This window comes from Papio anubis, chromosome 6 (genome assembly GCF_008728515.1).
Source record: "Papio anubis isolate 15944 chromosome 6, Panubis1.0, whole genome shotgun sequence".
Taxonomy (NCBI): Eukaryota; Metazoa; Chordata; class Mammalia; order Primates; family Cercopithecidae; genus Papio; species Papio anubis.
The window spans coordinates 70,260,997-70,333,085 of NC_044981.1; the positions used below are offsets into that span (position 1 = coordinate 70,260,997).

At 43.4% G+C, this 72,089-nt stretch overlaps 2 protein-coding genes and 1 pseudogene across 6 annotated transcripts in view; 1 reads left to right on the forward strand and 2 right to left on the reverse strand.

Moving 5' to 3' along the window:
- Positions 1-3,031: 3,031 nt before the first annotated feature.
- Positions 3,032-38,420, reverse strand: MTO1 (mitochondrial tRNA translation optimization 1). Of its 4 annotated transcripts, NM_001169072.1 has the most exon segments (13): positions 3,395-3,556; positions 6,283-6,443; positions 8,859-8,977; positions 19,554-19,725; positions 19,929-20,133; positions 21,702-21,832; positions 22,142-22,216; positions 22,391-22,581; positions 22,673-22,785; positions 25,766-26,055; positions 33,562-33,679; positions 33,760-33,959; positions 38,077-38,293. In NM_001169072.1, coding segments are annotated over 13 exon segments (2,154 nt in total).
- On the reverse strand, positions 36,241-36,337 carry LOC116275520 (annotated as a pseudogene).
- Positions 38,421-48,114: 9,694 nt separating the features above from the next.
- Positions 48,115-72,089, forward strand: part of CGAS (cyclic GMP-AMP synthase) — a 28,512-nt gene continuing 4,537 nt past the window's right edge. The window contains 3 exon segments of one of the 2 annotated variants that reach the window (NM_001168940.1): positions 48,257-48,913; positions 55,913-56,132; positions 61,224-61,460. In NM_001168940.1, coding sequence (NP_001162411.1) covers positions 48,257-48,913; positions 55,913-56,132; positions 61,224-61,460 — 1,114 coding nt within the window. 2 annotated transcript variants of the gene reach the window in all.

The window sequence follows — 72,089 nt, forward strand, 5'->3', positions numbered from 1 at the left end:
TCTTCATCCTTCATCCTTCCTCGCCCAGTAATTTTACAAATGCTTAGTGTTTCTTAGCCATTTCTTATTTTTTTGTGTTCCTGTTGAATTGAAAAAATACCTGGCTCTTTTAACTGCTAGGCAGTCTGGTCTGTGGTGAATAGAGGAAGTCACAAGTACGGCGAGCTTTCGTTGGCAGCTGATTATTGTCAGTGATGGGATTTCTATGAAGTAACTATATTGAGTAAGGTTACATTTTTAGCTGATTTCTTCCTAGGGCATCATATTCTGTAGCACTTCTGGCTAGCAGCACCAGAGGGTAGGCTGTTTTGACATATTAAGTGATGTAATTTTGTTTAACATACAAACATTGTGGATTTAAAGAGGTTTCAGGCCAGGTGTGGTGGCTCATGCCTGTAATCCAAGCACTTTGGGAGGCCAAGGCAAGAGGATCACTTGAGGCCAGAAGTTCAAGATCAGCCTGGGCAACACAGTGAGACTTCACTCCTACAAAAAAATTTTTTAAAACTTAGCCAGGCATGGTGGCATGTGCCTGTAGTCCCAGCTACTTGGGAGGCTGAGGCATAAGGATCAATTGAGCCCAGCAGATCAAGGCTGCAGTGAGCTATGATTATACCACTGCACTACAGCCTGGGCAACAGAGTGAGACCCTGTCTCTAAAAAATAAAATAAAGAAGTTCAGGCCAGGCATGGTGGCTCAAGCCTGTAATCCCAGCACTTTGGGAGGCCGAGACGGGTGGATCACGAGGTCAGGAGATCAAGACCATCCTGGCTAACAGGGTGAAACCCCGTCTCTACTAAAAAAATACAAAAAACTAGCCAGGCGAGGTGGCGGGCACCTGTAGTCCCAGCTACTCAGGAGGCTGAGGCTGGAGAATGGCATAAACCCGGGAGGCGGAGCTTGCAGTGAGCTGAGATCCGGCCACTGCACTCCACCCTGGGCGACAGAGCAAGACTCTGTCTCAAAAAAAAAAAAAAAAAAAAAGAAGTTCACATCCTAAAGCAAATCATAGAATCTAAAATACATATTTTCCATGAAACATTTTTCAGTGAGAGTTACTATTGTAATGGAATAGCATTACAAACCTTCATCACAAAGAAACTTTAAAGTTTCTTTATATGTGTAGTGTCACTAGCCCCAAATTGTAGCTGTCAAGAACCTCCCAAAGCATTTGAACTTCCTGTTTATTTATTTATTTATTTTTGAGACAGAGTCTTACTCTGTCACAGGCTGGAGTGCAGTGGCACTCTGGTTCACTGCACTCCAGTGCAGAGCCACTTGGCTCACTGCAGCCTCTGCCTCCTGAGTTCAAGTGATTCTTTTGCCTCAGCCTCCCAAGTAGCTGGGACTACAGGCGCATGCCAACACACCCAGCTAATTTTTGTACTTTTAGTAGAGATGGGGTTTCACCATGTTGGGCAGGATGATCTCGATCTCCTGACCTCATGATCTGCCTGCCTCAGCCTCCCAAGGTGCTGGGATTAAAGGCGTGAGCCACTGCGCCCGGCTACTTCCCGTTTCTTTAAGATAAATTTTTGTTATATTCTATTCAAAAGGCACTCCCTTCGTTGCTTTTACTCTTGTATTTAATCAGAAAAAAAAGTTTAGAAACAATGAATTTCATTATTTTGCTAAATAGGTAGCACAAAAACACAAAATATCTTCTTTTCTTTTCCTTTTTTTTTTTGAGACGGAGTCTCACTCTGTCACCCAGGCTAGAGTGCAGTGGCACAATCTCAGCTCACTGCAACCTCTGCCTCCCAGGTTCAAGCAATTCTCCTGCCTCAGCCTCCTGAGTAGCTGGGACTACAGGCTTGCGCCACCACGCCCAGCTCATTTTTGTATTTTTAGTAGAGATGGGGTTTTGCCATGTTGGCCAGGCTGGTCTTGAACTCCTGACTTCAGGTGATCCACCCCCCTCAGCCTCCCAAAGTGCTGGGATTACAGGCGTGAGCTGCTGCACGCAGCCTCTTTTCAAAATATATATACAATGTGGTATTGTAATTAATATTGTCTCTGTAATAAGAATTTTGCCCAGGAGTAGCTATGACTAAAAGTTTCCACCTTTTGAAATTACTAAATCAAGTATTAAAAAGAATTCATCACTGCTAAATTATCCAGCATTACAAAAACTTTTTACTTGTTACTGATCTTATTGCTTTCTGGAAAGACTAAAATTAGATAAAATAAACCCATGAAAACTAAGCTACATCCAAGTGGCCATATGCAATTATAGTAACAAGATACTTGGTTGCCTCACACCCATAATCAGGCTTAACATACATATCTGTAGCCAAAGTGACTTTGGGGCCCTCAGAACTCTTCTGAGTACCTGCTTTGGCCTGAAGCTGACATGGGAGCTTCTCCCTAGGCTGACACCAGAGATCCGGGTTGGAATTCCAGAGACAAGCAGGGCTGTCTGGCCCATTTGGCTGTATTCATCCCTTAGTCTATTCAGAATGGTTGAGGTATCTGAGGTATCTGAGTCAAAAGACCCAGCTGATTATCCCACTCTAATCCCTGTGTCGGCATACCACTGACGTACTAGAGAGGAAGAGGGGTACTAGCACTGTTCTGTTTTTTTCTGTCATTCTGACTTAAAAACAGGGAAACGCCACTCACCAGTTACTATGGATCTGTCTTCACTGTTAAGAAATGATGGCCATGACAGTTTCTTAAGAAAATATTTTGATGGTATGATATAAAATCACTAACGTTACTTAATTCTCCCATAACGAGGTCACCAAGTAAGTATCCACATTGCGGATAATAGGAAACAATGGTGATTTCCAATCTTTCTATTTTATAGGGCTTTCATTAATGTTCAAAACAATTACCAGTGAGGATTTCCTGAAGAAGTACAGATTTCTGTCAGCTTTCACCCTACATTCTATATTTCAATAGTATTAGCTGAATGATTCTGGATAATTTTATATAATCTCAAGTCTTTAGTCTTGAGAATTTAAGGGCTTTGATATTGCTTCCTAGCCTAGTATAACCAAGCAAAAGATTACTAACTCTCAAAACAAGTTGAATGATAAGACTTTTAATTTGGTAGACTTAACAGGCAAAGTCCCTATGAGTAGGCAAATCTGCATGTTGAGTTTTTTTCCAGGTTTAGTTTTAGGTTCACTATTTCTCTCTTTGATGAACACTGCACAAAGTTATTGTATTAGAGCTCCTTAAAGAAAGAATACAAATTGTTTACAACTAGTTTTATCATATACACAAAAAAGCACAATTATAATTTCTATACCATTCGTAAATTAATGGCAAACCCACAGTAACCTAATAAAGCTATTTTAACATGTGCTAAATAATTCTTTTATCTATACTCTTGTATATTGATCAAATTATTTACATGCTCTTTAAAAATCTTTTACGAATTGAAAGCTATAACTGTCTCTCTTGAAGTCTATCTGCATTACGTAAGCATTGATCAGTCTTGGGTGATTCGTTCATAGCTGCCTGTCTTTGTTGAGTGGTCTTCACAAATCTCAGCAGATTGATGATGGCAGCAGGTGTTACTCCAGGTATACGACTAGCAGCCCCGATCTAAGAATCAATACCACAACAGAAACATAAGTGAGCTATGCTATATCAGATCAAATGTATTTTCCTCCAAATAACAATCTGTATAGTATAGTTTATACAATATTTTCTTAATTATTATTTTGATGTATTATCAATTATTATTAAAATTATTATTTTGATGTATTACCTCATAAAGTAGATAAAAGAAATATTATTTATGTCTTCATTTTACAAATGGGAAACTGAGGCACAGAAATGTTAAAATAGCTTGTGTAAGATTATATAACTAATAGATGTTAGAGTATCTACTTTTTCTTCCCATTAAACTAAGAAAAACTGTAATCAAGTTCCTTTCTTCAAATATAGGTCCACAGTCCCTTATTTGAAATTCTTGAGGCCAGTCTGGGAAAAATAGTGGGACTCTGTCTCTACAGAAAATAAAAAAAAATTAGGTTAGCATAGTGGTACACACTTGTAGTACCAGCCACTCAGAAAACAAAGGTGGGCGGATAGTTTGAGCCTGGGAGGTTGAGAATGCAGTGAGCTGTGATTATGCCACTGCACTCCAGCCTGGGTGACAGAGTAAGCCCCTCTCTCAAAAAAATAAAATGAAATGAAATCCTTGAGGCCTATGTTTTTGCAATAAGATATATATAATCCTTGAGGCTGTATATAACGTAACAGCCTCAATAGTGTGTGGGGCAAGCACCCCATATTTTAAATCCTATTAATACTTCTGCAGTGTATTTTTACAGTGAAAGGTATGAATATTCACTCTAAACAGTATAAAGACCATATAGCCTCATGTGAACTGAACTCAGTTTTGCTACCAAATGAGCTTGTGCAAACTTCTGCCAGAGCCTTTTGTATTACGGAATTGTGGGTAAGGGGTTCTGAACTCCTGTGACCAGTGCTGTTCAGCTGAACTTTCTGTGATGATGGAAATCTTCTATAACATGTGCACTGCAATAATGTGGTGTCCAGTATGGTTGCCACTAGTCATATGTGGCTACTGGGCACTCGAAATGTGGCTAGTAAGACTGAAGAGCTAAATTTTACATTTTATTTAATTTTTTCTTTTTCTTTTCTTTCTTTTGTTTTTTTTTTGAGACAGGGTCTCACTCTGTCACCCAGGCTGGGGTGTAGTGGTACAATCATGACTTGCTGCAGCCTATACCTCCTGGGCTCAAGTGATCCTCCCACCTCAGTCTCCCAAGTAGCTGGGACTATAGGTGTGTGCCACTGCACCTGGCCTATTTAATTTTAATTAATGTAAATAACCACAATTGGTGAGTGGCTATCATGTTGGGCAGTGTGGCAGTGTAGCCTATGATTATCCATACAAACATGACCTGAAATCAATAGGAAAGGACAGCGTTATAAAATTTAAGGCTTATTTTCCTGGTTTCCATGATGACTGTTGCTAAGAATACCATGTTATATTAATGAAATCACTCCTCCCTGTAAAAATAGTTTTTTTCAAATTTTTCTGCAGTCTGTACTTTTGTAATATGCCCCTTTATTTTATGAACCACTACTAAAAAAAAAAAAAAAAAGCCCATTACACTGTGACACACCATCAACTTCTGAGATATTAAAGATGCAATTGGCCAGGCGCTGTGGTTCACACCTGTAATCCCAGGACTTTGAGAGGCCAAGGCAGACGGATCATGAGGTCGGGAGATCAAGTCCATCCCGGCCAACATGGTGAAACCCTGTCTCTGCTAAAAATAATAAAAAAAAAAATTTGCCAAGTGTGGTGGCGCACGCCTGTAGTCCCAGCTACTTGGGAGGCTGAGGTAGGGGAATCGCTTGAACCCAGGAGGCAGAGGTTGCAGTGAGCCGAGATTGTTCTACTGCACTCCAGCTTGGTGACAGAGTGAGACTCCACTTCAAAAAAAAAAAGATGCAATTTTAGGGATGTTAAAATGTGGAGAAAAGTGTATCTCAGAATCAGTAAGTAAAGTTTATCAGTCTTTAAACATTTATTAGAACCCAATACTAATTACTATATAGTAAATTAAAGGTTTATCTGTTTACACAAAGGAACATGCATACACCCTTTCACAATCAGTCTGAAGCATGTGGTGGGGGCACTCTTTGGCTCCCCTCTTTCTCCCATTAGTTCCCAAGGCAACACTATGGAACTTCTAGGGAAGACTCCAAGTAGTGACTTGAAAACCACTAATATGAGTTATATTTTAACCTAGTACTGTTTCCTTTAAGCCATACATGTGTACTATCTTGCATAGTTTGCACTGATGCTTTATCACGTGGTTGGGACTAGAGAATAGTTCCAATCAAACCAATTCTTGACTTCCAGTTATTTAATTAAAGTTAAGCTTTATCATCTCTCATACAGACATACCAACATCTGTCTTAGAAACATAAGAAAAAAATTTGAGGTCAAGTTTCTTTTTTTTTTTTTTTGAGACAGGGTCTTGCTCTGTTGCCCAGGCTGGAGTGCAGTGGTGTGTGATCATGGCTCACTGCAGCCTCAGTGTCTTGGGCTCAGGTATCCTCCACCTCAGCCTCCCGAGTAGCTGGCACTGCAGGTGCATGCCACCATGCCCAGCTAATTTTTGTATTTTTGTACAGATGGGGTCTTGCTGTGTTGCCCAGGCTAGAAGTTTCTTATTATTAAATAAAACGTTATATAGCCATTGTAACCCCAGGTTTAAAAAAATTAAAAAAGCACTGCATCTTTATCTATAACTTGTTTCTATTCCCCTGCCTATTTTTCTTACCGTCTGCGGACGACTAAAATGTAGTTTCTCTCGAACTTCATGGGACAAAGACACATCCCTGATAGTCAAATAATCTATGTCTTTTGGCAGTTGGAGAGCTTCATCTTGCTGAACTCCCTTTATTTCTTGTAGCTGATGGAACAACACTGATTCATAAGTGGCTGGTGAACAAAATCAGAATCATGTTATAATACCCAGATTATATTATACTAACAACTTACATTTATGTAGCCTCTTACAATTTATAAAAAGCTTTTGTGTACATCATCTCATTCAACATTCACTTCATGAGATGGGTTGGGTAGGTGTTCCCTTTTACATAGGAGGAAACTGAAGCCAAGATAAATGGAGTGTCTTGCATATTAACTACAACATTCTGTCTAGTAGTTTAGTGCATGTCCTTTTCAAATATCTGGAAAACTAAAAGTAAAAAAAAAGAATTTGTGGCCAGGCGTGGTGGCTTACACCTGTAATACTAACACTTTTGGAGGCTGAGGCGGGCGGACTGTCTGAGCTCAGGAGATCGAGACCAGCATGGGGAACATGGTGAAACGCCATCTCTACTAAAAATACAAAAAAATTAGCTGGGCGTGGTGGCATCCACATGTAATCCCAGCTACTCGGGAGGCTAAGACAGGAGAATCGCTTGAACCCAGGAGGTGGAGAGTGCAGTGAGCCGATATAGCGCTATTGCACTCCAGCCTGGGCAAGGGAGCGAGACTCCGTCTCAGAAAAAAAAAAGAAAAAAAAAGAAGAAAAGGCTCACTGCAACCTCCGCCTCCTGGGTGCAAGCAATTCTCCTGCCTCAGCCTCCCGAGTAGCTGGAATTATAGGTGCCCGCCACCATGCCCGGCTAATTTTTTTGTATTTTTAGTAGAGATGGGGTTTCACCATGTTGGCCAGGTTAGTCTCGAACTCCTGACCTCAGATGATCTGCCCACCTCAGTCTCCCAAAGTGCTAGGATTACAGGCGTGAGCCACTACGCTCAGTTTCAATATTTTCATAATAAAAAATTTTCATTATGGAAAACTTTAAAAAATGCAGAGCAACTACCAAAGACACCTGTGGCTTTGATGGTCTATAAACTGACAAAGAGTATTGATACAAAGTAAGTCTTTGTCAATGGTAAAGTATTTCAGTATACTGTCAAAGCCAAAGATAGTATTATTTTTCTCATTATTAAAACATTAGGTGGGGAGAGTATAAAAAGGAAGTTCAGAGTTAAAATATATATATATAAATATATACGCTGGGTACAGTGGCTCACACCTGTAATCCCAGCACTTTGGGAGGCTGAGGCAGGCGAATCACCTGAGGTCAGGAGTTTGAGACCAGCCTGGCCAATGTGATGAAACCCTGTCTCTACTAAAAATACAAAAATTTGCTGGGCCCGGTGGTGGGGCCCTGGTGGCAGGTGCCTGTAATCTTAGCTACTTGGGAGGCTGAGGCAGGAAAATTGCTTGAGCCTGGGAGGTGCAGGTTGCAGTGAGCCAAGATCGCACTATTGCACTCCAGCCTGGGCAACAAGAGTGAAACTCCGTCTCAAAAAAAAAAAAAAAAAAAAAAAAAAACCACACACACACACACACACATATATATACATATTCATATATATGCACATTTCAAATAAGTGGTACTATGGAGCCCTCCTATAAAAAATATTTATTTTTGGCCAAGCACAGTGGCTCACGCCCATAATCCCTGCACTTTGGGAGGCTGAGGCGGACGGATCACCTGAGGCCAGGAGTTCCAGACCGGCCTGGCCAACATGGTGAAACCCCGTGACCACTAAAAATACAAAAAATTAGCCAGGCGTGGTGGTGCATGCCTGTAATCCCAGCTACTAAGGAGGCTGAGAAAGGAGAATCGCTTGAGGTTGCAATGAGCCAAGATCATGCCACTGCACTCCAGCCTAGGCAACAAGAAGGAAACTCCATCTCAAAAAAAAAAAAAAAAAAAATACACACACACACACATATATACATTTATTTTTAGGAGGACTCTACAGTACCACTTATTTGAAAGGTGCACATAGATCACCTGAAAAGCATGTTTAAATATAGATTCTCAGTGGGTCTGAGGTGAAGCCTGAGAGTCTGTGTTTCCTTTTTTTTTTTTTTTTTGGACACGGAGTCTGGCTCTGTCACCCAGCCTGGAGTGCAGTGGCACAATCTTGGCTCACTGCAAGCTCCGCCTCCTGGGTTCACGTCATTCTCCTGACTCAGCCTTCCGAGTAGCTGGCACTACAGGCACCTGCCATCACGCCGGCTAATTTTTCTATTTTTAGTAGAGACGGGGTTTCACCGTGTTAGCCAGGATCCTCTCCATCTGATGCTGTGATCCGCCCGCCTCGGCCTCCCAAAGTGCTGGGATTACAGATGTGAGCCACCATGCCCAGCCAAGATTCTGTATTTCTAACAAGCTTGCAGGTATTGCAATGCTGTTAGCTCAGGACCACACTTTTGAAGAGCACAGAAGTTAACACTATGCTGGTTCAACAGTAATAATGGATCTGTTGTCTATTCTTAATTTGCACAAATGATAAAGGTATGTTAAGTCAAAAATTATTTTCTACCTTCTATTTTCAGTCTTTCAGCCAGCTCTCTACATTTAGTATACTTCTTCAAGGGCTCTGGAACAGCCTTGGCTAATGAATCCATGTCAACTTCCTCATACTTCAGAACATCGAGAGCTCTGCAAATATACGAAAGTTTCATTAACATAAGGATCCATGTCATATAAGGCAGATCAAGAAAAAGATTCTTTGAAATAATACCAAATCTCGGAAGAAATACCAAAAGATTAGTTCTCTTTTTTTTTCTTTTTGAGATGGAATCTTGCTCTCTCGCCCAGACTGGAGTGCAGTGGTACAATCTTGGCTCACTGCAATCTCCACCTGCTGGGTTCAAGCAATTCTCCTGCCTCAGCCTCCCTATTAGCTGGGACTACAGGCATGCGTCACCATGCCCGGCTAATTTTTTGTATTTTTAGTAGAGGCGGGGTTTCACCATGTTGGCCAGGCTGGTCTCGAACTCCTGACCTCGTGATCCACCTGCCTCAGCCTCCCAAAGTGCTGGGATTATAGGTATGAGCCACTGCACGTGGCCCCAGAAGATTATTTCTAATAATGCAGCAACATTTGCTAAATAGTAGGACCTCAATAAGACGTATTATTTGATTCTCCCCAACTCCTTATCAGGAGAATTAAGTTGCTGGTAAGGGTGGCATGGCTGTAATCCATTTGTCTTTCCTTTCATATAGAATATCATCTCATAACAAAGGTTTCACTGAATTCCCTAAGCATTGGAATGTACTTTACATCTAAGCCACGTTAAGTCCTACAGTCCTGTGAATTAGTCATCCTTTTGCATGCTAGGAACCATGACAGGGATCTCCTGCTTTCTTTTACAGAACTCCCTAAGGAAGAACAAGAGGCCATTATGAGCATGTTTTAAGTCTCTGCAAAATAAACTGATAAAAATGATATAGGGGTTCATAAGTCTTTTTCTTTTCTTTCTTTTTTTTTTTTTTTTTTTTTTTTTTGGTAGAGACAGGGTTTTGTCACGTTGCCCAGGCAATCTGCCTACCTTGGCCTCCCAAAGTGCCAGGATTACATGAGTGGGCTACTGTGCTTGGCTGGTTCATAAATATTCTGTCTGATATATATATTTTTTCTCCTAATTTGGTATAATCTACATGTCAACTTTTACCACATGGAAATTTTTGATAGTCACTTCTCAGTTCTACTTCTACTACCCACTCTGGATGGGCTAAAGCCTCCATGGCCAATGCCTTACCTTTCCTTGGGAGAGGAGAGCAATGTATGCAGATAGTGGGGATAATTACTAAAATTCCCAGGCAACTTACCTAGGCCAACAAAAGAACATGCCTAAGTATTAATGTACATAGATCCAGTGAGATTTCCAATAACTTAATTCATTGGCACTTGTTGAGATCAAACCAGTGAGCAAAACTTCAGCTATGTTTAGTCTTCAGAAGTGCTGGTGCTCCTATGACCACTTTAATCCCTTTTATACTGATCTCAGGTCTCCCCTCTTGATATTACAAAGCCCCCAACCCCAACTTGACCCAGACCCTCTCCTAAAATGGACCTAGCTAGGTCACTTATTGCTCTGTTAATTATTACTTACTTCACTTACACACACCTTTATTTTGTTGTAATTTATTTAAAAGGTTATTGCCATGGCATTTTTTTTTTTTTTTTTTTTTTTTTTTAGAAATAGAAAATTTCATCCTAAAATTTATATGGAATCACAAGGGACCCCAAATAATCAAAACAATTTTGAAAAAAGAACATGGTTAGAGGCCTTACACTTCCTGATTTCAAACATATTACAAAGCTACTGTAATTAAAACAGCATGGTACTGGCACAAAGACAGATATATAGACCAGTGGAATAGAAAACCCAGAAATAGAAAATTGGCTAGCCATATGTGGAAAGCTGAAACTGGATCCCTTCCTTATACCTTATACACAAATTAATTCAAGATGGATTAAAGACTTAAAAGTTAGACCTAAAACCATAAAAACCCTAGAAGAAAACCTAGGCAATACCATTCAGGACATAGGCATGGGCAAGGACTTCATGACTAAAATACCAAAAGCAATGGCAACAAAAGCTAAAATTGACAAATGGGATCTAATTAAACTAGAGCTTCTGCACAGCAAAAGAAACTACCATCAGAGTGAACAGGCAACCTACAGAATGAAGAAAATTTTTACAATCTACCCATCTGAAAAAGGGCTAATATCTAGAATCTACAAAGAACTTAAACAAATTTACAAGAAAAAAATCAAACAATCCCATCAAGAAGTGGGCAAAGGATATGAACAGACATTTCTCAAAAGAAGACATTTATGCAGCCAACAGACACATGAAAAAATGCTCATCACTGACCATCAGAGAAATGCAAATCAAAACCACAATGAGATATCATCTCACACCAGTTAGAATGGCGATTATTAAAAAGTCAGGAAACAACAGGTGCTGGAGAGGATGTGGAGAAATAGGAACACTTTCACACTGTTGGTGGGACTGTAAACTAGTTCAACCATTGTGGAAAACAGTGCGGTGATTCCTCAAGAATCTAGAACTAGAAATAGCATTTGACCCAGCTATCCCATTACTGGGTATATACCCAAAGGATTATAAATCGTGCTGCTATAAAGACACATGCATACATATGTTTATTGCAGCACTATTCACAATAGCAAAGACTTGGAACCAACCCAAATGTCCATCAATGATAGACTGGATTAAGAAAATGTGGCACATATACACCATGGAATACTATGCAGCCATAAAAAAGGATGAGTTCATGAACTTCCTTTGTAGGGACATGGATGGAGCTGGAAACCATCATTCTGAGCAAACTATCGCAAGGACAGAAAACTAAACACTGCATGTTCTCACTCATAGGTAGGAAGTGAACAATGAGAACACTTGGACACAGGGTGGGGAGCATCACACACCCGGGCCTGTTGTGGAGTGCGGGGAGTGGAGAGGGATAGCATTAGGAGATATACCTAATGTAAATGACGAGTTAACGGGTGCAGCACACCAACATGGCACAAGTATACATATGTAACAAACCTGCATGTTGTGCACATGTACCCTAGAACTTAAAATAATTAAAAAAAAAAAAAAGAAAACCCAGAAATAAACCCTCACTATATAATCGAATGATTTTGACAAGCATACCAAGACCACCCAATGGGGGAAGAACAGTCTCTTTAACAAATAATGTTGAGAAAGCTGGATATCCAAATAGCAAAAGAATGAAGTTGGACCCTTACCTTATGTCATATACAAAAATCAATACCATATGGATTAAAGACCTAAGGAAAGGCCTTAAGCTATAAAACTTCTAGAAGAAAACATACAGGAAAAGCTTCATGACATTAGCTTTGCCAGTGATTTCTTGGTTGACACCAAAAGCAAAAGTAGACAAATGGAACTACATCCAATTTCATGTTTTTTTGTTTTGTTTTGTTTTGTTTTAGACGGAGTCTTGCTCTGTCACCCAGGCTGGAGTGCAGTGGCATGATCTCTGCTCAATGCAACCTCCATCTCCCAGGTTCAAGCGATTCTTGTGCTTCAGCCCCCTCAGCAGCTGGGACTACAGACATGTGCCACCATGTGTGGCTAATTTGTTTTTTTGTGTTTGTTTTTTGTATTTTTAGTAGAGATGGGGTTTTGCCACAGTGGCCAGGCTGGTTTCAAACTCCTGACCGCTGGTGATCTCCTTGCCTCAGCCTCCCAAGTGCTGGAATTACAGGCACAAGCTACCGTGCCCAGCTTACATTAAATTTTTAAAAAATGTACATCAAAAGACAAAAACAACAGAGTGAAAACACAATCCACAGAATGAGAGAAAATACTTGCAAATCATATATCTGAAATGGGGCTAATATCCAGAATACATAAAGAACTACAATTCAACTATAAAAAAATTTGGTGAGGCATGGTGACTACGTCTGTAATCCTAGTGCTTTGGGAGGCCAAGGTGGGAGAGTTAATTGTGGCCAGGAGTTCAAGACCAACCTTGGCAACACAGCAAGATCCTGTCTCTACAAGAAATAAAAATCTAGCTGGATGTGGTGGTGTGCACCTGTGGTCCTAGCTACTTGGGAGGCTAAGGTGGGAGGATCACCTGAGTCCTGGAGCTTAAGGCTGCAGTGAGCTATGACTGTACCACTGCACTCTACCCTGGGTGATAGAGGGAGACCCTGTCTCTAGGAAAAAAAACTAAACTGATTTAAAAAATGGGCAAAGAATTTGAATAGATACTTCTCCAATGATATAAAAACAGCTAACAAGCACATGAAAAGATGCTCAACATCCACTAATCATTAGAGAAATAAAATCAAAGCCACAATGAAATATCACCTCATATCCATTAGGGTGACTACTATCAAAAAACAGAAGATGACAACTGTTGGTGAGTATGTGGAGAAATGAGAAATCTTGTGCAATGTTAAAGGGATTGTAAAATGATGTGATCACAGTGGAAAACAGTTCCTCAAAAAATTAAAACTAGAACTACTGCCAGGTGTGGTGGTGTGAACCTGTAGTCCCAGCTACTCGGGAGGCTGAGGCGGGAGGATAGCTTGAGCCCAGGAGTTCTGGGATGCAGTGTGCTACGCCAATCGGGTGTCCACACTAAGTTCAGCATCAATATGGTGACCTCTCAGGAGCGAGGGATTACCAGGTTGCCTAGGAAGGGGTGAGCCAGCCCAGGTCAGCCAAAATTCCTGTGCTGATTAGCAGTGGGATCTGTGCCTGTGAAAAACTACTGGACTCCAGCCTGGGCAACATAGTGAGACTCTGTCTCTGAAAAAAAAAAAAAAAAACTGAGAAAAAACCCCCCACAAAGACCTAGAACTACCATATGATGCTGCAATTCCACTTCTGGGTATACATTCAAAAAAAATGAAAGCAGGGGTCAGGTGTGTGGTGGTCATGCCTGTAACCCCAGCACTTTGGGAGGCGGAGGCAGGTGGTCAGGAGTTCGAGACCAGCCTAGCCAACATGGCAAAACCCCATCTTTACTAAAAATACAAAAAGTAGCCAGGTATGGTGGTGGGTGCCTGTAATCCCAGCTACTTGGGAGGCTGAGGCACAAGAATAGCTTGAACCCGGGGACGAAGGTTGCAGTGAGCAGAAATTGCGCCACTCCAACCTGAGTGACAGAGTGAGACTGTCTCAAAAAAAAAAAAAAAAAAAATTGAAAGCAGGGTCTTGACGATATCTTTGTATACCCATGTTCATAGCAGCACTAACATGTACATTAACATTTACATTTACAATAAGGTGAAAGCAACTCAAGTGTCCATCAACAGATGAATGGATAAACACAATGTGGTATATACATAAACTGATTTTAAAAATGGGCAAAAAAATGGATATGATAAAAAAAAAAAAGGAATATCATTCAACCTTAAAAAGGAAGAAAATCCTGTGATGTTACAAGGTAGATGAACCTTGAGGACATTTATTATTATTATTATTGAGAATGGGTCTTGCTCTGTCACCCCGGCTGGAGGGCAGTGGCACAAACACAGCTTATTGCAGCTCGACTTCTTGGGCTCAAGGGATCCTCCCACCTCAGCCTCTCAAATAGCTGGGAAAACATGTGTACACCACCATGCCAGCTAATTTTTGGATTTTTTTTGTAGAGGTAGGGACCCACTATGTTCTCAACTTTGTCTCAAACTCCTGGGCTCAAGGGATCCTCCTACCTTAGCCTCCCAAAGTGCTGGGATTCCAGGCACGAGCCACCATGCCTGATCTAGAGGACATTATGTTACATGAAATAAGCCAGTCACAAAAACACATACTGTATGAGTCTCTGAGTCTTTTTTTTTTTTTTTTTTTTTGAGAGAAGCCTTGTTCTTGTCCCCCAGGTTTGAGTGCAATGGCTTGATCTCGGCTCACTGCAACCTCTGCTTCCTGGGTACAAACGATTCTCCTGCCTCTGTCTCCCAAGTAGCTGGGATTAAGGTGCCTGCCACCATGCCTGGCTAATTTTTGTATTTTTTAGTAGAGACGGGGTTTCACCGTGTTGGCCAGGCTGGTCTGAAACTCCTGACCTTAGGTGATCCGCCCGCCTCAGCTTCCCAAAGTGCTGGAATTACAGGCATAAGCCACCGCGTCCGGCCACATACTGTATGATTCTACTTCTGAGTTATCTAAAGTAGCCAAATCCATAGAAACAGTAGAATAGGGTTACCAGGGGCTAGGGGAAGGAGAGAAAGGGGGAGTTATTGTCTAATGGGTATAGTATTTGAGTTTTGCAAGATGAAAAAGTCCTGGAGATCTATGTTGCAACCATATGAATATACTTAAACTACTGAAATGTACACTTACAAATAGTTAAGATGGTAATTATGTTCTTCTTTTTTGGGGGGATTATGTCTGTAACCCCAGCACTTTGGGAGTTTGTAACCCCCAGCACTAGGAGGATCACTTGAGCCCCAGAATTCGAGATAGTTTTAAAATAATCTGTTCACAAGGCTTTGAGCTATTCTCAACTCCAAACTTCAAGACCTGCTTTGAATCAGGCCTAAGCCTCAGAGTACAGAGCTCTGGCAAAGAATGGGTAAGTTAGCATACTTCAACAAAGCCAGGAGGGAATTTCTGAGCTACCTACGACATCAACACATTTCCCTATAATCCTGACGGGAAATGTGTGTATATGTGTTATGCATAGGTGCACATGTACATGCATTTGTGTATCTCTTCTGTTAAATGCCTGTTCAGAGTCAGGTTCAACTGGTCAGTGCTTACTACATAGTCTGGCACGTATGCAGCAAGTGTATTTTTAACCAGATTTTAAAATCTTTTAAGGTTTATATGTCTGGGCATTGATCAAGTGAGTTCATTTAGAAACGCTAAGGCCGGGCACAGTGGCTCACACCTGTAATTCCAGCACTTTGGGAGGCCGAGGCAGGCAGATCACGAGGTAAGGAGATTGAGACCATCCTGGCTAACACGGTGAAACCCTGTCTCTACTAAAAATACAAACAAAAATTAGCCAGGCGTGGTGGCAAGCGCCTCTAGTCCCAGTTACTCGGGAGGCTGAGGCAGGAGAATCACTTGAACCCAGGAGGCAGAGGTTGTAGTGAGCCAAGATCGCGCCACTGCACTCCAGCCTGGGTGACAGAAGGAGACTCTGTTTCAAAAAAAAAAAAAAAAGTCTAAGGGGTAGACTGCAAATATTCTCAAATCAAATACGTAGACTGATTCCTCCTGAAGGGAAATATGCCTGAATTAAAAAGGAATCTGGCCAAATTACCTTTTTAAACTTACCTTTTTAAAAAAACCCATCTAAACAAAATGGCTACTCGTGGGATTGGTATGGTAAAAACATAGGTGATACGTTTTCTTTGTTCATCATGTTATTCATCAGTTAGCATCTGAGACTTTTGAAAATGATCACTTCCCAAACTCTCAGTATTCCTCAATACGCATTAGTCACATTCAATGCAAGTTCCTATTATATGAATTAGTATAATATTTGTTATAAAAGAAAACATAGTGTTATATAAATTCTTTTTTTTTTTTTTTTTTGATACAGAGACTCACTGTGTTACACAGGCTGGAGTGCAATGTTGTGATTTCGGCTCACTCCAACTTCTGCCTTCTAAGTTCAAGTGATTCTCCACCCTGAGTCTCCTGAATAGCTGGGATTACAGGTGTGCTTCACCACACTTGGCTAATTTTTGTATTTTTAGTAGACACAGGGTTTTGCCGTATCTTGATTTCTGGCCTCAAGTGATCCGCCCACCTCAGCCTCCCAAAGTGCTGGGATTACAGGCATGAGCCACTATGCCTGGCCTGTGTTATAAATTCTTTGTCCAACTTTTGAAATACTGTGAACTCTCCTAAATTTAAACAAATGAATACACAGCTGGAGAAATGACTCAATTTTAAACTGCTTACATTACAACCATTTCCTGGTGCCAGTTAGCTGGTAAACAAATATATCCACTGCTATAGTCTAAATGTTGGTGGTATCCCCCACTTAAATTCATACGTTGGAATTTAATACACAATATGATAGTTTTTAGAGTTGGGGCCCTTAGGAGGTGATCAGGGCATGAAGGTTCTGGCGCTCATAAGTGGGATTAGTGCCCCTATAAAAGAGGGTTGGGGAGCTTTTTGCCCTTTTGCCATGTGAGAACACAGCAAGAAGGCACCATCTTGGAAGTAAACAGCAAGCCCTCACCAGACACTTAATCTGCTGGTGCCTTGATCTTGGACTTCACAGTCTCCAAAACTGTCAGCAATAAATTACCATTGTTTATAAATTATCCAGTCTAAGGTGTTTTGTTATAGCAGTCTGAATGGAGAAAGATGTCCACCATCCTTATTTGTGAATGAGGCTGTCATTTCTATGAATGAGATCCCCTGATATGGAGGATGATTATGCAAATTCTTCAAAACCTGCTGTTACTATTATTAAAAATCTGTTTCACTGGTGGTGCTAGTGCTTTGGGAAACCCTCATGAAAATAAAAACTTGGGCCAGGCATGGTGGCTCATGCCTGTAATCCCAGCACTTTGGGAGGCCAAGGCAGGTGGATCGCTTGAGGTCAGGAGTTCGAGACCAGCCTGGCCAACATGGTGAAACCCTGTCTCTACTAAAAATACAAAAATTAGCCAGGTGTGGTGGTGCACGCCTGTAATCCTAGCTACTCAGGAGGCTGAGGCAGGAGAATTGCTTGAATCCGGGAGGCGGAGGTTGCGGTGAGCCGAGATCATGCCATTGCACTCCTGACAGAGTAAGACTCCATTTCAAAAAAAAAACATTAGCCAGATGTGGTGGCAGGCGCCTGTAATCCCAATTACTTGGGAGGCTGAGGCAGGAGAATCGCACGAACCTGGGAGGCAGAGGTTGCAGCGAGCCAAGATCGTGCCACTGCACTCCAGCCTGGGTGACAGAGAGAGACTCCATCTCAAAAAAAAAAAAAAAAAGACACTGAAAACTCAGGAACAGAAGTTAGAAAAGATAAAACACCCTGACGAAATGAAATCCAAACAAGGACATATGTCAGATTGCAATTAAGGAAGGAACACTTGGAAAGATTAGAGATAATGAAGAACAGAATTAAAATGTTATATCTTTTTATTTATTTATTTATTTATTTATTTATTTATTTATTTTATTTTTTGAGACGGAGTCTCGCTCTGTCGCCCAGGCTGGAGTGCAGTGGCCGGATCTCAGCTCACTGCAAGCTCCACCTCCCGGGTTCACGCCATTCTTCTGCCTCAGCCTCTCGAGTAGCTGGAACTACAGGCGCCCGCCACCTCGGCCAGCTAGTTTTTTGTATTTTTTAGTAGAGACGGGGTTTCACCGTGTTAGCCAGGATGGTCTCGATCTCCTGACCTCGTGATCCACCTGTCTCGGCCTCCCAAAGTGCTGGGATTACAGGCTTGAGCCACCGTGCCCGGCCAAAATATTATATCTTTAAGTCAAAAAAAAAACAATAATAATAAGGAAAATGGGGATTTAAAAAGGGGGAAAATATACTGGAGACACAGCTCCATGATCAATGCCACCATAATGTGCATAATGTACTTCTAAGCTACAATGATTGCAGATTTATGCCTTCTGGGGATCTTCTCTCATTCTAATTAGTTTAAATTTTTTCAAATAGGAAAAATCAAGGGTAAAATATATAGATTTCCAATTATGTAAGATCCTTAGGAATATATATATCTCTGGAGCAAAAATGTTCTATATTAATGTCTTTTAGACTCAGAGGCCATATAACTAGAATGATGGACAGAAAAGGACAAAAAACCCTAAGATGTAGCAAGGGACTCTTCAAGTCAGTCCACAGAATTTATAACACTGCTTTATTTATCAAAGGAGTTTCCGCCAGACATGGTGGCTCACGCCTATAATCCCAGCACTTTGGGAGGCCGAGGCAGGAGAATCGCTTGAATCCAGAAGCTGGGAGGTTGCGGTGAGCTGAGATTGCACCATTGCACTCCAGCCTGGGCAATGAGAGTGAAACTCTGTCTCAAAAAAAAAAAAAAAAACTAACTAAAAACAAAGGAGTTTCCTTGCTATAGCTCATGGACAAGATGAGATCATTCCACATTGCTCCAAACCTAGAAAAGAAAGCAGGTAACTATTTTTCTTGGTTTGAGCCTTCTAAATCTTATGAAAGCCAAAAGAACTCAATGGGAGCCACAGAGAAATCATATAAAATATAAAAATAATAATTTAGAATATATATATATATATGATTCTATATATATGTGATTTTTTCTTTTCTTTGAGATAGAGTCTCACCCTGTCACCCAGGCTGGAGTGCAGAGGCACCATCTTGGCTTACTACAACCTCTGCCTCCTAGGTTCAAGTGATTCTCCTGCCTCAACTTCCCAAGTAGCTGGGATTACAGGCATGTGCTACCACGCCCAGCTAATGTTTGTATTTTTAGCAGAGATGGGATTTCGCCATGTTGGCCAGGCGGGTCTCGAACTCCTGACCTCAAGTGATCCGACTGCCTTGGCTTCCCAAAATGCTGAGATTATAGGTGTGAGCCACTGTATCCAGCCATATATTTTTTAGTACTTAGAAAACAGATGAGTTACAGCTAAAGGATTTTGAAAAGAAGCCAAAAACAAGCTACATCCATTTGAAATGTGTAGGTAGGAACACATAGGTAAAGTCTTTCTGAAATGATCTTATTTTTCTATAAAAAGTGAGAAAAGTCTATATTAAAAACGCATACCTGACAGGCAGACTTCTACTAGTACTTATAGAAACCTCTGGGATTAAATTCTTCCATTTAGAGCTCGAAAACTCAATAGATTTCAACACAGAAATGCCTTCTTCTAAAGAAGACTTCATCCAACAAGCTCTTTCATATCGTTGTTGGGACACACAGCCAGCGTCTTTATACCCTAGGGAAGGGAGAAAGAGAATATAATGAGACATGTGGTTTTTAAAGCAAATTTTTTCGTAGAGACAGGGTCTCACATGTTGCCCAGGCTGGTCTTAAACTCCTGGCCTCAAGTGATCCTCTTGTGTTGGTCTCTCAAATTGCTTAGATTATAGGTGTGAGCCACCATGCCTGGCTGGATTGCAGGACTCAGGAAAGAATTACCTCGCAGCGTGAGCCGGATGTCAGCATTATCAGGGCGCAGTGACAAACGGAACTCTACTCGGCTGGTAAACATGCGGTATGGTTCGCTGGTGCCCAGAGTGGTGAGGTCATCAATCAAGACTCCTATGTAACCTTCTGTTCGGCTAACCACAAAGGGAGGCTTGCGACTGACTCGAAGACTGGCATTGATTCCAGCTATCACACCCTACGAGAGCACTATAATGTTTAAAAGGCCATTATGAACTGAACAAACGGTTATCCCTTTCAGAACACCACCCGGAAACAATGGCATGGGACACAAAGAAAGCAAGTATTGCCCCTAAAGGATATAATAGAGGTAGAAAATATGATCCATATTCAGAAATAGAATATGGGTAATATATCACTTTAGAATGCTATGATTCATTGTTTTCAGAGATATCTATCTAATCTTCCTGATAAGCCTCTGCGCGGACTAATCTTTTTTCAATCCAGAGACAGGGTCTTCCTCTGTCACCTAGGCTGGAGTGTAGTGGCATAATCTTGGCTCACTGCAGCCTCGACTTCCTGAGTTTAAGCAATCCTCCCACCTCATCCTCCCAAGTAGCTGGGACTATAGGCACATGCCATCACACCTGGCTAATTTTTACATATTTTTGTAGAGATGGGGTCTCACTACATTGCTCGGGCTGGTCTCTAACTCCTGGCTCAAGCAATTCTCTCCCCTCAGCCTCCCAGAGTGCTGGGATTACAGGTGTACGCCACCATGCCCAGCTGGTTAATCTTTTTTTAAAACCCACCTGTGACATTTCTCTAGCCTTTTCCCACTTATTACTTTTATAAAGTAATATTTTTATTACTTTATAAAAATAAAATAATTTCTGACTTCCAAGGAATAATAATATAATAATTCCTAATGAAGAATATTAAAATAAATTTTAAACTTCAGAAGCAATACATCTAATCAAAATACGATATCACACAGGAGCTCAGAAAAGAGTAATAAAGACATAGTGTTTTAATAATCCTATTATTGGCTGGGCCAGGTGGTTCACACCTGTAATCCCAGAACTTTGGGAGGCCAAGGCAGGTGGATCACCTGAGGTCAGGAGTTTGAGACCAGCCTGGCCAACACAGTGAAACCATATCTCCACTAAAAATGCAAAAACTAGCTGGGTGTTGTAGTGCATGCCTGCAGTCCCAGCTACTCAGGAGGGCTGAGGCAGGAGGATTGCTTGAACCTGGGAGATCATATCACTGCACTCCAGCCTGGCAACAGGGCAAGACTCTGTCTCAAAAACAAAAACAAAAACAAAAAGATCCTATTATCTACAAAAGCCATCTCCAAACACCCCCAAACAGAAATTGTCTTCTATTAGTATGAGTTGTATCTAAGATCTATATAGTTAACACGACAGACATTAAAAGGAGAAATACCAGTTAAATAGTCCCTTTCGGCTGGGCGCGGTGGCTCATGCCTATAATCCCAGCACTTTAGGAGGCCGAGGTGGGCGGATTATGAGGTCAGGAGATTGAGACCATCCTGGCTAACACAGTGAAACTCTGTCTCTACTAAAGAATACAAAAAATTAGCCAGGCGTAGTGGCAAGCGCCTATAGTCCCAGATACTCGGGAGGCTGAGGCAGGAGAATGGCGTGAACGCAGGAGGCGGAGGTTGCAGTGAGCCAAGACTGCACCACTGCACTCCAGCCTGGGCGACAGAGCAAGACTCTGTCTCAAAAAAAAAAAAAATTGTCCCTTTCAGTTTACATTAACATTTTAACAACTTCTTACCTGAGCTGCAGCTTCTTCATAACCAGTGGTGCCATTGATTTGTCCAGCAAAGAAGAGTCGTTGAACCAAGTGAGTCTCCAGGGAAGGAGTGATCTGACGGGGATCTAAGTAATCATACTGAACACCGTAGCCTGACCAAAGAATAAAGACATTAAATAAGTAAATACAGAGCTGGATTTGCTCAAGGTAGACATGCAAACATTACCCTTAAATGCCCTTTAAAAACAGACTATTTAGGTTGGGAGCAGTGGCTCACACCTGTAATCCCAGCACTTTGGGAGGCTGAGGTGGGTGGATCACCTGAGGTCGGGAGTTCGAGACCAGCCTGACCAACATGGAGAAACCCTGTCTCTACTAAAAATACAAAATTAGTCAGGCATGGTGATACATGCCTATAATCCCAGCTATTCAGGAGGCTGAGGCAGGAGAATCGCTTGAACCTGGGAGGGAGAGGTTGTGGTGAGGCAAGATCACGCCATTGCACTCCATCCTGGGCAACAAGAGCAAAACTCCATCTCAAAACAAACAAACAAACAAACAAACAAACAAAAACCAGCCTATTTAAAACATACAGGTGTTGGGCTTCATCTTCTGAGGCTCTGAGCAACAATGACTGTAGCTAAGGCCTCCTTACTGACCATTAAAACAATGCCGACTTTATACTGAAGGGCAGCTGTGATCCTCTTTACCTGGCTGAATCACTTTAGCTTTCTCCAAGCCTCTGATGCATGTGATCATTTTCTCTTGTAATTCAGCAGGTAGCGTCATAGATAACCCCTGTGGGTAGATAAGGTCAGAATCCATTCCTTCAGGTTCCAACCAAACCTGATGTAGACGGTTTGGAAAACGCAAAACTTTTGATTCAATGGAGGGACAGTATCTAGAACAGAACATTTAAATAAACTTGAAATGAACAAAAGAGGATTGACATCATTTCTTAAAGTAATTGAGCACTGACATTTTGTCCTTACCGAGGTCCTCTTGTTGTTTCCTTAACATGACTATTAAGGTGAAGGTTCTTAAGGACAATCTCATCCACTCTAGGGTTGGTGTGAGTCAAGTAACATGGCAGCTGATCTTCTGGCTGAAAAACAGTAACCAGACGCAATACTGATTTGCTTCTCTACTAGTTTCTCTCTTATCCAAATAAATCCCACATGATATGTACTGATTTTAACAGACACTAAACTTATGCATAATGCCTAGTATTACTTATGAAGTATTCTTGCCAAAAATAAACATCCCAAAAGATGAAGTTAAAATTTAAGCAAATCTCTAAATTTAACCAGTAGTTTAATATTTTTTTTTTTTTTTTTTAGATGGAGTCTCACTCTGTTGCCCAGGCTGGAGTGCAGTAGCGTGATCTCAGCTCACTGCAACCTCCGTGTCCCGGGTTCAAGTAATTCTCCTGCCTCAGCCTCCCAAGCAGCTGGGATCACAGGCAGGCACCACTACGCCTGGCTAATTATTGTATTTTTGGTAGAGACAGGGTTTCACCATGTTGGTCAAGCTGGTCTCAAACTCCTGACCTCGGGTGATCCACCTGCCTCAGCCTCCCAAAGTGCTGGGATTACAGGCACGAGTCACCACACGCAGAGCCACCGCGCACAGCTGAGGGTTAACTTTCAATAGATCGCAGTGAGGTAGTTGCTCTGCTGTGTCTGAAACCCCACCCCAGAAGCAGGTCATATAGGAATGGTTCAGTGTCAGGTTCTCCACAAAAATGCGTTGCATGACGGGCAAGGGGGCAGCTGCCTTTCCAGCAGCACCACCTGATATTGTTTCAAAAAGCTTAATTTAGGCTGGGCATGGTGGCTTATGCCTGTAATCTCAGCATTTTGGCAGGCTGAAGGTGGATCACCTCAGGTCAAGAGTTTGAGACCAGTCGGGTGCAGTGGCTCACGCCTATAATGCCAACACTTTGGGAGGCCGAGACGGGCAGATCACCTGAGGTCGGGAGTTCGTGACCAGCCTGACCAACATGGAGAAAACCCATCTCTACCAAAAATACAAAATTAGCCAGATGTGGTGGCGCATACCTGTAATCCCAGCTACTCAAGAAGCTGAGGCGGGAGAATCGCTTGAACCTGGGAGGTAGACGTTGCAGTGAGCCGAGATCGCGCTGTTGCACTCCATCCTGGACAACAAGAGTGAAATGCCGTCTCGGAAAAAAAAGAGTTCAAGACCAGCCTGATCAACATGGTGAAACCCTGTCTCTACTAAAAATACAAAAACAAATTAGCCGGGCATGGCGGTGGGCACCTGTAATCCCAGCTACTAGGAAGGCTGAGGCAGGAGCATCACTTGAACACAGGGGGCAGAGGCTGCAGTGAGCTGGGATCGCCCTATTGTACCACAGCCTGGGCAACAAGACTGAATCTCCATCTCAAAAAAACAAAACAAAACAAAAAATGCTTATTTGATCAGGCACGGTGGCTCATGCCTATAATCCCAGCACTTTGAGAGGCTGAGGTGGGTGGATGGCTTAAGCCCAAAAGTACGAGACCAGCCTGGATAATATGGCGAGACCCTGTCTCTATTAAAAATAATAATAAATGAAAAAAAAATTTTTTTGAATAAAAGCTTAATTTACAAAATATGTAAGGTTATAAAAGTAATGAAATTTAAGATTTGCCAGGCACGGTGGCTCATGCCTGTAATGCTAGCACTTTGGGAGGCTGAGGAGGGCGGATCACCTGAGGTCATGAGTTCAAGACCAGTCTGGCCAACATGGCAAAACCCCGTCTCTATTAAAAATACAAAAATTAGCCGGTGTGGTGTAGCACACTGTGTGCTACAGTGTGGGAGCCTGTAATCCCAGCTACTCAAGAGGCTGAGGCAAGAGAATTGCTTGAACCTGGGAGGCGGAGGTTGCAGCGAGTCGAGATCGTGCCATTGCACTCCAGCCTGGGCAACACTGGCAAAACTCTGTCTCAAAAAAAAGAAAAAAAAAAGTCAGGCGCAGTGGCTCATACCTGCAATCTCAGCACCAGCACTTTGGGAGGTTGAGGCAGGCGGATCACCTGAGGTCAGGAGTTCAAAACCAGTCTGGCCAACATGGTGAAACCCCGTCTCTACAAAACTATAAAAATTAGCTGGGCATGATGGCAGGTGCCTGCAATCCCAGCTACTAGGGAGGCTGAGGTGGGAGAATCGCTTGAACCCAGGATGCGGAGATTGCAGTGAGTCAAGATTTCGCCACTGCATTCCAGCAGGGTGACAGAGTGAGATGGTCTCAAAAAAAAAAAAAAAGAAATTTACGATTTATGGGGAAATACCCAATTAGCCAAGTTAGCCAATCCCTTTTAGATAGATTACTTCTTTAGGATGAGCGCAGTGGCTCATGCCTATAATCCCAGCACTTTGAGAGGCTGAAATGGGTGGATCACGAGCTCAGGAGTTTGAGACCAGCCTGGCCAATATGGTGAAACCCCATCTCTACTAAAAATATAAAAATTAGCTGGGCATGGTGGCGCACACCTGTATACTCGGGAGGCTGAGGCAGAAGAATTGCTTGAACCCAGGAGGCAGATGTTGCAGTGAGCTGAGATCATGCCACTGCTCTCCAGTCTAGGTGACAGAGTAAGTCTCCATCTCAAAAAAAAAAAAAAGGATTGCTTATTTGGCTGGGTTCGGTGGTTTACACCTGTAATCCTAGCACTTTGGGAGGCCAAGGCGGGTAGACCCTTTGAGCCCAGGAGTACAAGACCAGCCTGGACAACATAGTGAGACCCCATTTCTCAAAAAAATTTAAAAAATTAGCCAGGCACAATGGCTCACGCCTATGGTCTCAGTTACTCGAGGGGGTTGAGGTGGGAGGATCACTTGATCCCAGGAGGTCAAGGCTGTAGTGACCCATAATTGTACCACTGCACTCCAGCCTGGGTGACAAGGTGAGACCCTATCTCAAAAAAAAAAAAAAAATCACTTTTTTGCACCATAAGCAATAGTGCTATAAAGTGAACTACTGCCAAAAAAAAAAAAAAAAAAAAAAAAAGTTACAATACTTCCTGCTGTGAATAGCCAATATCAGCTGTAAGCCAGGTTTTCATGAAGTATCTTACCTTAATCCATACTGTCTCATTGGTAAAGCTGAATGGTACGGATGGATTGTCCGGTGTCTGCTTGTTTAGAATACTGAAATTAATGGAGTCTTTGGCAATTCGGGGTGGAGTCCCAGTCTTCAACCTTCCCACCACAAACCCTAACTTCTCCAGCGTCTGAGCCAATCCTATAGAAGGCTGATCCCCTAAACGTCCTGCTGGATGCATCTCCAATCCAATTACAATCATGCCTCTCAGAAATGTCCCAGTAGTCAGAATCACACTTTCTGCATATACTGTGCTTCCATCCACTAAATAACAAGAAAAAAGAATAAAGTCATTATCTATCTATCTATCTATCTATCTATCTATCTATCTATCTTTTTTTTTATTATTATACTTTAAGTTCTAGGGTACATGTGGATAACATGCAGGTTTGTTACATATGTATACCTGTGCCATGTTGGCGTGCTGCACCCATCAACTCGTCAGCACCCATCAACTCGTCAGTTATACCTGATGTAAATGATGAGTTGATGGGTGCTATCTATCTATCTATCTATCTGAGACGAAGACTTGCTCTATCGCCAGGCTGGAGTGCAGGGGTGCAATCTCGGCTCACTGAAACCTCCGCCTCCCGTGTTCAAGCAATTCTCCTGCCTCAGCCTCCCGAGTAGCTGAGATTACAGGCACGTGCCACCACGCTCAGCTAGTTTTGTATTTTTAGTAGAGATGGGGTTTCTCCATGTTGGTCAGGCTGGTCTTGAACTCCTGACCTCAGGTGATCCACCCACCTCAGCCTCCCAAAGTGCTGGGATTACAGGCGTGAGCCACCGCACCCGGCCTAAAGTCATTTTTCAATTGTTACCATGGATAAAAATGGAATGTGATTATTTTTTATTAGAACTACAGAAAAACTATCAGTCTTTAGAAACTTGAGAATCATATTTAATATTTTTGTTTTTTCAAGCCATATCGACATATAACAGACACATAAAAAAACTGCATATATTTAGAGCATGCAACATGGTGTTTTGATACAAGTATACCTTCTGTGATGATACCCATAATCAAGCTAATTAATATAACCATCAGCTCACATAGTTACACATTTTGTTTGTGTGGTAAGAACACTCACGATTTGCTCCCTTAGCAAATTTCAAGTATATCATACATTATTATTAACTACAGTTACCATACTGCTCACTAGATTGCTAGAACTTATTCAACACTTACAGCTGAAAATGTGTAAACTGTGAGCAGTATCTTCCCATTTCCCATACCCCAGACACAGCATTTTAAATGAGTCAGAAGGCTACATGTATCAATCTCAATCTAAGCAATGTAGGAGAGAGAATACAATGTGTTATCACCAATTCACATGTACCTAAAATCCTATCAACACTAAAAAGTCTCAATTAATTTAAAAAATTAATTAATTTTAGCCTTCAGGATAAATATGGCATATAACCTCACATTTTTTCTCCCTTCTAAAACTCAAAGAAAATCCAATAGGGGAATGAAAAAGGTATAAAACCAAAAGGACAAGTAATGAAAAAGAACCAGTCAGAACACAAGAAATTTCAATATATTTTTGAAAGATAGAAAGTGGTTAAAAGAATGGTAACTCACCTAGCAGAGAGGAGACAGCTATAACTTAAGTATTAATATCTGAAGAGAAGATATCAATGAGATGAACAAATTTGCCCTGCAAAGGCTCAGAAATTGGAGAACTGAGAATAAGAACTGAGGAGGAATGTAGAAACGAAACTTGGGTCAGAAAATAAAATAAACAGCTGACATTTGCACATTAAGGTTTTGTTCTCAGATAGCTCTACCTTACAGTAAAATGGAGGTTTATTCTTCAGGTAATGGGGACTTTTTGTTTAATGGGTACAGAATTTTAATTTGGGATGATGAAAAAGTTCAAGAGACAACTGGTGGTGATCGGTGCACAATACTGTCTATGTACTTAATAGTACTGAATTGTACACTTAAAAATGGTTAAAATGGTACATTTTATGGTTTGTACATTTTACCACAAAAAATTGTTACTGTTGGGCCTACAAAATATGGACAGGGTCACAAAATAGCATTTAAAGATATTAAATTAAATTGGCCAGGCGCAGTGGCTCATGACTATAACACCAACATTTTGAGAGACTGGGGCAGGAAGATCACTTCAGCCCAGGGGTTCAAGACCAGTCCTGGCAACATAGTGAGACTCCCATCTCTACAAAATAATAATAATAATAATAAATCAGCCAGAAGTGGTGACACATGCTTGTGGTCCCAGCTGCACAGGAGGCTGAGGCAGGACGATCACTTGGGCCCAGGGGGTCGAGGCTATGGTGAGCCGTGATCATGCCACTGCACTCCAGCCTAAGCAATAGGGCAAGAACTTGTCTCAAAAATAAATAAATAAACAATTTAAGGGTATAAACTTAAATACTAATAAAAACAATATAACCATTAAATCTGGAAAATAAAGAAAGTCGGAGGAGAAAAGGAAATGAAAGTAAAACTAGTAATTGTTACTTGAGGGAAGTCAGTGAGCATATTATATTATATATAAAATCATAGCTTTTTTTTTTTTTTTTTTTTTGAGACGGAGTCTCACTCTGTCGCCCAGGCTGGAGTGCAGTGGCGCGATCTCGGCTCACTGCAAGCTCCGCCTCCCGGGCTTACGCCATTCTCCTGCCTCAGCCTCCCGAGTAGCTGGGACCACAGGCGCCCGCCACCTCGCCCGGCTAGTTTTTTTGTATTTTTTAGTAGAGACGGGGTTTCATCGTGTTCGCCAGGATGGTCTCGATCTCCTGACCTCGTGATCCGCCCGTCTCGGCCTCCCAAAGTGCTGGGATTACAGGCTTGAGCCACCGCGCCCGGCCAAAATCATAGCTTTTAAGGTAACCATCAGAACAAACCCACAAACTTAAAAAATAAAATAAAAAGCATGGTCTCCAAAAGCAAAGCAAACACAGATTAAGGTTTTTTTTTTAAAAAAAAGTACAGAGAACAGTGTGTTTGTGTATAATATGCTATGATTTTTTGAAAACAATAAAAAATATGTATACATATGCATGAAGACATGTACATATGCCTAGGTAGAAAGACTACACAAGAGATTAACAGAGCAAATGCTCCTGAGAAAGAAAACTGGCTGGTTGAGGGGACAAAGTGAAGGAGACAGACCATCTTTTTTTCCTTTTGAGACAGACTCTTGCTCTCACCCAGGCTGGAATGTAGTAGTGAGATCTCAGCTCATTGCAACCTCCACCTTCCAGGTTCCAGTGATTCTCCTGCCTCAGCCTCCTGAGTAGCTGGGACTACAAGTGTGAGCCATCATGGCTGGCTCATTTTTGTATTTTTTTTTTTTTTTTTTGAGACGGAGTCTCGCTCTGTCGCCCAGGCTGCAGTGCAGTGGCGCGATCTCGGCTCACTGCAAGCTCCACCTCCCGGGTTCACGCCATTCTCCCGCCTCAGCCTCCGAGTAGCTGGGACTACAGGCGCCCGCCACCACGCCCGGCTAGTTTTTTGTATTTTTAGTAGAGACGGGGTTTCACCATGTTAGCCAGGATGGTCTCGATCTCCTGACCTCGTGATCCACCCGCCTCGGCCTCCCAAAGTGCTGGGATTACAGGCTTGAGCCACCGCGCCCGGCCATTTTTGTATTTTTAGTAGAGACAAGTTTCACCATGTTGGCCAGACTAGTCTCAAACTCCCAACCTCAGATGATCCACCTGCCTCAGCCTCCCAAAGTGCTGGGATTACAGGTGTGAGCTACAATGTCCAGCTAAGACAGACTATCTTTTCACTCTATATGCTTTTTGTAGCTTTTAAGTTGTTTGCCCTAAGTATGTATTTCCCAATCAAGAAAATTAATTAATCTATAATAAAAATGAAAATGGGAATTAAGATATGTATTTTAAAAGATGACACTCCCAGGCCGGGCACGGTAGCTCACGCTTGTAATCCCAGCACTTTGGGAGGCCGAGGCGGGCATACCACAAGGTCAGGAGATTGAGACCATCCTGGCTAACGCGGTGAAACCCTGTCTCTACTAAAAATACAAAAAATTAGCCAGGCATGGTGGCACGCGCCTGTAGTCCCAGCTACTCGAGAGGCTGAGGCAGGAGAATCGCTTGAACCCAGGGGACAGAGGTTGCAGTGAGCCGAGATCGCGCCACTGCACTCCAGCCTGGGCTACACAGCAAGACTCTGTCTCAAAAATAAATTAAAAAAATAAAAATAAATAAATAAAAAATAAAATAAAAGATGACACTCCCTGGCACAGCCTCTCTTACCATTTTGTTCCCAAAATGCTAGTGGGCAGCCGTATTATTCTCTTAGGTGGAAAATTGATTCTTCTGAGAACTAACAGACATTGATATTTGAGAATTCACCAGTCCAAAAGGCTAGTTCAAGTCTTTTCTTTTTTTTTTTTTTTTGAGACGGAGTTTCGCTCTTGTTGCCCAGGCTGGAGTGCAGTGGCACTATCACGGGTTACTACAACCTGCACCTCCAGGGTTCAAGTGGTTCTCCTGCCTCAGCCTCCCGAGTGGCTGGGATTACAGGCATGCACCACCACACCTGAGTAATTTTGTATTTTTATAGAGACAGGGTTTCTCCATGTTGGTCAGGTTGGTCTCAAACTCCCAACCTCAGGTGATCCACCCACCACTGCCTCCTAAAGTGCTAGGATTACAGGCACGAGCCACCGCGCCCGGCAGTTCAAGTTTTAATCACCTCCAGAATTAGCCAGGCAATAAAATTAACTGTGCACACATAAATCCTCCAGTCAGTGTTTTAGTGCCTTATTTATTTATTTAGAGACGGAGTCTCACTCTTGTTGCCCAGGCTGGAGTGCAGTGGCACTATCTTGGCTCACCGTAACCTCCGCCTCCTGGGTTCAAGTGATTCTCCTGCCTCAGCCTGCCTCTTGAGTAGCTGGAATTACAGGTGCATGCCACCACACCCAGCTAATTTTTGTATTTTTAGTAGAGACAGGTTCATCACGTTGGCCAGGCTAGTCTTGAACTCCTGACCTCAGGTGATCCGCCCGCCTCGACCTCCCAAAGTGCTGGGATTACAAGCATGAGCCACCGTGCCCGGCCTAGTGGTTCATTTAAAAATATAACAGGCTGGGCATTGTGGCTCATGCCTATAATCCCAATACTTTGGGTGATTGAGGTGGGAGGACACTTGAGCCTAGGAGTTCAAGACCATCCTAGGCAACATAGGGAGATCCCACATCTCCAAAAAAATTAAAAATAAGCTGGGTGTGGTGGTGTACATGTATAGTCCCAGCTACTTGGGAGATTTAAAGTGGGAGGATCACCTCTGGAAGGTGGAGGCTGCAGTGAGCCATCATAGTGCCACTGCACTCCAAACGGGGTGACAGAGTAAGACCCTGTCTCCAAAACCAGAAACGCAAAAAAGTAAACAGAAAACCAAAGTTAACTAGATATTTAAAGGAAGTTGTGTACATGAAAGAGAGCAGCCCAAACACATAAACAGAAGTAAAAAATCAAGAAGGCCAGGCGTGGTGGCTCACACCTATAATACCACCACTTTGGGAGGTGGAGGTAGACGGATCACTTGAGGTCAGCAGTTCGAGACCAGACTGGCCAATATGGTGAAACCTTGTCTCCACTAAAAACACAAAAATTAGCTGGGCATGGTTGCTGGTGTCTGTAATCCCAGCTACTTGGGAGGCTGAGGCAGGAGAATTGCTTGAACCCAGGAGATGGAGGTTGCAGTGAGCCAAGATTGTACCACTGCACTCCAGCCTGGGTGACAGAGTAAGACTCTGTCTCAATAAATAAGTAAATAAATAAATAAATAAATAAAATACAACAATTATTAACTCAAGGCAAAACCAAGTATATGAAAGGGACAAACATAATACACTTCTGTGCAGTAAACAATATTTAGTCAACAGTGTAAATACTATCAACCAAAAATTATGGTATAATTATATTAGAAGGAGAAAGGGAAGGAAAGTTGGATATTAAAGAGAATTACCATAATAATAAGTTAATAGGCTGGGCACAGTGGCTCATGCCTATAATCCCAGCACTTTCGGACACTGAGGCGGGCGGATCGTTTGAGTTCAGGAGTTCAAGACCAGCCTGACCAATATGGTGAAACCCTGTCTCTACTGAAAATACAAAAAATTAGGCGGGCATGGTGGCAGGCGCCTGTAATCCCAGCTACTTGGGAGGTTGAGGCAGGAGAATCGCTTGAACCTGGGAGGGGAACGCTGCAGTGAGCTGAGATGGTACCACTGCACTCCAGCCTGGGCGACAGAGCCAGATTCCGTCTCAAAAAATGTTAATAGATGGCTGGGTGCAGTGGCTCACGGCTGTAATCCCAGCACTTTGGGAGGGCAAGGTGGCTGGATCACGAGGTCAGGAGATCGAGACTATTCTGGCCAACGTGGTGAAACCCCATCTCTACTAAAAATACAAAAATTAGCTGGGCATGGTGGTACATGCCTACAGTCCCAGCTACTCAGGAGGCTGAGGCAGAATCATTTGAACCCATGAGGCGGAGGTTGCAGTGAGCCGATATCGCACCACTGCATTCCAGCCCAGCACAGTGAGACTCCGTCTCAAAAAAAAAAAAGTTAATATATAAAGTCTAGAACTGTAAATTAGGAAGTAAAAGCATAAGCCTGCTATTTAGACATATGGAAGTATATATAAGTGACAACTAAAAAAGTTGAAGTGTCTGTCTCCAGTGAAGTAGATGGTTGTTTTCCCACATAAATTTCAAAATTTCTTATTTATTTATTTATTTATTTATTTATTTATTTTGAGACAGAGTTTCGCTCTTGTTGCCCAGGCTGGAGAGCAATGGTATGATCTCAGCTCACCGCAACCTCCGCCTCCTGGGTTCACGCGATTCTCTGGCCTCAGCCTCCTGAGTAGCTGAGATTTCAGGCATGTGCCACCACACCTGGCTAATTTTGTATTTTTAGTAGAGACGTGTTTCTCCATGTTGTTCACGCTAGTCTTGAACTCCCAACCTTAGGCGATCTGCCCGCCTCAGCCTCCCAAAGTGTCGGGATTACAGGAATGAGCCACCACACCCAGACTTATTTTTTATTTATTTTTTTGACACAGGGTCTCACTCTGTTGCCCAGGCTGGAGTGCAGCAGCACAATCACAGCTCACTGAAGTCTCAACCTCCTGGGCTCAAGCAATCCTCCCACTTCAGCTACTTGAGTAGCTGCGACTACAGGCACCTGCTACAACACCGGCTAATTTTTGTATTTTTTTGTAGATATGGGGGTTTTGCCATCTTGCTAAGGCTGGTCTCAAACTCCTGGGCTCAAACAATCCACCTACCTCAGCCTCCCAAAGTGCTAGGATTACAGGCATAAGCCACCACACCCACACCCTTTTAATATTTTAAGAAAAAATTATATGCATGATTTGATAAAAAATATATAACTGTTTTACATAAAAATATATATAAGCTGTTAAAATATGAATTTTTGAAAAAATTAAAGTCAGAACCAGAAAAAACAGAAATTACAATAGATGGGGAGAGAGGGAGACATAAATATGCAGATTATAAAGTTCTACACTAAGATGGAACATGGTACTTACTGATGAGCCTAGAATTTGAGCATCATAAATGTCAAGGTGAAAAGAGAAACGTATTTATTTATACAGTTTTCCTCATCCAGGTAGAGAAAATGCAACAAGTTCCTTGAATAAGCAACATATCTCCATACTTAGCTCTAAAATAAATTTATCACATGGAATATGATATGCTGTTATCACACACCATCTATAACCAATACGTACCCAAAACAACCCCACTGACACGGCATTTCCCAGTGTGTTCAGGCTCTGGTTCTGTAAGAATAAGATCTTCTACAGCTCCCTCCTGAACAGTAAGCAGTGGTGTATTCAAGATTTCTTTCTGTCAAAAGAAAATATCAGTTGAAACACGGTAATTAAACAATCACTATAATCTTTCCTGTGCTCATGCCCTATTCTTACCTGCATGTTCTGTTTATAGAGTTTCCTATCAATCTGAGCTCTCAGACCCCACACAGCTGGTCCCTTACGCCGGTTTAAAACTTTATAATGTACACCAGACTGGTCACAGATGCGAGAACACAGGCCATCCAAGGCATCTACTTCCCTCATTAAATGTCCCTTTCCGATGCCACCAAAGGAAGGATTACATGACATCTGACCTAAAGAGAACAGACATAAACAAAATAAATATATGAGCACTTTGTACATAGTGACTACTTAATAAGAAAATATTTATACAGGTGACTATAATCATCTCATACGATAAAAAATAGAAAACGTGAAAGATATACTACAAAGAAGATCCCAAAGACCCAATGGGATGCAGAAGTGTCCAGGGCAATCTGGATGACAAACCACTTTCTGAACTTCCTTTTGTTTTTTTTTTTTTTTTTTTTTGACACGGAGTCTCGCTGTGCTCCCAGGCTGGAGTGCAGTGGCGTGATCTCGGCTCACTGCAAGCTCCGCCTCCTGGGTTCACGCCATTCTCCCGCCTCAGCCTCCCAAGTAGCTGAGACTACAGGCGCCCGCCACCACGCCCGGCTAGTTTTTTGTATTTTTAGTAGAGACGGGGTTTCACTATGTTAGCCAGGATAGTCTCGATCTCCTGACCTCGTGATCCACCCGCCTCGGCCTCCCAAAGTGCTGGGATTACAGGCTTGAGCCACCGCGCCCGGCCTTGTTTTTTTTTAAGATGGAGTATCACTCTGTTACCCAGGCTGGAGTGCAGTGGTGCAGTCTCGGCTCACTGCAACCTCTGCCTCCCGGGTTCAAGCAATTCTCCTGCCTCAGCCTCCTGAGTAGCTGGGATTACAGGTGTCCGGCACCATGCCCGGCTAATTTTTGTATTTTTGGTAGAGACAGGTTTCACCATGTTGACCAGGCTGGTCTCAAACTCCTGACCTCAGGTCATCTGCCCACCTCAGCCTCCCAAAGTGCTGGGATTACAGGGCTGAGCAACTGCGCCCGGCCTGAACTTTCTTTTGAACCTCTTCCTTGATGCATATTTTTACTGTTTCACTAGGTTGCCTTTTCCTTTCAAATTATGCAACAAGTTCCTTACCCCATGAAACCTTTCTAAATCAAGTACATTTGGTTTTTTAATTTTTTGTTCTTTTTTGATACAGCACCAGAGAAATCTACCAAATCAAGCACACTTGCAAGAAGTCCCTAGTTCTTCAACATAAATAAGGACAAAAATAAATAAATAAATAATTAAAAACAGAGTCGGGTGTGGTGGCTCACACCTGTAATCCTAGCACTCTGGGAGGCCAAGGAGTGTGGATTGCTGGAGCTCAGGAGTTTGAGACCACCCTGGGCAACACAGTGAAACCCCATCTCTACTAAAATACAAAAATTTAGCCAGGCGTAGCAGTTTGCGCCTATAAACCCAGCTACTTGGGAAGCTGAGACAAAAGAATCACTTGAACCTGGGAGGCAGAGGTTGCAGTGAGCCAAGGTGGCACCATCACACTCTAGTCTAGGTGACAGAGTGAGACTCTGTCTCAAAAAAAAAAAAAAGAAAAAAAAAAAAAAAAAGAAGAAGCCCCTTGGGCACTGGTTGAGCTACAACTGATTATGTCTTCCATAAATGCCATCTGATACTTTCTTTTTGCACTTACAGTGAAGAATTAAATATAATTAAATTACAAATTTCTTGAGAGTGAAGACCATATTTTATACCTTTCCCTTACATTTACCCAGTCTTACTTGGAGGTCTAAACCCATGTGGTTACCTCAAAAGTTTTGGGAGGTGAAGGGATGGGCAAGTTGTGTCAACATCCACACATCCACTGCCATCACATCAGGAATCAAGACCTCCAAAAGTTAATATTATTATTTTTTTTGAGACACAGTTTCGCTCTTGGCACCCAGGCTGGAGTGCAATGGCATGATCTCAGCTCACTGCAACCTCCACCTCCCGGGTTCAAGTGATTCTCCTGCCTCAGCCTCCCGAGTAGCTGGGATTACAGGCACATGCCACCACGCCTGGCTAATTTTGTATTTTTCATAGAGACAGGGTTTCTCCATGTTGGTCAGGCTGGTCTCAAACTCCTGACCTCAGGTGTTCTGCTCGCCTTGGCCTCTCAAACTGCTGGGATTACAGGCATGAGCCACGGGGCCCAGCCAAGACCTCCAAAAGTTTTAATGGTCTTCACAGGGAGACTGGATAGCACTGTGATGATGAGCATGAAGTGTCATTATGAGGAGTGTGAAAGAGATCTGGCTCAATTTCTAGACCTACCACTTATGAGCTCTGTGATCATGGCAAGTTACCTAACATACCTTAGTCTCTCTACTGTAAAAACAGGAATGACAGCTGTGGTAGATTATTTTCCTCCTTCTTCCTTTAAAATAGAAGACTCCTGGGCTCCTCAAATGCTGGGATTACAAGCGTGAGTAATCACCCCTAGCCTAGGTCTTTATTTTATTATTATTTTTTAAAATATAGAACGCTTCACAAATTTGTGCATCATCCTTGTGCAGGGGCTATGTTAATCTCTATATCATTCCAACTTTATGTGTTGCCAAAGCAAGCACTAGATCTTTATTTTTTAAAAATATAAACAATAGGTTTATATTGTTTAAAAATATAAACAATTATATAATTATATTAAATAATAATATAATAATAATAAATCGTTTATTAAGCGGTTCTTGTGTTTTTATTTTAAAAAAATCATTTACAGACGACTATGTTGCCCAGGCTGGAGTGCAGTGACTACTCAGGCACGATCGTTGCACATTACAGGCTTCGCTTTCTGGACTCAAGAACTTTCCCTGCCTCTGCCTAAACAGTAGCTGGGATTGCAGGTGCGCAGCACCCTGCCCAGCCTGATCTTTATGTTTCTGTCAAGATTTTGTGACGCCCTTTTGAAGAACCACGCTACTTTTTTTTTTTTTTTTTTTTTTTTTTGAGACAGTCTCGCATTGTTGCCCAGGCTCCAGTGTAGTAGTTCCATCTCAGCTCACTGCAAGTTCCACCTCACGGGTTCATGCCATTCTCCTGCCTCAGCCTCCCGAGTAGCTGGGATTACAGGCACCCACCACTACGACTAGCTAATTTTTTTTTCTTCTTTGTATTTTTAGTACAGCCAGGATGGTCTAGATCTCCTGACCTTGTGATCCACCCGCCTCGGCCTCCCAAAGTGCTGGGATTACAGGCATGAGCCACCGCGCCCGGCACCATGCTACCTTTTGCATCCTATATTCCTTCTGGGTTGTTGTTCCTGGATTTTGTGCTTAGTACTGGACAGTACTTTTTTTGCTCTAATGGGTAATTGTTGGATGACTATTCTGTAGCATCATGATAGATACTAGCTAAAACATCAACTTGTAAATTATATATGTCTCTGTCTTTCCTCCTGCCTTTTGCTTAGGAGCGAGCAGTAATTAGAATATTGTTTTGTAAAAGTTGTGAATAAATCACGTATTTATTCCTGAAATCCTTCTTTAAAATGACGGTTCAGCTCATAACTGTGAAGATATTTATACTATTAACTGCGGTTTTGCGGGTGGGGGAGAGGAGGCTATATGATTTCCTAAAAGATTATACTTTTCTCATTATACATTTAAGTGGGTTTTTTTGTTGTTGTTGTTTTGTTTTTTTTTTGAGATAGAGTTTTGCTGTTGTTGACCAGGCTAGAGTGCAGTGGCGCGATCTTGGCTCACGGCAACCTCCACCTCCCGGGTTCAGGTGATTTCCTGCCTCAGCCTCCCAAGTAGCTGGCATTAGAGGAGCCCGCTACCACACCCAGCTAATTTTTTTGTATTTTTTTTTTTAGTAGAGATGGGGTTTCATCATGCTGGCCAGGCTGGTCTCGAACTCATGACTTCAGGTGATCCACCCGTCTCAGCCTCCCAAAGTGCTGGGATTAAAGAAGTGAGCCACTGCGCCTGGCCATAAACGATTGTTAATAATGTTAATTCACCCTTTATCTGGAGTAACATAGTAGAAGGTAAACGCAGCAATGAACCAAGAAGCTACCAGCGAGTATTCTTGAAGTTTCTCACTTTCCCAAGGCACGGACCCCAAACCCCAACCTCCCACAAGGGACTACTGTCAGCAGCAGCATAATCTATGGTTCGCAGAATAGACTAACCCAGAGTTGTGGCCTGGCCTGCCTGATCCTTGCGAGACACACTGACCGAGGCTGAAACCACAGAAGGTAGAATTCTCACTGGCTTTAAGGGAGGGTCCCCCACTTCAGACCCGAGGAGGCGGGAAGGAAGCAGCCTGCGTCCCACGCCAGGATCCACAGCACCCGCGCTCCTCACCGATTGTGTCCACGCGGTGAGTGAGGAGCAGAGTCCGAGAGCCGCACCGAGCTGCGGCGGTGGCTGCCTCAGTCCCGGCATGTCCTCCACCAATGACTATCACGTCGAAATGCGGAGTCCGGGGCGCCGCGCTGTCACTGCTCAACCGTACCAATGGAAACTGCTGCTTGGTGAAGGAAGCCGCGACCCAACGGCCACAGCCTCGTAAGTAGAACATGCTGGGAGAAAATCTATCTGACTTTGAAGCTGACACGAGTGACGGTCAAAAAACTTTACGCAACAAGAGAAAATCTGCAGGGCGCGGCCATCTTGCTTTAATGTCACTGCGTAAGACGTCTACGTCCAGCGTCGCCGGTGATTGGCGGTTTGGAGTTACTTGCCTGGCGAGGGAGATAGGTGATCGCACGGATGCCCGGTTGTGTGTTTTCTTTCCTAGTTCGTGCGGGCTTTTTGATTTCCTGTGGTTCTGGGTTGGGAGCTCCTACTAAAGGTCGTCTTTTGTCCTTTCTCAGACCCTGTGGTCCTTATCGCCAGGTGGTCACCTACGATCAATGAATTTGATCACTTTGCCTTATCAGATCTTTGTGATCTGGCAATCTGATACAATGTCACCTTCTGTTTGTCTATGAAAACTAAGGGCTGAAAATAAGAATAGATTCGGGCTGGGCGCGGTGGCTCACGCCAGTATTCCCGGCACTCTGGGAGGCTGAAGCAGATGGATCACGAGGTCAGGAGATGGAGACCATGCTGGCCAACGTGGTGAAACCCCATCTCTACTTAAAGAAAAAAAAAATTAGCCGGGCTTGGTGGCCTGTGCCTGTAATCCCAGCTACTCAAGAGGCTGAGGCAGGAGAATGGCTTGAACCTGGGAGGCTGAGGTTGCAGTAAGCCAAGATTGCACCACTGCACTGCAGTCTGGGAGACAGAGTGAGACTCCTTCTCAAAAAGAAAAGAAAAGAAAAAGAATAGATTCGAAAGGAGTTCAAATACATTTGTGGACCAAAGATTCATGATGGTGCCCAGGTGCGGTGGCTCACACCTGTGATCCTAGCACTTTGGGAGGCCGAGGGGGGCACATTGCCCGAGCTCAGGCGTTTGAGACCAACCTGGGCAACACGGTGAAACCCCATCTCTACTAAAATACAAAAAAAAAAAAAAGAATTAGCCAGGTGTGGCAGCATGCGCCTGTAGTCCCAGCTACTCGGGAGGCTGAGGCAGGAGAATTGCTTGAACCCCTAGGCAGAGGTTGGAGTGAGCCGAGATTGTGCCACTGCACTCCAGCCTGGCGAGGGAGACTCCATCTCAAAAAAAAAAAAAAAAAAGAGAGATTAATGATGGCTAATTAGAAGAATTGGTCAGTTGGAGGTTAAATGTCCAGCCTTTTGGAATTCACAGCCTTTCTCGATTCACAGCCTTTCTCAGAAAGGAAACATTTGACTGATCGGAGAATAAAACAAGTGTGGTATTGCGGGATCTGGCCAGCAGCCTGCAATGCAATGGGGCTCTCTCTTCGTTCCCAGTTGGATCAGCAGGTTGAGAAATAATAGACACACACAAGATAGTGAAAGCTGGGTCCAGGGGGGTCACCACCTTCTGATCCCATGATGCCGCCAATGAACTGGATATACCAGCATTTATTATTAAGTTTAGTGAGGGCGGGAGTAGGTTAGTGAGGGATTTAGGGTCCTTTGATTATGAGGTGAGAGGGTCACATGGGGATGAAGTAATTCTTTAACGTAACATCTGTATGCAGAAGTACAGTATACAGAGATAAGAATTTACAATATAGTGTGTGCATCAGTAATTTCTAACAGAGCCTTAAAACAGAAACAGTCTTTCCATAACCTATGATTAGCAAGATATTAATCAGCAGTAACAGTTGCAGCTAAAGCTGGTTACAAACAATCCATAGAAACAGGACGTGAAGCTAGACAACCTGTTAGACCAGAAATTCTCAGAAGGGAGTATGCCTTAACCCCAAAGAGGCCTAGAAGAGCTGTGGCAAGATGAGGGTGTTTATAGCCTATCTTATCCAATTGAACAGATGCCCCTCATGCATCCGTTTATAGGCTCTCCACAAGGGTCACATTCCATTCCCAGAGCTATGAACATCTGTTTTTCTGGGATAGGAATCTTGGTGATGTGAAACCTCCCTGACTGCACATCATTCATAGGCTCTCTGCAGGGGGAGGTACATCACCCGCTGTTGGCTCATTCTGGCAGTCCAACCTGGCATTTTCTTTACACAATCCTGCATGCAACTTTGTATTTATAATAATCAGGAGCATTTCATCTTTTATTCCATAGCAATAGTTTCAGGGGGTCTCCCTACAGTGTGGCAGTTTTACTGTTCTAATTATAAAAAGTATCAAACACATAGGCCAGGAGTGGTGGCTCACGCCTGTAATCCCAACACTTTGGGAGGCCAAGGTGGCGGATCACTTGAGGCCACGAGTTTGAGACCAGCCTGGCCAATATGGCGAAACCCTCTCTCTACTAAAAATAGAAAAATTAACCTGGCATGGTGGTGTGTGCCTGTAGTCCCAGCTACTCAGGAGGCCGAGGCAGGAGAATCACTTGAACCCAGGAGGCAGAAGTTGCAGTGAGCCCAGATGGTGCCACTGCACTCAAGCCTGGGTGACTGAGCGACACCCTGTCTCAAAAAACCAAAACAAAACAAAACAAAAACCCACAAAACAAAAAACAGTAAACATTATTTCTTTTCTTTATTATTATTTTTTTTGTAATAGGATCTCCTTCTGTTGCCCAGGCTGGAGTGCCATGGCGCTATCATGGCTCACTGCAACCTCCGTGTCCTGGGCTCAAGCGATCCTCCTGCCTCCATCTCCCAAATAGCTGGGACTACAGATATGGGTGGACACTAGGCCTGGCTAATTTGCTTTCTTTGTTATTTTTTGTTTGTTTGTAGACATGGGGTTGGGGGAGGGGGTGTCTCACTATGTTGGCCATGTTGGTCTTGAACTCCTGGCCTCCAGCAATCCTCCCAAAGTGCTGGGATTACAGGTGTGAGCCCCGCTCCCAGCCTATTTTTGATACTTTTTTCTTTAAAATTTTTTTTCCGCTTTCTGCAACTTCAGTTACATATTTTTAAATAAAAATTAGATCATAGCATATGCATTGTTTTGTAATCTATTCTTAATAATCATGAATATTTTTCTATCCAAAAAAATAATAATAATCACTTAAGACATAAGGAAACTCTAGATGATACCTTAGAGATGAGGGAAAGTACCCAAAGATTAAAGTGGGAAGGCGTTCATATCTCAAGTATAGAAAGCCTTTAGAGAGCATGGGCAGTGCAAAGTGGGGGGTTTACGGAGGAAGCAGCAGCTCTGTATAGACCTCCTGGGCCACAGGTGGGCTTCACAGAGGGGCTTGCAAAAGGATCAACTTCTGGGGTATGATTCTCTGGCCCACAGGCAGCTATATGCAGGCAAGGTGGGAATTTTAGTTTCTCTGTCTAGAAGGCAGTGGACAGGTTATAAACAGGTCAAGGCTACAAAGTCACAGGGAGATCACTTTCTGGGTTGTGACTGAGGTAGGCTCTACCAGATGTTCTCATACCCAAGGCTGACTAGAGACAAACATGAGGTATACAGAATAAGATGTAATCCCAGCATTTGGGGAAGCCAAGGTGGGCATATCACTTGAGGCCAGGAGTTCGAGACCAGCCTGGGCAGCATGGTGAAACCTCATATCTACTAAAAATACAAAAATTAGCCAGGGTGGTGGCGCGCACCTGTAATCCCAGCTACTTGGGAGGCTGAGGTATGAATTGCTGCAATGAGCTGACATTGCACTGCTGCATTCCAGCTTGGGTGGCAGAGTGAGACGCTGTCTCAAGAAAAAAAAAAAAGAAGAAGTGGTAAAGTCAACTAGATAAAATATATACCCACAAACAAATTTTCTGGGGTTTCCTACTAGATAAAATCCAAGTTCCACATCAAGACTCAACTAAACAGTCATTTTCTCTGTGATTTGGACACTGATTGCTGCAGCAAGTTTGAATAAAGAGTGAGTTCTCTTCCTTTGGTAGGCCAATAGTAGAGATATTTGATCTGGCCCAGTGGATTGTTGCTTGTGTGCTTTTGGTTAAAGAAACCACCAGTGACTTAAGGGGACTTTAGAAACTGATGGAAGACAGCATTTATTTTTATGTATTTGTTTTATTTTATTTTATTTTTGAGACAGAGTCTTGCTCTGTTGCCCAGGTTACAGTGCAATGGTGCCATCTTGGCTCACTGCAACCTCCACCTCCCAGGTTCAATCAATTCTCCTGCCTCAGCCTCCTGAGTAGCTGGGATTACAGCCGCCTGCCACCACGCCCATCTAATTTTTGTATTTTTAGTAGAGACAGGTTTCACCATCTTGACCAGCCTGGTCTCGAACTCCGACCTCGAGATCTGCCTGCCTCAGCCTCCCAAAGTGCTGGGATTATAGGAGTGAGCCACTGCACCTGGCCCGGAAGAGAGCATTAAACTAACTGTAGAGTCAATTACAGGATTTCATGACAAGCAGCTGGAGTCCCTGGAGAAAACAAATAGAACCATAGAGCAGAGGCCTTCAGAATGTGGTAGTTACCCCCGAACATCCTGGAAGACTATCCAGATGCACTTGCACTTTCTTTTTTTCCTCTCTCTGTTTTTTTTTTTTTTTTTTTTTTTGGCAATGGAGTCTCACTCTGTCGTCTAGGCTGGAGTGCAGTGGCACTATCTCAGCTCACTGCAACCTCTGCCTCCCAGGTTCGAGCGATTCTCCTGCCTCAGCCTCCCGAGTAGCTGGGATTACAGGCATGCACCACCATACCTGGCTAATTTTTGTGTTTTTCATAGAGATGGTTTCACCATGTTGACCAGGCTGGTCTTGAACTCCTGAGCTCAGGTGATCTGCCTGCCTGGATCGGCCAAACTGTTGGGATTGCAGGCGTGAGCCACCACACCTGGACAGCTCTTGCAGTTTCAAGGATATGGATTTCCACATTTCAGCTTCCATTTTACTCTTCCCTGAAACTAGTTGGCTTGGGAACAAGTTTGACTATGCAATGGTCCTCCTTCTATTTCTCCTTCTATATTTCACAAGAGAAAAATATACCTTTCTGGCATCCTAATTCAAACTACGGCTCATTGCTCCAGGGTGGTAAAAATCTCTTTGAACTTAAGAGAAGGATATATAAACATATTTGTTTCAGGGAAAACTTTTTAAAAAGTAAGGCATTTTTGGCCGGGCGCGGTGGCTCAAGCCTGTAATCCCAGCACTTTGGGAGGCCGAGGCGGGCGGATCACGAGGTCAGGAGATCGAGACCATCCTGGCTAACATGGTGAAACCCCGTCTCTACTAAAAATACAAAAAACTAGCCGGGCGTGGTGGCGGGCGCCTGTAGTCCCAGCTACTCGGAGGCTGAGGCAGGAGAATGGCCTGAACCTGGGAGGCGGAGCTTGCAGTGAGCCGAGATCGCGCCACTGCACTCCAGCCTGGGTGACACAGCGAGACTCCCCCTCTAAAAAAAAAAAAAAAAAAAAAGTAAGGCATTTTTGTCCATTGACAGGTGAATGGATAAACAAAATGTGACATATACACACAAAGCAATATTTTTCAGCCCAAAAACAGAAGGAAATTCTCGCAACATGGATGAACATTGGCTAAGAGCGATAAGCCGGTAACAAAAAGACAAACATTGCATTATTTCCCTGACATAAAGTACTTAGAGCAGTCAAAATCACAGTCAGAAAGTAGAATGGTGGTTGCCAGGGGCTAGAGAGAGGAGAGAATGAGGAGTTATTGTTTATTGGTACAGAGTTTCAGTTTTGCAAGATGAAGAGTTTTGAAGACGAATGATAGTGATGGTTGCACAGGAATGTGAACATACTTAATATCATTGAACTATACATCCCCAAAAAATGGTTCAAATAGTACAAAGGGAAAAAAAGTAGTCAAGGCTTTCTAAACCCAAGAGGTTCTTGTCTAATATGCATTTCTTTTTTTTTTTTCAGACAGAGTCTCGTTCTGTCGCCCAGGCTGGAGTGCAGTGGCAGGATCTTACTCACTGCAACCTCTGTCTCCTGGGTTCAAGCTATTCTCCTGCCTCAGCCTCCCGAGTAACTAGGTTCACAGACATGTGCCATCACACCCAGCTTTTGTATTTTTAGTAGAGACAAAGTTTCATCACGTAGGCCAGGCTGGTCTTAGAATTCCTGACCTCAGCTGATCTAGGGCTCCTAAAGTGCTGGGATTACGGGCATAAACCACTGTGCCTGACCTCTAATACACATTTATATCAAGGGCTTTAGAAATAGATACTTGAAGGCCAGGCACGGTGGCTCATGCCTGTGATCCCAGCACTTTGGGAGGCCAAAGGGGGCAGATCACCTGAGGTCAGGAGTTCGAGACCAGCCTGGCCAACATGGTGAAACCCCATCCCTACTAAAAAGGTGAAAAAAACAGCTGGGCCAGGCGCGGTGGCTCACGCCTGTAATCCCAGCACTTTGGGAGGCCGAGGCAGGTGGATCACGAGGTCAGGAGATCGAGACCATCCTGGCTAACAAGGTGAAACCCCGTCTCTACTAAAAACACAAAAAAATTAGCCAGGTGTGGTGGCAGGTGCCTGTAATCCCAGCTACTCAGGAGGCTGAGGCAGGAGAATGGCGTGAACCCAGGAGGCGGAGCTTGCAGTGAGTCAAGATCCTGCCACTGCACTCCAACCTGGGCAACAGAGCAAGACTCCATCTCAAAATAAATAAATAAATAAATAAAATTAGCTGGGTGTGGTGGCAGGCACATGTAATCTCAGCTACTTTGGAGGTTGAGGCAGGAGAATCACTTGAACCCAGGAGGTGGAGGTTACAGAGAGCCAAGATAGCACCATTGCACTCCAGCCTGGACAACAAAAGTGAAACTCCATCTCGAAAACAACAACAAAAAAGATACTTGAAAGCCTGTATTGAGATGCTCTAGAATCACAACAGCTGAAGCAGTATGAATGATTTAAAACGTAAATGCCAGGTCAGGTGCAGTGGCTCATGTGAGTAACAGCACTTTGGGAGGCTGAGGCGGGCAGACAGCTTGTTGGGGACCAGCCTGGGCAACATGGTGAAACCACATCTCTACAAAACCATACAAAAATTAGCTGGGCATGGTGGGGCATGCCTGTAGTCTCAGCTGCGCGAGAGGCTGAGTCAGGAGAATCTCTTGAACCCAGGAGGCGGAGGGTGTGGTGAGCTGAGATCGTGCCATTGCACTCCAGCCTGGGCAACAAGAGCAAAACTCCGTCTCAAAAATGAATAAAACAAAATAAAATAAAAAGAGAAAACTTTACACAGCGTTTTTTTGCCCCCTGGGACAGAGTCATTTCTCTGTCATTTTTCATCCTGTTGTCCAGGATGGAGTGCAAAGGCCTGATCTCGGCTCATTGCCACCTCCGCTTCCCCGCTTCAAGCAATTCTCCTGCCTCAGCCTCCCAAGTAGCTGGGTTTACAAGCATGGCCACCATACCTGGCTAATTTTTGTATTTTTAGTAGAGATGGGGTTTCACCATGCTGGCCAGGCTGGTCTTGTACTCCTGACCTCAAGTGATCCACCCACCTTGGCCTTCCAAAGTGCTGGAATTACAGGCATGAGTCACCATACCAGGCAGGAACTTTATACAGCATTTTAAAGATTTTCTGTGCTTTTTAAAAAATGTCAAATAAAATGAAGTATTTACTCCAATTGCAGTCAAACTTTGATTAATTCCATCTTGTAAAAGTTGAATATTTTCTATTTCTTATTTTTTCTTTTTTCAAATTATTATTTTTCATTTCTTATTAATTTTTTATTTTCTTTTTAAAAATTATTTTATTTCTTACTGATTTTTAAAAACCCCTTTTTAAATTTACATTGAAAAAGTTGGCCGGGCATGGTGGCTCACACCTGTAATCCCAACACTTTGGGAGGCCGGGCAGGTGGATCACGAGATCAGGAGTGCCAGACCAGCCCGGCCAATATGGTGAAACCCCTCTCTACTAAAAATACAAAAATTAGCCGAGTGCGGTGGTGCACACCTGTAGCCCCAGCTACTTCGGAGGTTGAGGCAGGAGAATCGCTTGAATCCGGGAGGCGGAGGTTACAGTGAGCCAAGATCGCGCCACTGCACTCCAGCCTAGGTGACAGAGTGAGACTCCGTCTCAAAAAAATAAAAATAAATAAATAAATATAAATAAAAGTTTCTGGCCAGGCGCCGTGGCCAACATAGCGAAACTCCGTCTCTACTAAAAATACAAAAAATTAGGCGGGCGTAGTGGCGGGCGTCTGTAATCCCAGCTACCCAGAAGGCTGAGGCAGGAGAATTGCTTGAACCCAGGAGGCAGAGGTTGCAGTGAGCCAAGATTGCGCCGTTGCACTCCAGCCTGGGTGACAAGAGCGAAATTCTGCCTCAAAAAAAAAAAAAAAAAAAAAGAAGAAAGAAAAGAAAAAGTTTCTGTGGCAGGGCACAGTGGCTCATGCCTACAATCCTAACACTTTGGGAGGCTGAGGAGGGAGAATCACTTGAGTCTAGGAGTTTTGAGACCAGCCTGGGTAACATTAATAATAAGACCCCCCATGTGTTTAAAAAAAAAAAAAAAAAGAAAGAAAGAAAGAAAAGAAAAAAGAAAAGAAAAGCAGGTGTCCGTGACTTCAGTAACAAAGCACCGGATGCTGAGGTGGAGATCACATTCTGGTGGCAGAGGTTGCAGGAGCCGAGATCGCCTCCCCTGACCCAAAATTCAATTGTATTTAGGCCGGCTGTGGTTTCGTTTGACATCTCATAGCACTTTGGGAGTGTCGAGACGGCAGATCACGAAGTCAGAGATCGAGACCATCCTTGGCATCATCGGGGCCCTCGCCTCTACTAAACATAATAAAAATTAAGTCAAGCGAGGCGGCGCTTTGAACTGCCACCGAGGCTGAGGCAGAGTGATCCCGTGAGGCGGAGCTTGCAGTGACAAGCCACTTCGCACCCAGCCTGGGCAACAGATGACCCGCCTCAAAAACAAACAAACAAACAAACAAACAAAAAACCAAAAATAAACAAAAGCATTTAATTGAAAGAGAAAGTTTCTCTGTCAATTTTTTTTTCTTTTTTCTTTCTTTTCTTTTTTTCTTTTTTTTTTCTTTTTCTGTCGTGATGGAGTCTTGTTCTGTTGCCCAGGCTGGAGTGCAGTGGCGCAATCTTGGCTTACTGCAACCTCTCCCTCCCAGGTTCAAGCAGTTCTCCGTCTCGGCCTCCCGAGTAGCTAGGACTATAGGCACACGCCACCACGTCCTGCTAATTTTTGTATTTTTAGTAGAGACGAGGTTTCACCATATTGGCCAGGAAGGTCTCGATCTCTTGACCTTGTGATGTGCCTGCCTCGGCCTTCCAAAGTGCTGGGATTATAGACGTGCACCACCGCGCCCGGCCTCTTTTTCTTTTTTGAGAGAGTTGCTCTGTAGTCCAGGCTGGAATGAAGTGGCACGTCTCAGCTCACTGCAACCTCCGCCTCCCGAGTTCAAGTGATTCTCCAGCCTTAGCCTCCCCAGTAGCTGGGATTACAGGTGCCGGCCACCACGCCCAGCTAATCTTTGTATTTTTTAGTAGAGACGGGGTTTCGCCTTGTTGGCCAGGCTGGTCTTAAACTCCTGACCTCAGGTGATCCGCCCACCTCGGCCTCCCAGATTGCTGGGATTACAGGTGTGAGTCACTGTGCCCAACCAACACACACACACATATATATGTGTGGTGTGTGTGTGTGTGTGTGTGTGTATATATATATATATATATATATAATTTATATATATTGCTGGGTTGCCCATGCTGGTCTCAAACTCCTGAGCTCAAGCGACCTGCCCGCCTCGGCCTCTCGGATGCTGAGGTTACAGGCATGAGCCACCGCGCCCCGCCCTACCTCATCTTCTTAAGACAGGGTCACGGATTGCCCTGGAGGGTTAGAAACTTCGAGACTTGTAGCATCAGTAAAGGCCGCGGCCAGCCTCTTCGCGGCATGGGCGTGGCTCGCAGCGACTTCCCAGCCTGGGGTTCCGCTTCGGCTCGCAGACACTGTGTGCCCGCCAGTAGTGGTAGGTTTCCAACAGCTATTGCTGGCTCTTCCTCTTGCGGCCTTTTCTTGAAACGGATTCTTCTTTCCGGGAACAGAAAGCGCCAGCCATGCAGCCTCGGCAAGGAAAGGCCACGCGGAGAGCTTCCGAGGCCGGAGCCACTGTCCCCGAGGCTTCCGCGCGGAGTGCCAGGGGGGCCCGGACGGACCGCAACGAGTCTCCGGCTGCCCCCGAAGCCGCCCTGCCCGAGGCGGGAAAGTTCGGCCCCGCCAGGAAGTCGGGATCCCGGCAGAAGAAGAGCCCCCCGGACACCCAGGAGCGGTCGCCAGTCCGCGCAACTGGGGCCCGCGCTAAAAAGGCCCCTCAGCGCGCCCAGGACGCGCGGCCCTCTGACTCCACCAGCGCCGCAGGGGCGGAGGGACTGGAGCCTCCTGCGGCTCGGGAACCGGCTCTTTCCAGGGCTGGTTCTCGCCGCCAGAGGGGCGCGCGCTGCTCTTCGAAGCCAAGACCCCCTCCCGGGCCCCGGGACGTGCCCAACCCCGGCCTGCCGGTCTCGGTCCCCATTCTGGTACAGAGGGATGCGGCGCCTGGGGCCAGGAAGCTCCGGGCGGTTTTGGAGAAGTTAAGGCTCAGCCACCAGGACATCTCCAAGGCGGCGAAGGTGGTGAATGGGGTTGTGGGCCACCTGCTGCACAGATTGAAGTGCGAGTCCGAGTTCGAAGGCGTCGAGCAGCTGCACACCGGGAGCTACTACGAGCACGTGAAGGTGAGCTGCTTGGCGCCCGCCCGCGGGGCCCCGATGCTCAGCCTTCCCGAATCCGCAGTTCGCAGTCCCTACCTCCCCCGGGTCGCGCCCCTCACTTCCCTTCGGAAGTGACTTAGACTCTTGCATGTTTTTCGGTAGCCTGTTCTAAGTAAAACGACAAACCGTTCGTTTACTCATCTACACGTCTAACGATCAGACAGCCAACTGGTACTGATTGCTGGGTAATTTCAAGACAGTGTTCCCGGGGTAATTCAAATGTAGCGGTTTATTCATGCAAGCCGACATGTATCGAGTTTCCGTAACAGGGCGGTGTTTGATGGTGTGGACCTGAGGTCCCAAGTGAGATATTGACTTGGATAATTTGAAGTGGTCTGTTAAAAATTCCACGTAGACTTTTTCCTATGAGAAAGACCTCTTACTCCGTAGAAAAAATACCTTCAATTTCTCTCCCCCTCTTCCTCCCTGCCCTCTCCTGCTGTCCCGTCTATCCCCAATTTCTTATACAGAAATCTTGGGAAGCTCACAGTGTAATGTTAAACAAACAAATACGAATATTCCCTACAGATACTAAAAACTATGCTTTCTAGATACACATTCCGTATAATTGCTTAGACGTGTGTATTACACAGCTCCATTTGTTTGTGGGTGATTGAGTCATTAATCGTTTCTGTGTAAATCGAAAGTTTAGAAGCAAGTTCCTGACTGGAGCGTGTTTCCTGCCCAGCAACAGATTTCTTTCTTTTTCTTTCTTTTTTTGAGACGGAGTTTCGCTCTTATTATCCAGGCTGGAGTGCAGTGGCGTGATCTTGGCTCACTGCAACCTCCGCCTCCCAGGTTCAAGCGATTCTCCTGCCTCAGCCTCCTGAGTAGCTGGGATTACAGGCATGAGCCTCCACGCCTGGCTAATTTTGTATTTTTAATAGAGATGGGCTTTCTCCATGTTGGTCAGGCTGGTCTCGAACTCCCGACCTCAGGTGATCCGCCAGCCTCGGCCTCCCAAAGTGCTGGGAGTACAGGTGTGAGCCACCGTGCCCGACTTCTTTTCTATTATTTTCTTTTCTCTTCTTTTCTCTTTTCTTCTCTTTCCCTCCCTCCCTCCCTTCCATCCTTTCTCTCTCTTTCGTTCTTTCCTTTCTTTCTTCTTTTTCTTTTTTTGACAGAGTTTCAGGCTTGTTGCCTTGTAGTGCAGTGGTGCCATCTAGGTTTCACTGGCACCTCTGGCTCCCGGGTTCAAGCGATTATCCTGCTTCAGCCTCCCAAGTAGCAGGGATTACAGGCACCTGCCACCACTTCCGGATAATTTTTGTATTTTTAGTAGAGACGGGGTTTCACCATGTTAGCCAGGCTGGTCTCAAACTCTGACCTCAGATGATCCACCCGCCTCGGACTCCCCAAGTGCTGGGAGTACAGGTTTGAGCCACCGCGCCCGGCCCAGACTATGTCTTGAGCATGATACTTTTCAATTAACTATTTTACTTTTCAGCATCAGATGTCTCTGATTGAGCATGATTCTTATTACGTGCGTATCAATTCAGTTTAATTACTATATATGGCGGGTCCAAAGGAAAAAGAAAATTACCAGTTAGAATTAGAGAACAAGACATTCAGAAGACAGTCTCCATTCAGAACCACTTTGTGTGTGTGTGTGGGGGGGGGTTGTTTGTTTGTTTGTTTTGGTTTGGTTTTTTTTTTTGAGACGGAGTCTCACTCTGTCGCCCAGGCTGGAGTGCAGTGGTGCCATCTCGGCCCACTGCAAGCTCCGCCTACTGGGTTCACACCATTCTCCTGCGTCAGCCTCCTGAGTAGCTGGGACTACAGGCGCCTGCCACTATGCCCGGCTAATTTTTGTATTTTTAGTAGAGAAGGAGTTTCACAGTGTTAGCCAGGCGGGTCTCTATCTCCTGACCTCGTGATGCACCCGCCTCAGTCTCCCAAAGTGCTGGGATTACAGGCCTGAGCCACCATGTCCGGCCCAGAACCACTTTGTTTTTAAAAATTATGCCAATGAAAAGAAATCCAGTGAAATTTGTTTAATCTAAAACTTTTTCTTTTTCTTTCTTTTTTTTTTTTTTTTTTTGAGATGGAGTCTTTCTGTCACCCAGGGTGGAGTGCAATAATGTGATCTTGGCTCACTGTAACCTCCGCCTCCTGGGTTCAAGTGAGTCTCCTGCCTCAGCCTCCTGAGTAACTGGGATTATAGTCAGGTGAGTCAGGTGTCACCTCACCTGGCTAATTTTGTATTTTTAGTAGAGACAAGATTTCAGCATGTTGGCCAGGCTTGAACTCCTGACCTCGATCCACCTGCATCAGCCTTTCAAAGTGCTGGGATTATAGGCATGAGCCACCGCACCTGGCCTAAAACTTTTTCTGTTACTGATCATGAGATATACGTGGGCCAGGTACAGTGGGCTCATGCCTGTGATCCTAGCACAATGGGAGGCTGAGGCGGGAGGAACTTGAGGCCAGGAGTTTGAGTCCAGCCTGGGCAACATAGTGAGACCCCAGCTCTACCAAAAATAAGTTAAAAATTAGCTGGATGTGGTGGCACACATCTGCAGTCCCAGCTACCTGGGAGACTGAAATGGAAGGGTCATTTGATCTCAGGAGGGCAAGGCTGCAGTGAGGCCTGCTCACATCACTGCACTCCAGCCTGGGCAGCAGCGAGATGCTGTCTGAGTGAATGAATGAATGAGATATATGTGTTTCTTGTAGAGCTGACCCACTGTTCATCCACCAGCAGGCTTGTACAGTTCATTAGCTCCCCTCCTTACCCCTCTCCTCAGCCTCTCCCATATTCTCATTTGTCCCATATTTTATTTTATTTTAATTTTATTTTATTGTGAGATGGTGTCTTCCTCTGTCACCCAGGCTGGAGTGCAGTGGCATGATCTTGGCTGACTGCAACCTCTGCCTCCCGGGTTTAAGCAATTCTCCTTCCTCAACCTCCCAAGTAGCTGGGATTACAAGCCTGATTAACCATGCCCAGTTAATTTTTGTATTTTTAGTAGAGACGGGGTTTCACTATGTTGGCCAGGTTGGTCTCGAACTCCTGACCTCATGTGATCCGCTTGCCTCGGCCTCCCAAAGTGCTGGGATTATAGGTATGAGCCACGGTGCCCTGCCTCTTGTTCCATATTGATGCTCTAGGAAAGTCAGAAAAGCCTATAGAAGAAAATATTGCTCCTATTTTATTTACTGTTATCATTTTGATGTATTTTCTTCTTTTACACATACACTTGGATCTGTTATATTTATATTTGCATTTCAAAATTGGATTCCAAGTTCTTTTTTATGAGTCAAAGTATAGACAAAATATACTTCTCAGTAATTTATTTACATAGTTCCATATTGACACATTTCTCATTCATATATTTTATTGTAGTTTATCAAATTCTAGGTTTAAAAAAATCTTGAAAATATGTGGAAAGTTTCTTGTAGAAATTCCCTGTAGAATTGTTAGTCCATGTGTTCTTTTTGTTCTAAGTGTTAATGTACTATTTATATACTTTGGACTGAGTGAAAAGGTTACATGGAAATCAATTAATTTTAGTGTTTGTTTGTTTTTGTTTTGTTTTGTTTGGAGACAGAGTTTCATTCTTGTCACCTGGGCTGGAGTGCAATGGCGTGGGTGGCCTCAGCTCACTGCAACCTCTACCTCCCAGGTTCAAGCGATCCTCCTGCCTCAGCCTCCTGAGTAGCTGGGATTACAGGCATGCACCACCATGCCTGGCTAACTTTTTGTATTTTTAATAGAGATGGGGTTGCTCCATGTTGGTAAGACTGGTCTCGAACTCGACCTCAGGTGATCCACCCGCGTCGGCCTCCCAAAGTACTGGGATTACAGGCGTGAGCCATCACGCCCAGCCAGTGGTTTTAAGTAATGGTATATTAACTGGTAAAGAATAGGAACAAACTACAGCAACATGAACAGTGAAAATGAATTACGTAAATAATGTTGAACAACAACAACAAAAAGAACGTAAAGGAATACATACAGCTGATGCAGCAAGATAAGGAAAATAAAGGCATAAGATTGGAAAAGGAGTGATGAAATCGTTATGTGTAGATGACTTGATTGGCTTCATTTATAAACTGTTGGAAATAATTAGTAAATTAGCAAAATTGCTGGTTGCAAAGTCAATAAACAAAGATAAAAATATTTCAATATACTAACAAGGTTAAAAACAAAATGAAAATACCATTTAGAATATCATCAAAAATATCAAAGCTAGGTCCATTGGTGCATTCTGATAGTCCCAGCTATTTGGGAGGCTGAGGTAGGAGAATCACATCAGGCCAGGAGTTTGAGGCTGCAGTGCACTGTGATCTATCTGTGAGTAGCCACTGTACTCCAGCCTAGAGACCCCATCTCTAACAAATAAAAATTGAAAACTTTGGCCAGGCATGGTGGCTCACGCCTGTAATCCCAGCACTTTGGGAGGTAGAGGCAGGCAGATCGCTTGAGGTCAGGAGTTTGAGACCAGCCTGGTCAACATGGCAAAACCCTGTCTCTACTAAAAATACAAAAATTAGGCCGGGCGCGGTGGCTCAAGCCTGTAATCCCAGCACTTTGGGAGGCCGAGACGGGCAGATCACAAGGTCAGGAGATGGAGACTATCCTGGCTAATCCGGTGAAACCCCGTCTCTACTAAAAAATACAAAAAACTAGCCGGGCGTGATGGCGGGCGCCTGTAGTCCCAGCTACTCCGGGAGGCTGAGGCAGGAGAATGGCGTAAACCCGGGAGGCAGAGCTTGCAGTGAGCTGAGATCCGGCCACTGCACTCCAGGGCGACAGAGCAAGACTCCGTCTCAAAAAAAAAAAAAAAAAAAGAAAAGAAAATTAGCTGGGCGTGGTGGCATACGCCTGTATTCCCAGCTACTGGGGAGGCTGATGCAGGAGAATTGCTTGAGCCCAGGAAGCAGAGGTTGCAGCGAGCCAAGATTGCTCCATTGCACTTCAGCCTCTGTGACAAGAGTGAAACTGTCTCAAAAACAAACAAACAAAAATGGAAAACTTGAAAAACAATTTAAAAATCAAATATTTAGGAATAAATCTCACTAAAGATATTCAAAACTTAAAAACATAACTGGGTAAATTTGAAGAGGAAGTAATTGACAACTATGTCATGTTCATTTTTCCTCAAATTGATCTGGATTTAATGCAATCTCAGTTGAAATCTCATCAGTTTTTTAATTAAATTGACAAACTGATTAAAATATTTATTTATTTATTTATTTATTTATTGAGACAGAGTCTTGCACTGTCACCCAGGCTAGAGTGCAGTGGCGCAATCTCGGCTCGCTGTAAGCTCCGCCTGCTGGGTTCACGCCATTCTCCTGCCTCAGCCTCCCAAGTAGCTGGGACTACAGGCGCCTGCCACCACTCCCAGCTAATTTTTTGTATTTTTAGTAGAGACGGGGTTTCAGATTTATTTATTTATTTATTTTTATTTTTATTTTTATTTTGAGACAGAGTTTTACTCTTTTGCCCAGGCTGGAGTGAAGTGGCTCGATTTCGGCTCACTGCAACCTCCTTCTCCCGGGTTCAAGCAATTCTCTTGCCTCAGCCTCCCGAGTAGCTGGGATTATAGGCGCCCGCCACCACACCCAGTTAATGTTTGTATTTTTAGTAGAGACGGGGTTTCACCACTTTGGCCACGCTAGTCTCAAACTCCTAACCTCAGGTAATCTGCCCGCCTCAGCCTCCTAAAGTGCTGGGATTACAGGTGTGAGCCACTGTGCCCAGCCTGATTAAAAGATTTATATGGAAGTGCAATGGACCTAGAATAGTTTAGGAAATTGTACGGGAAAAAATGTTGGAAGATTTACTCTACCAAAGAGCAAGACTTACCATAAAGCAGCCTAATTAAGCAGGTGTTATTGATGCAGTGATAGAAAAATAGGCCAATTGAGGCCGGGCGCGGTGGCTCAAGCCTGTAATCCCAGCACTTTGGGAGGTCGAGACGGGCGGATCACGAGGTCAGGAGATCGAGACCATCCTGGCTAACACGGTGAAACCCCGTCTCTACTGAAAAATACAAAAAACTAGCCGGGCGAAGTGGTGGGCGCCTGTAGTCCCAGCTACTCGGGAGGCTGAGGCAGGAGAATGGCGTGAACCCGGGAGACGGAGCTTGCAGTGAGCTGAGATCCGGCCGCTGCACTCCAGCCTGCGCGACAGAGCGAGACTCCATCTCAGAAAAAAAAAAAAAAAGAAAAATAGGCCAATTGAATAGAAAGTTCAGAAAGAATCCTGCACATATAATTCAATATAGTACACAAAATATGCAGCAATGTAATTCAGTAGGAGAAAGGTTTTGTTTTTTTTTTTTTGAGACAGAGTCTTGTTCTGTCACCCAGATTGGAGTACAGTCGCACGATCTCGGCTCGCTGAAACCTCTGCCTCCCGAGTTCAAGCAATTCTCCTGCCTCAGCCTTCTGAGTAGCTGGAACTATAGGCACACACCACCACATCCAGCTAATTTTCATATTTTTAATAGAGACGAGGTTTCACCATGTTGGCCAGGATGGTCTCGATCACTTGACCTTGTGATTCGCCTGCCTCAGCCTCACAAAGTGCTGGGATTACAAGCGTGAGCCACTGTGCCTGGCTGAATAGATGATTTTTTTTTTTCTTTCAATGAATAATGCTGGGTCAATTGGGTATCTATATAGGAAAAACATGAACCTTGATTCCCTGCCACATATCATACACGAAATTTAATTATAGGTGTGAGCCACTGCAGCTGGCCTAAAATCATTTTTAGTTATAAGAATAATGCTAGGTCATGGTTAAAAAAATCGAGTGTAGATCCTACAAAATGAAACAGGTAATACTCTTCCACCTCCTGCCAGCTCCAGTAGTCCCACTCCCAGAGGGAATATATAGACATTATGAATCTTGCTTTTTACTTACTTTTTACTTGCTTCCACTTAAAACTTCCAGTCACTTGGAAAACATTCATAAGCAAATATTTCAGTGCTATTTTTACTGTTTCTTAGATTTCTGCACCTAATGAATTCGATGTCATGTTTAAACTGCAAGTCCCCAGAATTCAACTAGAAGAATATTCTGACACTGGTGCATATTACTTTGTGAAATTTAAAAGAAATCCAAAAGGAAATCCTCTGAGCCAGTTTTTAGAAGATGAAATATTATCAGCTTCTAAGATGCTGTCACAGTTTAGGAAAATCATTAAGGAAGAAATTAACAACATTAAAGGTAAGATTTTTGCCTTTTGATTCTTAAAGGTTTAATTATACCTAGTAATTGCCAATGTGCACTCACCTCCTCATGTTTCTTGAACTCTCTGCAGTAAGAAAAAGGGCAGTAGTGAGGTCAAGAAACATCAGTAGAGGAGTGTACATTGGCAATTACTAGGTATGACTATTCTCTCCTTCTAGAAACAACACTCTGCTTTTCATTTAGTCTGCTGCTTGTGCCACTGGGTATATGCGCCTGCATAAAATTGATGGGATCCTCTTTAAAGCTCGTAATCTAATAGTGTAAAAACATACAACACAAATTGCAGTGAGTGCTCTGAAGGGAATAAACTGGGAAAAGTGATAGCAATTAGGGTGGAATGGGGTAGTAGAGCCAAGCCCTGAGGCAGAAAAAAGAGCTTGGCAAGATCTAGGAACAAAAAGAGGCTCTTGCAGAAAAGATGAAGTGACGTGAAATGAAGCTAAAGAGGAGGCCAGGGACCGGATTCTCTACTGACTTGTAGACCCGGAAAAGGAGTTTAGATTTTGTTTTATTTTATTTTTGAGAAGGAGTCTTGCTCTGTCGCCCAGGCTGGAGTGCAGTGGCACGATCTCGGCTCACTGCAACCTCTGCCTCCCGGGTTCAAGCGATTCTCCTGCCTCAGCCTCCTGAGTAGGGGGGATTACAGGCACCCACCACCACGCCTGGCTAATTTTTGTATTTTTAGTATAGATGGGGTTTTACCATCTTAGCCAGGCTGGTCTTGAACTCCTGACCTCATGATACACCCACCTCAGCTTCCCAAAGTGCTGGGATTACAGGTGTGAGCCACTATGCCTGGCCAGATTTTATTTTATTTTATTTTATTTATTTTTATTTTATTTTATTTTGAGATGGAGTTTCACTCTTGTCACTCAGGCTGGAGTGCAATGGCCCTGATCTCGGCTTACCTCAACCTCCGCCTCCCAGGTTTAAGCAATTCTCCTGCCTCAGCCTCCCAAGTAGCTGGGATTACAGGTGTGTGCACCACGCCCGGCTAATTTTTGTGTTTTTAGTAGAGATGGGATTTCTCCATGTTGGCCAGGCTGGTCTCAAACTCCTGACCTCGGGTGATCCACCCACCTCAGCCTCCCAAAGTTCTGGGATTACAGGAGTGAGCCACCGTGCCCAGCACCAGGTTTTATTATCTGATCATTGAGAAGCCAGGTTTTCATCAGAGAGTAATGACTGGCTTTGTATTTTTAAACATTTACTCTGGCTTCTGAGGATAGATTTTATAAGAAGGCAAATAGGAAGATTAGAAAGGAAAATGATGTAATAGTTCAGGTAAAAGATGGTGGCAGCTTAGATGGGGTGGGAGTAGGGTGCTGGGATTGGAGCAGCAGACAGGTCCAAGCTGTAGCAGCACTTGCAGCTGGATTAAGCATAGAGGGTAAGAGAGAGGATTAAATTAAGATGGTTCCCAGGTTTCTGGATGGTGCATCTGGGTGGATTGATTGTGCCATTTTCTGAGATGGGAAGGACTGAGGCAAAACATACTTTGGTATATGAATTAAGTTATGTTTATTGGCTTTGGATATGTTTGGTTGTAGATTCCTGTGGTACATCAACATCAAAGTGGATGTGTTAAGTTTGTAGCTGGATATAGGTTTGGAGTGCAAAGGATACCTTTGGGCTGCAAGTAAACATTTGGGAGTCATCATCATATAGGTGGCTTTGGGAATGGATGAAATACCTAGGCAGAAAGTGTAAATTCATACATCCATTAATTTAATCAATATTCATTGATTATCTAACGTGTAGGTGTTCTACTTATTTAGGATTCATTAGTGAACAATTAGATGAAGACCTCTACCCTTCTGTACTTTATAATCTTGCAAGCACAGGCATACAATTAATAACAAATGGAAAAAATGATTATCTTGTATACTAGAAAGTAGTAAGTGCTGTTGTGAAGAAGTATAGCAAAGTGAGAGGGATCAGGAATGTGGGAGATGGAGGTCAGGGGGAAGTTGCAATGTTAAGTAGAGTGGTAAGAAGAGAATTCCATTAGAGTTTGGGAAGAAGAGAATGAGCAAAAGGAGAATATGAGTGTTTTGTAGAAGGAGCAGTCAGTGTTTGGAATGCTACTGACATCCAGAAATCCATTGGATTTGGTCTTTGGTCTTGTGGGGTTCTTTGGTCTTCTGGGGTTGACAAGAGAAATGTCAGTGGGGTGATGGATATGGAGTGAAAGGCAGGGTTGCAGTGGAGATAACATGTGTAGGCTACTCTAGAAAGTTCTGACTGGGCTGAGTGTGGTGTCTCAGCACTTTGGGAGGCCAAGGCAGAAGGATCGCTTGAGCCCAGGAGTTAAAGACCAGCCTGGGCAACAAAGTGAGAGTCCATCTCTACAAAAAAAATTTTTAGGCCAGCCGTGGTGGCTCACGCCTGTAATCCCAACACTCTGTGAGGCCGAGGTGGGCGGATCACAAGATAAGGAGTTCGAGACCAGCCTGGCTAAGATGATGAAACCCTGTCTCTACTAAAACTACAAAAATTAGCCAGGCATGTTGGCACACACCTGTAATCCTAGCTACTCAGGAAGTTGCGGCAAGAGAATTGCTTGAGCCCAGGAGGCGGAGGTTGCAGTGAGCTGAGATTGCGCCACTGCACTTCAGTCTGGGCGACAGAGCAAGACTCTGTATCAGAAAAAAAAGAAAAACAATGTTTTTTAATTAGCCAGGGGTGGTGGCACGTGCCTGTGGTCCCAGCTACATACAATGCTGAGGCAAGAGGATTGTTTGAGCCTAGGAGGTTGAGGCTGCAGTGAGCCATGTTCATGCTACTGCACTCCAGCCTGGGTGACAGAACGGGACCCTGTCTCAAAAAAAAAAAAAAAAAAAAAAGTTTGGGCTGGAAGGAAGCAGAAGATGGGTGAGTATGGAGAGGAGGAAGATATGGGGTGAAAGGAGAGGTATACCCTGTAACCCTCTGTATAAATTTCAGAATAATCTAGCAGGGAGGGAGAGGTTGCTGATGTAGGAGAGGGAATAGTTGAAGAGCATGGTACTTGAGAAGTTGAGAAGGAAGGGATCCAGAGACCATGTGCAGAGGTGGCCTTTGAAAGGTAGATGGAGGGCCAGGTATGGTGGCTCACACCTGTAATCCCAACACTTTGGGAGGCCAAGGCAGGCAGATCATTTGAGCTCAAGAGTTCAAGACAGACCGGGCGCAGTGGCTCACGCCTGTAATCTCAGCACTTTGGGAGGCCGAGGCGGGCGGATCACAGGGTCAGGAGATCGAGACCACGGTGAAACCCCGTCTCTACTAAAAATACAAAAAATTAGCCGGGCGCGGTGGCGGGCGCCTGTAGTCCCAGCTACTCAGGAGGCTGAGGCAGGAGAATGGCGGGAACCCAGGAGGCGGAGCTTGCAGTGAGCCGAGATCGCGCCACTGCAACTCCAGCCTGGGCGACAGATTAAGATTATGTCTCAAAAAAAAAAAAAAAAGAAAAAGAGTTCAAGACCAGCCTGGCCAACATGGTAAAACCCCATCTCTACTAAAAATACAAAAATTAGCCAGGTGTGGTGGTGCTTGCCTGTAATCCCAGCTACTCAGGAGGTTGAGGCAGGAGAATCACTTGAACCTGGGAGGTGGAGGTTGCAGTGAGCTGAGATCACACCACTCTACTCCATCCAGCCTGGGCTACAGAGCCAGACTTTGTCTCAAAAAAAGTAAGGTAGATGGACACTTACTTCCTCAGTGGTAACAGGAGAGGTGGCCAGGTTTGGGTAACAGGTGGCCAGGTTTGCAGATTTTTCTAGTATTTTCTCCTTTGTGTTCTACTTCCTCACTGTGGAAGTCTTATCTGAGAGTAGTAGTCTTTACTGCTTATATACCCCCAACTCCCAAAGCCATCTACATTTCTGACCATAGCCACCAACCCAGCAACCATCCCCACTTGAGTGTCCCATAGGTATCTAGAGCTCATTGTATCTCATGAAGTTCAGCTTGGCCCAATCTTTTTTCTTCCTGCTTATTCTGTTTTGGGGAATGGAACCAACATCAGTCACTTCCTAGGCCAAGATCCTGGGATGGCATCCCAAGGCTCCTACTTTTCTCCTCACATCATACTCAACTCATGACCAGTTATGTTGATTTGTACTTCTTTAGTTGCTCTCATTTCTTCCCCCGTGTCTTGATGCTCACTGCCTTTGTGCTGCCATGGCACCCAGCCTCTGTGCCGGGCTGTTGCTGTGGTCTTTTTGCTGCCTGTCTCTTCCCTCTTGCCCATCTGGCCTCTTCTCTAGGCTTCCCTCCATTCTGCCATCTATAATTTGTAATGAAAATTTAATGAGGCGCTTTGGCACATGCCTGTAATCCCAGCTACTCAGGAGGCTGAGGCAGGAGGATTGCTTGAGCCCAGGAGGCAGAAGTTGCAGTGAGCCAAGATTGTGCCATTGCACTCCAGCCTGGGCAACAAGACAACAAGAGCGAAACTCCATCTCAAAAAAAAGAAAAGAAAAGAAAAGAAAATTTAATCACAGCACTCTTAAACCTCAAAGTCTACAGAGACCCCCTCATCATAGATGCCCCACACCATCTTGACAATACCTCCTGATGGGAGATATCAGTAATTATTGTGTGGGTTTTTTTGTTTTTTTGTTTTTCTTTTTTGAGACATAATCTTAATCTCGACCAGGCTGGAGTGCAGTGGTGTGATCTCGGCTCACTGCAACCTCCGCCTCCTGGGTTCAAGCGATTCTCATGCCTCAACCTCCTGAGTAGCTGGGATTACAGGCATTCACCACCATGCCCAGCTAATTTTTGTATTTTTAGTAGAGATGAGGTTTCTCCATGTTGGTCAGGCTGGTCTCAAACTCCTGACCTCAAGTGATCATCCCATCTTGGCCTCCCAAAGTGCTGTGATTACAGGCGTGAGCCATCACGCCCGGCCAATATTGGTTTAGTAAAGCATTTTGCCTTTTAGAACCAGTTTCTGTTTTACCACCAATGTTTACTTTATACTTAGCACACCAGAGATCTTCAATTATAGTTATATTATTTCCCCTGTATTTCTAGAGAAAATTGGATTAATACTTTCTTTTCTTTTATATGTTCAACCAGATACAGATGTCATCATGAAGAGGAAAAGACGAGGGAGCCCTGCTGTAACACTTCTTATTAATAAAGAAATATCTGTGGATATAACCCTGGCTTTGGAATTAAAAACTAGCTGGCCTGCCAGCACCCAAGAAGGCCTGGCCATTAAAAACTGGCTTTCAGCAAAAGTTAGGCAGCAACTAAGACTAAAGCCGTTTTACCTTGTACCCAAGCATGCAAAGGAAGGAAACGGTTTCCAAGGTATTTTAAATATTAAAGTTAACTTAAAGACGTAAAAGAGTTGTTAATGTTATATGTACAGGCAGCAGATCAACAGCCACCCAATGCTGTTGTCATTTCAAGACCATCAGGCGAAACAGGTTATAAGATGGGAGTCTGGTAACAGACAGAATTGAAAAGGGCACAGTTGTGGTATTAATATCAAATACTCAGCTTTAAAATGTCTAGCAATCCATATTTGAATTTTATCTTTTTTTATTTTTATTTTTTCAGTAAAGAAAAGCAGTATTGGCCTTGGAGTCAGACTGCCCTGGTTCTGAATCCTGAGGCTCCTTCTAGTAGTTGTGTGACTTTGAGCTAGTTATGATGCTTTCTAAACCCAGTTGCTCATCTGTACACTGTATTAAGCAAAACTACTTGAAAAGTTCTGGAATGATAAAATGTGCATGCAGTTCTGTGGCCAGTTTTGTTCATGCCAGTTATATGTTATTACATATTAATATTATCATTAGAGTCTAGACTCTCATTCTCAGCCCTGGTTCTCTCTTTCCTTCATCTTCCCATTCCACTGCTCCTATGCAATGTGTCTCAGCCTCACAGATCAGGATGGGTTTTCAGGCTGTGCTCTTGGATAAAACTCAGCTTCCAAGAACCAGACTGAGTTGGTCTACAGCTAAAACTTTATAATGGTGATATTTTTGAAGGTAGAAGGAAGTAACTTTTTTTTTTTTTTTTTTTTTTTTCTGAGACAGAGTTTTGCTCTTGTTGCCCAGGCTGAAGTACAGTGGCACAATCTCAGCTCGCTGCAACGTCTGCCTCCTGGGTTAAAGCAATTCTCCTATCTCATTCTCCCAAGTAGCTGGGACTACAGACGCACACTACCATGCCTGGCTAATTTTTTGTATTTTTAGTAGAGACGGGGTTTCACCGTGTTGGCCAGGCTGGTCTCAAACTCCTGGGAGTAGCTTTTTCCCTTGTGATTTAGTCTAAAAAAATATGAAAGTAGCTGATTATCTTCATTTCCTCCCATGGATTTATGTAGGACTTTTGGCACCTACTACTACTGGATTCCAGGGAAATTGAAGGGGACTGTAAAACAAATGAGCCAAGTTATAAATGAGTATTGCTGAAAAAAGCCCAGAAATAGTCAATCATGCTTAGTTTAATGGTTTGTGTTTCTGTGGACACGTATCATAACTTCATATATTGCATACATATAGGAATCATTTTCTGTAAGAAAAATAGTTTATGAAGGGAACTTACATATATCATTATTCATGTTTTTACAAAATGATTATAGCTTTCTGCAAAGAGGTTGTTCTGTAAACTGAACAATTTATAGAATAGCTGCCCCAAGAAACCTTCACTGTAAGTGATACAGAAATCACAACAGGACCCCATACCATCTCTTGCTGACCCCACACTGTCCTGGGGAACACTGGAGGATAAATCACCTTAGAGATGAAGAAGAGTCCTTTGGTGGCCCTGTGGCCTATGTGGCTAGCAAGGTTTTTTGTTTTGTTTTGTTTTGTTTTTGTTTTTGTTTTTTTAGATGGATTCTTGCTTTGTCGCCCAGGCTGGAGTGCAGTGGTGTGATCTCGGCTCACTGCAACCTCCACCTCCCGGGTTCAAGCGATTCTCCTGCCTCAGCCTCCCAAGTAGCTGGGACTAAAGGCGCATGCCACCACGCCAGAATAATTGTATTTTTAGTAGAGACAGGGTTTCACCATGTTGGCCGGGATAGTCTCCATCTCTTTACCTTGTGATCCACCCGCCTCAGCCTCCCAAAGTGCTGGGATTACAGGCGTGAGCCACCATGCCCGGCCATGGTTAGGGAGTTCTTTGCATTCTTCCATTAAAATGAAAGAAAGTGAAGGCTGGTGCTGGATGCTTAGCTTCACTTCTGCTTTCTGTTACCCTTGGCTGTTCTGCATCTCCCATCATTCCAGAGTATGTATAATTAGACAAAACTCTGCTTCTGTGTACGTGTGTGAGTGTATGTGAACAGAGGGACTTAGTGAAAATACTTGTACTAGATTGGAGACACTTATAACACCTGCTGTATCTTTTCTTTCTCTAAACATTCTACTAGAAATTCCCTGGTCTCACAAGTTATACTTTTAAAAATATTATGTTTTTGTTTTTCTTTATTTTTATTTGTTTATTTTTTGAGACAGTCTCGCTGTGTTGCCCAGGCTGGAGTGCAGTGGTACAATCTCGGCTCACTGCAACCTCCACCTCCTGGGTTCAAATGATTCTCCCACCTCAGTATATCAACTAGCTGGCACTACAGGTGCGTGCCACCATGCCCAGCTACTTTTTTGTATTTTTAGTAGAGACTGGGTTTCACCATATTGGCCAGGCTGATCTCGAACTCCTGACTTCAGGTGATCCACCCATCTCCATCTCCCAAAGTGCTGGGATTACAGGCATGAGCCACCGTGCCTGGCTTTATTTTTATTGATTTTTGATCAAAAATTTCAAATTTTAAAAATCTACCTGTTTCAAAATACCAGTTTTATTACCAAGGATATAATTTATTTAAAAAGCAGTTTATGATTTACTTGCAGTTTTTTTGTTCTTAACATAAAAGGACAGTAAAATTTGAGATTTTTAAACCACTCAAAAAAATGTTCAGCCAGGTGCAGTGACCCGTGCCTGTAGTCTCATCTACTCAGGAAGTTGAGGCAGGAGGATTGCTTGAGCCCAGGGGTTCAGGGTTGTAGTGAGCTATGATCATGCCACTGCACTCCATCCTGGGTAACATAGCAAGATGTCTTCTATACCCCACCCACCAAAAAAAAAAAAAAAAAATGTCTCTGGACAGTTTAACTCAACGTAGGCTAATTAACTTGTTTCATTATGTTATCTGTTTTTAGATACTGGTTTTTAAATTTTGATTTCATTTGTTTTATACATTTATAAAATATATACATGGTTCCACAGTCAAAGCTATGGAAAAAGGTACAATTAGAGAAACATCTTCTGTTCATGTCCTCTCCACGCTCTTCTCTCCTTCCCTGATTAGAAACCTTTTTAATTGTTTTTAGTTTTCCCTTCCATGGTTTTTAAATTTTATTTATTTATTTATTTATTTATTTATTTATTTATTTATTTATTTCGAGATGGAGTCTCTTTCTGTTGCCCAGGCTGGAGTGCAGTGGGGTGATCTTGGCTCACTGCAGTCTCTGCTTCCCAGGTTTAAGTGATTCTCCTGCCTCAGCCTCCCGGAGTAGATGGGATTACAGGTGTGCACCATCACGCCTGGCTAATTTTTGTGTTTTTAGTAGAGACGAGGTTTCACCACGTTGGCCAGGCTGGTCTTGAACTCCTGACCTCAGGTGGTCCACCCACCTTGGCCTCCCAAAGTACTGAGATTATAGGCGTGAGCCACCGCGCCTAGCCTTCCGGTTTTAAAAGTGTAAGTAAATATATTCTCTCTCTCTCACTCACTCATGTAATGGCTCAAACCTATAATCCCAGTACTTTGGGAGGCTGAAGCGGGTGGATCACTTGAGCTCAGGAGTTCAAGACCAGTGTGGGCAACATGGTGAAAGTCTGTCTCTACTAAAATACAAAAATTAGCCAAGTGTGGTGGTGCATGCCTGTAGTCCCAACTATTCAAGAGGCTGAGGTGGGGGGGAATCACTTGAGCCCTGGAGTTTGAGGCTGCAGTGAGCCAAGATGGTGCCACTGCACTCCAACCTGGGCGACAGAGTGAGACCCTGTCTCAAAAACAAAGAAAAAGTTGTGCCTTTTATTTTAAAAAGGGAGTAGCATATAAATGTGTATACAGTATATAATATAAATTATATACAATGTTTTATATTATGTAAGGCATATTGCATATAAATTATACATATTACATATAAATACTTATGTAAATATATATTCATATAAATATATTTAATACATATTTTGAAGATAAAGACATCAGGTAAAAACTAAGGAAATCTGGATAAAGTATAAACTTTAGTTAACAATAATGTATCAATATTGGTTTATTGTACCAATGTATTTTATGAATATGGGATGTTAATAATAGGGAAATGGGGGTGCAGTGGCATGTGCTTATAGTCCTAGTTTCCTCAACCTTTGGGAGGCTGAGGCAGGAGGACCATTGAGCTCAGGAGTTAGGGTTGTTCTCCTTGGAGCCGAACTCCCGGGTTCAAGTGATCCTCCCGTCTCAGCCTCCCACCTCCCAAGTAGCTAAGATTACAGGTGCATGACATTGTGCCCAGCTGGACATTTTTTCAAGTGGGTTTAAAACTTGGTATTTTGACTGTCCTTTTATCTTAAGAACAAAAAACTGCAAAAAAAATTATAAACTGTTTTTTATAAGTGTATTATTGGTAATAATACTGGTATTTTAAAAGGCAGATTAAACATGTAAATATTAGATAATATACTAATTTATATATATATATAATATATTTGTATGCCACCCCCTTTTTAAAATAAAAGGTACACCTTTTTTTAAAAAAAACTAGACACAGAGTCTCGCTGTGTTGCCCAGGCTGGTCTCAAACTCCTGGCCTTAAGCAGTCCTCCCACTGTGGCCTCCTAAAGTGCTGGGATTATAGGCATGAGCCATCACAGCCAGGCCATACATTCTTCTTTTTAATTTTATTAATTTGGTTTATTTTTTTAATTTTATAGAAGCCCTGCTCTCAGATATAACACGTTTTTTCTTTTAATTTAACGAGATATTTTCGAGCTCACTCCATACCTCTCTATAGAGATAATACCCATTCCTTTTTAAAGTCTATTTTTGCAGCTAGTCAAAGAGTAAATCCTTATGTAATATTGCTAGGCATTTCCCAGATCTCCATAGGCATCATTCCAATTTACTTTTCCACAGCAATGTATCAGGAGTACCTGCTTCACCCTCAACCTCACTGACTTGTTAAACTTTTTGCCAACTGAAATTCTTGCCAGTAGTCCAAAAAGCGAGAAAGGATGTCTCAATGTAGTTTATTTAAAAATAAACTTTTGGTTTTAGCAAGTTTTACATTTACAGAAAAATTGTGAAGATAGTACAGAGAGTTCCTGTATAACCCCATACCCATTCCCCTGGGGTTTTTTGTTGGGGAGGTAGTAGGGCAGAGTTTCACTGTATTGCCCATGCTGGTCTCGAACTGAGCTCAGTGATCCTCCCGCCTCACCGGATCAAGTAACCGGGACTACAGACACGTGCCACTGCAGCACCCCCATTTTCCTATTATTATTATTTCACATTAATATATTTATACAATTAATAAACCAATATTGATACATTATTGTTAGCTAAGGGCTATATCTGCTGGGCACAGTGAGTCATGCCTGTAATCCCAGCACTTTGGGAGGCCGAGGTGGGCAGATCACCTGAAATCAAGAGTTCGAAACCACTCTGGCCAACATGGTGAAACCCCATCTCTACTAAAAAAATACAAAAATTAGCCAGGCATGATGGCATGTGCCTTAGTCCCAGCTACTTGGGAGGCTGAGATGGGAGAATCACTTGAACTCGGCGGGTGGAGGTTGCAGTGAGCCAAGATCATGCACTGCACTCCAGTCTAGGTGACAGAGAGAGACTCCATCTCAAAAAAAAAAAAAAAAAAAAAAAGGTCTATACCTTATCCGGATTTCCTTAGTTTTTCTTAATGTCCTTTTACTATTCCAAGATCCCATTTAGGATACCATATTGCATTTAGTTGTCATGTCTCCTTAAGCTACTCTTGACTGTGACAGTTTTTTGGTTTTAACAGTTTTGAGGAGTACTAATTAGGTATTTTGTAGAATGTCCTTTACTTGAGATTTATTATGTTTCTTATGATTATATCAGAGCTATTGGATTTGGGGAAGGAAGGTCACAGAGGCAAAGTGCCATCCTTATCGCATTTTATCAAGGGTACATGCCACCTTTCTTTACAGTCATATACAGTTGACCCTCAGGATTGGCTCCAGGGTACCCTGCAGACATCAAAGTCCACAGATGCTCAAATCCCTTACATAAAATGATGTAATACAGTTGGCCCTCCATATCTGTGGGTTTCAATCCATGGTTGGTTGAATTCTCAGGTGTGAAACCCTTGGATACAAAGGGCAAACCATATTGGGTAGCTATCCCTGAACTCTTTATTCTGTCCCATTAAAATCTTTGTCTATCTTTGTACCATGTTGCACATTATGTAGCTTTATAATTAGTCTCAATATCTTTTAGGGTAAGTTCCACCACTTTGTTTTTCTCCAAGGGTGTTTTAGAGAGTCTTGATCCTTTGCATTCTCGTATAAATTTTGAAATCAGCTTGTCAGATTCCACAAAATACTTTTTGGAATTTTGATTGAGATAATGTTGAATCTATAGATAAATTTGGGGCCAGGAATGATGGCTTATGCCTGTCATTCCAGCACTTCAGAAGGCTGAGGAAGGAGAGTTGCTTGAGCTGAGGAGTTCAAGACCATCTTGGACAACACTCTGTAAAAACTCCACCCAGGCGAGGTGACTCACGCCTGTAATCCCAGCACTTTGGGAGGCTGAGGTGGGTGGATTATGAAGTCAAGACATCGAGACCAGCCTGGCCAACATGGTGAAACCCCATCTCTACTAAAAATACAAAAATTAGCTAGGCATGGTGGCGCACGCCTGTAGTCCTAGCTACTTGGGAGGCTGAGGCGGGAGAATTGCTTGAACCTGGAAGGCAGAGGTTGCAGTGGGCCGAGATCTCGCCATTGCACTCCAGCCTTTCGACAGAGAGATACTCCATCTCAAAAAAAAATTTGAAATAAAAAAAAACTCTCTATAAAAGTTTTTATAGAGGGTTGTGAGTCTTCATCTCTATAAAAACTTTTTAAAAAATTCGCCAGGTATGGTGGTGTGCACTTGTAGCTTGTAGTCTTAGTTATGCAAGAGAATCACTGAAGCTCAGGAGTTTGAGGTGACCGTGAGCTATGATCTTGCCACTGCACTCCAGCCTGGGTAACAGAACAAGACACTGTCTCTATTAAAAAAGAAATAAGTAAACATGGGAGAGAGTTGATATGTTAACAATATTGAGTCTCCCAATCCACTTGTTTAGATCTCCTCTAATACTGCCCAGCTTCACTCATTAGCATTTTCTCTGCAGAGGTTTTGTATATCTTTTGTTAATTTATTCATAGGTAATTGATCTATTTTAAAACTTTTTATTTATCTATTTATTTTGAGATGGAGTCTCGCTCTGTCACCCAGGCTGGAGTGCAGTGATGCGATCTCGGCTCACTGCACCCTCCGCCTCCAGGATTCAAGCGATTCTCCTGCCTCTGCCTCCTGAGTAGCTGGGATTACAGGGCCCACCACCATGCCTGGATAATTTTTGTATTTTTAGTAGAGATAGGGTTTCACCATGTTGTCCAGGCTGCTCTCAAACTCCTGACCTCAGGTGATCTGCTCACCTCGGTCTCCCAAAGTGCTGGGATAACAGGTGTGAGCCACTGCGCCTGGCCAAAACTTTTTATTATGAAAATTTTAAACCAGTACCATAGGAGACTGGGCTGGGAGTGGTTGCTCATGCTTGTAATAAATACCAGCATTTTGAGAGGCTGAGATGGGTGGATCACTTGAGCCTAGGAGTTCAAGCCTGGGCCATGTGGCAAAATCGTCTCTTCAAAAAATACAAAATAAATTAGCTGGGTATGGTAATATGCACCTGTTGTCCCAGCTATCTGGGGGGCTGAGGTGGGAGAATCACTTGAGCCTAGGAGGTTGAGGCTGCTGTGAGCAGAGATCATGCCACTGCACTCCAGCCTGGGTGACAAAGGGAAACCTTGTCTTAAAAAAATAATAAATGACTGGGAGCGGTGGCTCAAACCTATAATCCAAGCACTTTGGGAGGCCAAGGCGGGTGGATCACCCAAGATCAGGAGTGCGAGACCAGCCAACATGGTGAAACCCCATCTCTACTAAAAATACAAAATTAGCCGGGCATGGTGGCGCATGCCTGTAATCCCAGCTACTCGGGAGGCTGAGACAGGAGAATCACTTGAACCCAGAAGGCGGAGGTTGCAGTGAGCTGAGATGGCGTCACTGCACTCCAGCCTGGGCAACAGAGCAAGACTCCATCTCAAAAATAAAAATAAATGCACAAATAATAATTTTCTTATATTGGTTGGGCACAGTGGCTCACACCTGTAATTCCAGCACTTTGGGAGGTGGGAGGATTGCTGGAGTCCAGGAGTTCAAGATCAGCCTGAGCAAGGTGGAGAGACCCCGTCTCTACAAAAAATCTAAAAATTAGCCAGCCGTGATGGTGTATGCTTCTGGTCCCAGCTATTGGAAAGGCTGACATGGGAAGATTGCTTGAGGCTGGGAAGTTGAGGTTTCAGTGAGCCGTGTTCACGCACTCCAGCCTGGGTGACAGGGAGATCTTGTCTCAAAAAAAAAAAAAAAAAAAGGTAATAATTCCCTAATATCAAACATCTATTCAGTATTAAAATTTCCACCTGTCTTGTAAGTGTCATACATTTTTTTTGTTCAGTTTGCATGTTTGGATCAGGATTCAAATAAGGTTCATACATTGTGACTAACCAATATGTCTTTTAAATCTCTTTTAACTCATAACTTCCTCTTTCATAACTTTTTTATCATTGAATAAAATGTACTCAATTTACTCATTGAAGAAACAGGTTATTTTTCCTGTAGAGTTTCCCAAAGAGAGGATTTTGCAGAGTGCATTCTAGAAGTGTCGTTTAGCATGTTCTGCTTTCATCTATATTTCTTTTTCTTTTTTTTTTTTTTTTTTTTTTTGAGAGGGAGTTTCACTCTTGTTGCCCAGGCTGGAGTGTAATCACCCAATCTCGGCTAACTACAACCTCCACCTCCCAGGTTCAAGTGATTCTCCTGCCTTGGCCTCCAGAGTAGCTAGGATTACAGGCTTGCACCACCATGCCCAGCTAATGTTCGTATTTTTCGTAGAGATAGGGTTTCACTATGTTGGTCTGACTGATCTCGAACTCCTGACCTCAGGTGATCCACCGCCTCAGCCTCCCAAAGTGCTGGGATTACAGGAGTGAGCCACTGCGTCTGACCTCATCCATATTTCATTAGCAGTTAGATCTAGAAGGTAATTGCTACGTGTTTTTTGTTTTTGTTTTTTGAAATTGAGTCTCACTCTGTCATTCAGACTGGAGTGCAATGGAGTGATCTCGGCTCACAGCAACCTCCGGCACCCGGATTCAAGCGATTCCCCTGCCTCAGCCTCCTGAGTAGCTGGGATTACAGTTGTGTGCCACAATGCCCAGCTAATTTTTGTATTTTTAGTAGAGACGGGGTTTTGCCATGTTTGCCAGGCTGCTCTTGAACCCCATACCTCAGGTGATCTGCTCACCTTGGCCTCCCACAGTGCTGGGATTACAGGCATGAGCCACTGCACCCGGCCTACTTGCTAGTTTTTATACTATTGTAAGAAACATCTCCCTCAAAATTTCATTTTTTGTTTACTGTCGTGTATCAAAATACCTTTGATTTTCATATCCACAATCTTGGTAACTCTTTTAATTGATTTGGTGAATTTATTTATAGATTTTTTTTTTCTTTTTTCTTTTTCTTTCTTTTTTGAGATGGAGTCTCGCTCTGTTGCCCAGGCTGGAGTGCAGTGGCATGATCTTTACTCACTGCAACCTCAGCATTCCGGGTTCAAGGGATTCTCCTGCCTCAGCCTCCCAAGTAGCTGGGACTGTGTACAAATACATACATACATGTGGTATGTGTAGGCACACGCCACCACCAGCTAATCTTTGTATTTTTAGTAGATACAATGTTTCACCATGTTGGTCAGGCTGGTCTCCTGTCTCGGCCTCCTGAAGTGCTGGGATTATAGGTGTGAGCCACCATGCCCAGCACTGTAGACTCTTTTGTATTTCCTATATATGCAATTACATCATCTATTAATAATGATGGCTTTGTTTCTCCCTTTCCAGTGTGTAACCCTGTTTTTCCTTCCCTTACTGTGCTTGCTATGACACCCAGTGCATGTTGAACAGAGATAGAGATAGCAGAAGTTTTGCCTTTTTTCTGATTTCTCTCTCCAACTTTTTACCTCACATAATGATTGTTGCTATAGTTTTCTAAAATCTACCTTTTATTGAATCAAGTGTCCCTCTAGACTTAAATTGCTAAGAGGAGTTTTTTTAATGATGAATGACTATAGGATTTTAATAGCTACATTTTCTTCATCTATCGAGACAATCACGTGTTTCTCCTCTGTTCTATTAATGTGACAGATTATATTGATTGATTTTTCTGGAAAATCCTGCAGATTATAAACCACTTTTACATTACTAGTATAAAACCACTAAGTAACAGGATGTTCAGAGCATAAGAGAGCTAGCCATGGTAAGACTCGGGGAGAAATCTTTTTTTTTTCTTTTTGGAGACGGAGTCTTGCTCTGTCACCCAGACTGGAGTGCAGTGGCACGATCTCAGCTCACTGCAAACTCTGCCTCCTGGGTTCGCCATTCTCCTGCCTCAGCCTCCCAAGTAGCTGGGATTACAGGCGCCCGCCACCATGCCCGGCTAATTTTTCGTATTTTTAGTAGAGGTGGGGTTTCACCTTGTTAGCCAGGATGGTCTCGATCTCCCAACCTCGTGATCCGCCTGCCTCAGCCTCCCAAAGTGCTGGGATTACAGGCGTG

What these genes read in the sequence shown, in the direction of transcription:
- MTO1 (XM_009205532.4), bottom strand. Translation starts at nt 38,157, where the DNA reads ATGCCGGGACTGAGGCAGCCACCGCCGCAGCTCGGTGCGGCTCTCGGA. An exon ending in GAAACAACAAGAGGACCTCG is followed by an intron (nt 22,582 to 22,672) that starts GTAAGGACAAAA and finishes GTTCTGTTCTAG; the next exon opens with ATACTGTCCCTCCATTGAAT. An exon ending in ATGAAGAAGCTGCAGCTCAG is followed by an intron (nt 20,134 to 21,701) that starts GTAAGAAGTTGT and finishes GTGCTCTCGTAG; the next exon opens with GGTGTGATAGCTGGAATCAA.